Below are 72,089 nucleotides of genomic sequence, written 5' to 3'. Positions count from 1 at the left end.
GATACAGAAATATATGATGAATATGTGAAGAGGAGTAGTAGTCTTCGAAGGCATCCCTGTTCAGAAGAGATAGAAGTGAAGGAGACTAAGTTGGAGGTGTGTTTGGTTGAAGAAAATGAAAATAAAGTGATAAGGGTTGTCGAAGAAGAGGGAGAAGTTAAGGAAGAAAAAGGAGGAGAAGAAGATGACGAAGAAAAAGAAGGGGAGGTGAAAGAAAAAGAACATGAAAAAGAGGAGGCTTTTGATGGAGAAGACGAGCTTGGTTTGCCTACTGAGGAGCTAAACAGAAAGGTTGAAGATTTTATTGAAAAGATCAACAACCAGAGGAAACTTGAAGCAAGACAACTCCTAGTCTGTAGTAAGTAGTGCATGAAGGGAATAACCTCAACAACTTAATAAAACAAAAATAAAAAGTTACCTAGGTCGTAGGAATAGGCAGCAAGCTTTTCTTAGTTCAATTAGTTGTGGATTAAGAAAAGTCCATTGACCAAACTGTTATTATTTTTGTAATTAGAGATAGAAGTTTTTGTCAGAGAATTTTCAATAAAATAGACACTGTTGGAAGTGCAATTTCCTAATTCCTGCAGCCAAGTTCAATGTGCCCGCTCCATTTCTGCATGAAGAGAAATTGATGTACGAATTTATGCATTATCTAAAACCAAGTTTTACTTAATTAATTTGAGCCAAGCTGGACATCTATATCTGATATATTGGTATTCCACTATATCCCCTATTTCCCTAATAGAATTTCATCAAGAGGGTTGGAGAAAATTGAAAATAAGCTAGGTGCCAAATTTTGATTCTTGAATATATTATGAACAAGTTCGAGTTAATATCTCCCCCACTGGAACGGAAAAGACATATATGTTCTTCATAGTTCATACCGAGTGACACATCGAATCAGATTAATGGTTGGATTTGATCAGGGTACATTTGCTCAAATGAACACATTTACAATGAAGCCTACTATAAAATGTATAGACCATCTACGGCCAGGTTGGCTCATCACCATTCACTTGGACAAAGTATATCAGACAGAAATATGTGGACCCGGGTTTGGTATGAGTCTCTCAGTAAAGAAACAAGCAAAGAAGCTTTTCTTTTTCCAACTTTCTGTTGATGCAATGAGATGCTGATACAGGATCAAAATGCTACCGTTGATTCCGTTTCCTTAGCAACGAAGGTTATGTATAAAATACAAATTGTTGCACTTGCAAAGTCAGTTTTGTTTAAGTGGGGAGAAAAAGAAGGTTGGTGAAGGAATAAGATTTTCGAATCAGGGGTAGTAGACTAGTAGTGCAAGTGAAAATTGAAAACCTTCTTGAAAAGCAAATCAGTAAACAGGTGACTAGTAAAGCACGTCACAGTGAAACAACCAACCATGTTTGTGTAAGTGTATCCATTTCTCTTTGTAAACAATAAACAAACTCGGGAAATAGAGTGAATGCATCGAACAGGGGATGGCATGATAAACAAACTCTGGGAAATAGAGTGAATGCATCAAACAGGGGATGGTGTGATCTCATAACAATATGCAGAAAAAGAATAAGATTAATAAACAAAAATATAAAATTAAGAAGCTGAAGTATACCGCGTGTTCGTGCATGCTACCTTAGGGTATCCGCGAAAAGAGCTTAACAACAGGAAATTAACAATACCACGAACACATGGCAAACCTAGCAAAACTATATTGAAGGACATTAAGGAGTACTTAAGCATATGATTTCGTAACCAGTGCAGTGAAGGAGCTGACAAATATGCTAGATATGCAAGTCAAGTACAGGACGACAAGGAACCTATTTACTGCAATGGAAGCCTCCTGCAACAGGGAAATCAAGTCGAGCAAAGATGAAGCCAAACGACAACACAGGATTGGTTATGGAGGCGTTGCGAGAGACCATGAAGGACTAGTAAAGATTGCTCACACAGGTGTCTGGTCTAAAAGGTCCAGGTCCCAACAGAAGACACACAATGCTGAACATGTTAACAACAAGAAGAGAAATGAGGACCTACTTGCAGGCACGTTTGTGTGAAGTACCTGACTTGGTGGGTACTAGACTCTATTGACAGAATTGGCAACCAAGTAAAAGGTATAAGCAGAATGTACCAACATGGTGCTCTTGGTCCCAACCAGAAACAGGAATGATGATTAACACTAAAGGGTCAATCACAGAAGACAGCAATTGTTATGGTGGCATTATTAGGGACTGTGAAAATGATGTGTAGCTTGTCTTCACGGGAAGCTCTAACAGGAAATCAGTCTGACCTATGAACTCAAAGCAGTTGTAGCAGGGCTAAGGGGAGCTGCACTTGGGATCAAAGAAAATCATTATAACCTCTGCTTTACTGTGTGCAGTTAGATCTGTAAATGGTATAGATGAGCCCCCATGTTACTGCACAAATCTGATAGCATCAGTTGCAGGCTTGGTGCAGAAATGTGAGAGAGGGGACTTCAAGCATGTGTAAGGAGTCAATCAGGTTAACGAAGGATGCTTGCACTTTAGTATGACTCCTGTTGTAGTCGGTTAGGCAGTAAGATAGGGAAACATATTATTGTAGAGAGTAAAAACAATAGACAGAGAGCAGGAAATCCACATTTACGGAGTGAAACACAATTTTCTACATCTAATATTGCTTTAACATCTAATATTGGGATCAAGCGCCGAGTTAACTAACAAGTTTAGCTAAGCTCGCATGGATAAGAAGATATTGACCCCATATTGCTTTAACGAAATTTTGTTTGGTACTTAGATGAAGAAATCAGTATATCTATAATGATAGCAGTAAATTCATCCAAATTACAGGAGAGGCAGAACAGCAGAAGTATCTGATTTAAGTTGAGCATCGCGCTTTCAATTAATCACGAGAAAGAAGCATCCACAATGCAGCAGAACCAATGATTATAGCTGATGTCTAAATCTCATTATCAAATAACAGGGCACTAGCTTCCTTTGTGAATGACCTGAAGTGCTTTCTCCTATTTCTTCAGTAGACTCTGAGAACTACACACTACAAAATAGTATTTTTCTTTTTTTTTGGCTGAACTTTACCCCAAATGAGCCACTTCACTTGCATTTCACCTCATTATGTTATTAATGACTTCCCTCTTCTGAGAAATGCAGGGATACTTCTCTGTGTCGCAGCGTCCAGGACTTCAAGAGAAAAAGAAATGACTAACTAGTTGTGAAGGACTACTCTGCAAGAAAGTATTAACAGAGCTTATCTTCCACACAGCTATCCAAGTCCTTATAATGACACCTGCCTACAATATCATGTAGATATACATCAGCAAAATAAAACTTATCTCTTAATGCTTCAGAGTCGGCTGTTTTCTTTACAAGATGAATGTCTTAATTAGGCTTCAAGGTTCAATGCAATTTGCAGCAAATGTTTCTGCAACCAGTACGGGGAAGGCAATTGTAGCATCACAATGTACCTGCTCAACACCGCAGAAGAAGATATTATAACAATTGTGTTGGAATTTAAAGCAGTTTCAGTGAGATGTTGGGCCATGTGTTGTACCAATGCACAGGCATTACTTCCAAAAAAACAAAACAGCATACAAACATGTGCATATGTGAGAGCAACATGAAAACTAAGTATGTTTTCAAGATATTAAAGAATTTTACATATAAAAATGAGCTTAGAAAAACAGAAGGTGTACTTTAACTGTCTTGGCAGATCCTCGTGGTTTTCCCCATGATACAGCCTCGTCGGGTCGAGCACCAGAATCACTACCATCAAACTCTTGCGCCGTTTTTATAAAGACAGCATAATCTGCACCATTTCGCATCATATTGGCATTACATATGTGATGCTTAGGTAATCCTCCTCCAAGAATTATCATGCTTGTCTTCCTATGATTTGCATGAACGGCTTCCCTATTCATGGCCCTTATATCCGCCAAAAAGTTGAACATGTGTTAGATTTAAAAATAGTATGTGATGACTGTATGACAGTGAAAACTAAAGTGGTTACCTTGAACAATGTCAATAATCAAACCAGGATTGCGGAAAGAATGGAAGTATAACATATCCCCAACGAACAGTCTATCAAGCCTGGGCAGAAAACTGGAATACCATTCTGTAGAAGTTACAACATGAAATATCATTATAATACAGTAAGCAAATAAGATAATTAATCCCTAGCAAGAACTTCTAATGACATATAGATGGTGGACATAAGGGGCAAAACACAGACTCCAACTTAGTTCTTGAAAAAACAAAAGGCAATCTAGACGAGAGGACATGTGCTATGCATTGCCAGTTACTTTGAAATCGAAGAATTTTTTTTTTTTAATCCATATATTATATTAGATGAAGTCACAATAAAATCTTAAGGTACAAATGAGACAATTCAGCTGAGGAAAATGATGTATTTAATCATGAATAGCAAATTCAACTTTTCATTTCAATTAGTATAGATATGCACACTTCTAGAGAACTCCATGAAAAAAATATTACATTTTACTAATGTTCAAAGCAAAGTTCAATCACTCTCAAGCATCCAGTTAAATTTGTTTCACATAATTGCTAGGAAGCTTCCCGGTATGTTTACCTTGTATGCCCAGTGGAGATATGACCTTTCGTCATTTATTTCTTTCCCCAAGCGAGCGTGTAGAGAAAGGAAACATAGCTATGTGATCAGAAAAATGATATATGTAGCAGCATGTGAGGATTGTGTTGAAAGAGCATAAGGGATATTGATGCCAGTACCAACAACTCAACATCCATTAGTTGCAGAAACAAGTCAGCTAGAAGCTACATATCACTTACCTCTACTTTTTGCTCTTCTAACATCTGATAAAAAATCGGGATAATCCAATCCTCAAATTTGCAGTAGTTGTCATTTGGCACCAACAGGTTTCCAATATGATTTAATCCTTTTGAATGTAAACGAGCTCTATCTAGATTAAAATCGCCCTTATATGTGTGAGCAAGACATTTTATAAGGTCCTCCTCTATACCTCCTGTTGTAACCAACTAACCACTACTTCCACCTAAAATCAAAGTCCAAAGTAATTCAGCGTCCTCTTCTTGCCTTCTTGGGTGATAAACAAACAGAAGAAAATTGTTGTAAGCTCATGACTTGGAAAAGGACTATATATATAATATTTAAAAAAATATAAAAATAATAATAATAATCACTGAGATCATATGGTTAAACGGTTCTTCAAACTTCAAGGGTGACCCTAGTTGGCTAGTTAGCACTACCACATATCATTTACATGCAGTACACACATTTCAAGAGCCGTTTCCAATTTGTAGTCATCATGTATTATTAGCTCCATTATACCAACTTCTGTTATACACTAGCTAATTGGCCCGGCTATTGCCGGGCTTACTACATTAATAGTGGATGATCTTATGATTAAGCTAGTTGGATACGAAACGACATTGCTTGATATTGCTGGTGCTATGGGTTACCCGATGAATTTGGCACAATCTTGGTCAGGAAATGATGCATGCCATGGTTGGACTTTTATTACTTGTGATTCACAGGGAAAGAATGTGACTGTTATTAATTTCTCAAAGCAGCATTTTGTGGGTACTATATCTCCGGCTTATGGAGATCTTGCTTCTTTGAGAAATTTGTTATTGAATGATAATAATCTTACTGGTAGTATACCGGATGGATTGATTGCGCTTCCACAGCTCCAAGTATTAGATGTCTCAAACAATAATCTTACAGGAAAGATACCGAGTTTTCCTCCAAAAGTGAATGTTAAAACATCAGGTACTCTCCTTTTGGGTAGTGATACACCCGCTGGAGGTGACACTGATAATATAGTCATGGAGAGAAACAAAATATGAAAACTGAACTTGACTTGCTTCTTCTGTATTCTGTACCATATTTATCGTGATTAAATTCTATGGTGAGCACTGAATTCAGAAAAAGGTGAAATTGAAATTGAAAGAGAAAAAAAATGTCGGAAGAAAGAAACACACCTGTTCTATTGTTGGAATATAATATTAAACAACGGAAAAGATCTACTTAAGCTTGCTAAAGTATCAGTTACACTTGGTCGTGTTAGTAAATTTAGTCCCACACTGGTCAATTATGTAAGATATTGTGCAAGTTACCAGCCTTGAATCTTAGCTTCCACCTCCTTTTCCATTACTTGTTCTTGATCAATTTGTTTCAAGACCGGAAGGAGTAGATGCACCAAGTATTTGGAATAGTTATGTTCTCCATCTTTATTTAACTTCCTTTCTGACTTATGTTTCTCCTGAAAGAAAAACCATTTGAAATGTACATGATATCACTACTGCAGTATGAAGAAGAAAATGTCAAAATGGAAAAATTGATTAAGAGTAATAAATTACGCATGCTAAAAAAAAACCTTATAATTTCCATGTGTACGCAAGCATTGTTTGCAATTGCAGTTTCCGCGACAAACTAGGCAAGACTCAACAACTTCCGTGTGTGACAGGTGTGGATACCTACAATCAATAACAGTGAAGAGAAAGCATAACCATAAAAAGCGAGACTTTTCGGATAGAACTCTTTTTGCAGCTTCTGAGTTAGTCCGAAATTGAAACACATGGACAAAGTATGAAGTATAACTAAATGTGGTATTAAATTGTAGCCATCTGTGATAAAATAGAGATTACTAATGCCATGTGGTACATTAGAAATATTTGTTTCTTACTTTTTGATTGATCGGTAAAAAAATCATTTAATATCATCGATAGATAAATAACACCGTGTTACAATAGTTTACAAAATTATGTCTCATAGGCTCGTAGCATGATTCTACTTGACCATCAAAAAGTGCCCTACACTTGTTCTCCCATTCACATTACATGTCGCAGATATCGTTTTTCTAAGTTTATGTAACATGAAAGAGTAAATGAAAGCCTTACTCTTAGAAGATACTTCTTTCCAATTGTTTTGGGATGTTAAACTTATGATATTCAAATTTGAACCTAATAAGCTTCATTGTTTCCAATATCTTAGCAATGATTTTCCTTGCGTAATTTAAGGTTGAAATTTTGCAATAACACGGGATTAAAAAGGTTCCCAAATTCATCAAACAACAGTTATCAAAGTAAAAACTTAAAAAGCACAAAATCTCATTACCATAAAAAGGAGAACTTAACAACCACAAAAAGATTTACCATTTTAAGCATGAATGACAATATCTTTTTGTTTTACATTTCGTGCATCGGACAACTGGCCCTTTATCATTTCTTTGACATTGGTGGCACATAGTAGAATCTCCATAATCCTCTTTCTATTCATCCCAAAAAAAATATTATGTTCAACAATTTATTCGATCCAAAACACAAAATAGGAAAAGGACATGATATATTTTATTGATGAAAACAGATTATTAGTTTAGAATCTACATGAAGTAGAAACGAGAAAAACACTTACGATAGTTGGTTTTTCCTTGTGACACCTCCCGATGGAGTAGGTTCCTTCAAACAGGTTTTTAAACCTAGTCGATCTTACGCCCGCGACCTAGATCAGATTTTTCCTCCTGTCTGCTCCACTTTCTCCACTAATTCCTGGTCCCTTTTCACCACTTTTTCATCATTAGTCTTAGAGACTTTATCGCTTGTGCATGAACTGTTTGGCCTTGTCCAAGAGTTGCCAACTCAACATGTACTAATAACACGACAAAAGTTATTTTATCCGGCCTTAATCCAAACCAACTTCATCAAATTAAAAGCGATCCAAAGCTCCCTCGAGCATCCGTTTTGAGCCCTACCTGCTATAATCGTATTGCACGCAATGACATTATGAACAGGCATCCCCTCAAAAACTTTCTCCCCATCACTCATATTTCCACATTTCATATACATATGAGCAAGGGAGCTTCCAACAACTAAATCAAAATCAATCCCAGACTTCATAACATACCCATGTATCTGCTGCCCAAGTTTAACCTCCTTTGACCCCACACAACCCCTTAAAACACTCCCTAAAGTAAACTTATCAGGAAACAATCCCATCCCATGCATTTTCCCAAACAAACACATCCCCTCCTCATTAAACTCAAATTGTATCAACCCACCAACCATAGCATTCCACGTCGCAAGGTTTCTTTCCGGCATTTCATCAAACAAAATCCTAGCACTATCCAAATCCCCATTTTGAACAAACCCACCTATCAAAATATTATAAGACATAACATTCATCCTTGGCAATACACTAAACAAAGTTATACCACTCTCTAAATCCTCACATTTGCAATACATATTAATTAAATGATTCATAACAAACTTTTCTAAACAACACCCAGATGTTATAACCATGGAATGTAACTGTTTCCCTAGTGAAAGTGATTGTTTTGGTATACATCCTTTAATAAGGTGAGAAAACAAATTTAAACGCTTTATTGTGAAAAAAAAAAAAAATTACAAATCACAAATGGTCTGGCAAATTGTGAAAATAAATTTTGTTGATTTAATTTGTTGTTTTAGGCCAAAAATAAATAAATAAAGAAAATAAAAAGTTATTTGAGTGTAAGTGTGAAACTCACCAAGATGTTAAGCTTCCCATTGAACACTGATGAGGTCTCTTCCATTAATTTCTCTCATTGGGCTCGCACCGAGACATCGCAAACTGATCCGGTTAATTTATATCCCAACTGGCTCCAGTCATGCGGATGGATTGATTGGACTGGGGTTTTGACGAAGAGTCTTTTGCTCTATTTCTTCTTTCATTTTTTCTTGTTTTTTTTAGGTTTGGTGAGAAGAAGAAGTCTGGGTTTTTTTTTAATGGAGGGGGCTGAAGGATGACATTAGTTTAATTTTGGAAGAGGAATAAGAGAGAGAGTTTGAAGAGATGAATTTTTGTTTGGAGAGTTGGGAGTGTTTTGTAGAATTGAAAAAAAAATATAAAAGAGGTTTTTATTTATTTTGGGCTTTCTGAAAAATTGAAATCGGCAAAAGAGTAAAATTCATTTTTTATGTAAAATCTGATGTGTCAAAGAGAAAAAAAAAAAGGCCGACGTGGGTCACCTTGGGGCATTCTCAACTACTCAAGATTAATGGTCTTTGATTTTCACATGTTAATTAATCACACAATAATGTCTACCATCAATTTTTTTCATATTTTAACAATAACATTGTCTTATATTTGCCAAATTTTTTGTTAAGAATCAACGACAACTCGAAATAATAATTAAAATTCTAAATACTTGACAAAACACTCTTCAATTAATAATTTCATCAAAGCATGTAAAAATTTCACTTTCATCTAAACACAAGAAATAAAGACAAAATAAATAACATGTATATTACATAAGAGCTAGTAAACCCCAAGAATATTTTACACTTTGTAGCATAATACAAAATATCTCGATATATCGCGATATTTGGAGATATCTATTCAGATTTTAGAAAAAGATATATAAATATCACAATATGTTCAGAAATATATATGACTGCAAATATCAGTGATATTTCGATGATATTTTGTGATATTTTACGATATTTTATGTATATAACAATTTCATTTAATATTTATCATTATATTTCAAATAAATATAAATAATGTATCATGATATATCAAGAAATATCCACAATATCTATGATATTTGTCGATATTTTGAATATATCCACAATATTTGCATGTGAAACAATGTCAAATATCCCCAAAGAGGAGGATATATCCACGATACATATCCAGAAATTGAATATCGATAAATACCCATATCCTGATATTTTGTACTATGCTTTGTAGACTCTCTAAACTCCAAATCTCTCTCTTCTTCACTTCAACCTTCCACCAAAGCTTCATCTGAAAGCCTCCAATCAATCTAAAACAAACAACAAAATTATAACTTTAAACTAAAAACAAAAAATAAAACAAGCTCAATGTAATAAAAAAAAAGTACCATTTCATTGACAATTTCAATCGCTTCACCAAGATTAGACGCTTGAAAACGAGTTGACACCATTGATTTGAGAAGCTCAGAATAGTTAACCCCAATTTATTGAAATCATAACCTTGGATCTTTTGATATTTGCCTTGCAGCATATGAATCCACTTGAGCCACCAATAAATTTTTCTCTTCTTTTTTGTGAATAATAAATATATAGAAAAGTAAGACTCACTTCGTTGAGTTACTTTGGGACCAAGTACTTGTCCATCGCTTGTAAAGTTACAAGGCACATCCAATCTATCATATAACTAAGTAGTCATTTGCCTTTTTCAAACTTGTACGAACTTATATTTTCAACAAGGTAAGCTTTAGCTTCTGTTTCCGGGTTTGATGTTTGTGGCGAGGCAAGGGTTTACCGATTTCTTTTCTAACCAATCACCATTGGAAAGCACTCGAGAGAAAGCAAACTGAAGAAGGAAAGACATCAATCAATCATAGTGGGAAGCGCCGCAAAGCTGCTTACTAAGAGTCGCTTATTTAAGGGCACGCGACAGCAAGCATTTGTAGCAGCAGCCTAGCTCAAATAAGAAAGTAACGGGATTTATTATAAGATAGGGATGAATCCCCTAAGAGCAGTGCCAATAAGGAAGCATGGAAGTCCTAAAAAATATCGAAAGCCATCCTCAGTTCAGATATAGCAGAATCCGGTAGCCGACTCTCATTCTGAGAAGGGAAACCTACCTTAAGAGAAAAAGAAAATCTAGCAATGTTCTCGAAGTAGCTATCAACGGCAGAGGAAGTTGCTAGCACTATCTAACGACTCTCTTTGTACTAGTGTCCTGCGACGCATCGCCTCTAGGAAGGGCTCAACTCAATCCCAACATGGTTCTTTGTAACTGGACGAATTCGGTTGTCACACATAAAATAGATATATAAGGGGATTGTTCTTAAGGTATGTTCTTTCTTCAGGCTGGAAAAGCCTTTATATAGAAAGTGTTGAAAAAGGCAGGAACGTGAGTCTGGTAACTCTTTACTACTATATCTTTTTACACAAATCGGACAGCCGAGCTACCAACTTGGACTCTCTTTCAAAGCAATCACATTCTCTGTGAAAAGAATGGGGGTTGGTAAGGACAACTTACGTGGAGTAGATTATCATTGCTCCATCGAAGAAAGAAAATCCTCACGGTAAGACTTTGATAAGAGCACCGACGGGTCACTTAGATAATAATGGTTTTGAGACAAGGCCTCCGGACTGGAGGGTGTGGGTTGGGGCTCGCTGGTCTTGATGTATGAGGTAGCTAAGGTCAATGCTACTAGGGCTCTGTGCTCTTTATGGCCTTTGGGAGCTCGATATTAGAGTTAAAATCCCGGATTCGTCTCTCGGTCTCAAGAGGATGCCTCTTGATGCCGCAAAGGTAGTTGACTAAGTTGACCTTTTAATTTTATGATTAATGAGGATGTATTGGATGGATGCCTTAAGATTGAAAGGGACGAAGATGAACTCCGTGAAAGGGCTAGGGTAGATCTTGAGAATGATCCCTGCATCTCCGTGATTGGTAAACCATCCCCATTAGTGCTTCTCCCTTACTGTCACAAGTGAGCCATTCTTCCACATTCTCCGTGACAAGAGCATAACGCCTATGGTCGACTGACTTTCAACTTCCTTTCTTTCAAAGCCGGACCAGGGGAGCCTATTGATTGATAGAGCAAGGCCTATGGCTTGAGAGATAGGCAAAGTGAACCCGCACTGTCAACTGGTTTAGGAAGATGCCTACTTGTTCAACTGGCTCACAAGGCATGCATACACAACCCAGGAATCATACTCACTTGGCTGTATTCAAGCACGAGACTGATCTGAGGTTACTGGCTTATGAGAGATCCAGAGGAGGGAGAAGATCTTTTCACGGAAATCCGTATGTATAAAGAACCCAAATGAGCTCAACCCTTTGAATGGATTCATTGTCAATCCTTCACACAAGTGCTAAACAGGTCTATCAATCTACCCTATTTGGGGCATACCAAGAGAATGAGGTGGTTTACTAGCTCGACCAAAGTGAGTTTACTCGCTTGTTTGATAGAAAGAGCAAGAGGGATGTCTCCTTGGTCCCATTCCTCAAGGCAGAGGAAGCTTTTCCTAAAAATGACTTCCACTCTTTTTTTTCACTCTTTCCATTGTCGTTTACTTTACGAAGGGAAGGAAATAAAAAGGTATGCCCATTTTCTCGAGGAGAGGTTTCTCTAATAATCTCTCAATCGGTGAGGCCTCGGTAATTCCTCCAGGAACATATCAGGGAATCCTGAATGATATAAGCATCTTCCAGTGCTCGAGTTTCCACCGTAAGATCACAAGACCGAAGTTAGAAATCCTTGTCATCCTTTCCTCAACAACTGAGTAGCCTTGAGTGTCCATAAGGCACGAGGCAATCTAGCGCCTTGGAGATTAAACTTAGACTGTCTAGAACTACAGAATCTCCCTTCTTATGGCATTCCACTAGTGCATTGAGAGCTAAACGTCTCTAGGGCAATGCCAAAGTCTGTTGTTTCTACATTATGGAAATTGGCTAGGCGTTGCTTGCCCCTGGGTCTAATTGGGCCTAACGCACAAATCTCGCTAACTAATACTTCATCCCCCAACAAGGGTGTCAACACGTGGTTCCTACTCAAAGGCTCCATTTGTAATCTATCCCGCTCAACAACACCGGCGACGGGCATAAATAAAAGGGGTGTTAAGCCGAAGTCGGATATCGAATCGAAAATCATGCTTTGAATTCTTTCTCCCATGCCTTTCTTCTAACTCGAAATATCGTAATAGAAGAGAGTGAGGTTTTTGGCTTTGAATCGCTCTAAACTTAGGGCCAAGTCCTTTAGACAAGATGCCCCAAAAGTGATCGACAGAGATACGCTTAACACATGCTTCTTGAAGAAGGGTTGCTGGCTTTTCTTTGGTCACTTCAGTTCTATTTTTGAGCCTTCTCAAAGTGTAGTTCTTGTTCTCTCTGATTGAAAGAGTCATTCCAATGTTTGTTGATCTATGTTTCTTTCGTTCAGAGTTCCGTAGTTTATTTTATATAGCCCCTTCGGGCTATGTTATAACATTTGAATGACTAATAAATCCTTTTTTTTTTAAGTTGGGGGCGTCTCTCTATCGAAAGATAGGGATATGTCTGACAGTCTTGCAACTGTCAGGTGTCTCTGATCGCCTTGTTCATGGTTTACCGTGCATGGCACTTAGACACCCTCCCGGGCGCTAGTACTGGTTTTGCTTCGGCATGATATAGTATTAGTAACCCGATCACTCTCTCTTGGTTCGATCAAATTGAGAGCTAGTGACCTTGTTAGCTACAAGTGCCAACCCTTGACATTCCATGAGATTTGTCAATTAGGCGAGCTCGAGTAGTGCGATAAGGGCTTGCATGTAATCAATAAGGCTTGCTGAGGATTAATTAAGGGCGGATGGCCTGCGTTAGTCTGACGGAGCCGGATGATTCTTCGAAGGTTTGCTTGTGGTTCTATTGATAGGTGTTTGCAATGGGCTTTCGCCTCAGGCTCGGTAGTTCAGTCTCTCCGTGAAGTAGGGTTAGATCAGTCTCAGTCCCTAAGGAGATAGAGTTATGGCATTTCTAGGGTTCGAAGATGGTACTATTGATTTCATCAATACCAAGCGGGACTTTCTTAATGGGACATTCGATAAGGAGCTGGACATAGGAATTCAATCTTCAGCTAAGGGTACTTTCGAGGGATTACCTTTCTCATTAAGGCAGAAGGACAAGAAAAGGACGGTCAAACAGGCCTGGACCAAAAAGGAGCTCCTACGCCCTAAAGTAGGGGATCGCTGAGTCTAGATTGATAGTATAGCCCTCGGCGATTGAGTGAGAGGACACCAACAACAGGGACAGCTCCAGTTGTTATTTGATCCGTTGGGACAGTGACACCAGTTACAGTGAAATCCGAATCTGCATCAGAGACAGACGCATCAGCTAGAACTCAGGTAGTTGGTGGGACATATATATCACTAAAAGCTTGAAGCGGAATAAGAAGAATCTCTTACTTATATGTCATATGTCATCGTTAGACGACTAAGAAGCTTGGAACGGAGGAGAATCATAACTTAGAACAGTAAGAGGGCATCTCATTCATCTGCATCTGCTCCCTCATGTTTAGATTCTCCACTTTTATGGAATATCTTAGGTAGTACGATAGATACAACAAACACCCAGACAAGTTGCTCCCTTAAATAGCAGCGGTGGCAGAGGTTCAAGGATGGGAGCCCAATCCGTATGGGGATGGGGAGTCAATTAGTACAGATGTACGTTAGGGAATAGTAAAATAGTGACTCTCTCTTATACGATTCCCTACCATATGTACAAAAAGGAAACCAGTTCACGTATATATACTCTGATCTTTTGATTGAGCTGAAGATCGTAATGCGCCTATAGAGGTATATTAAGGAAGTAGCTTGGCTTGAACGCCAGCAATGGATAACTTATTGGCTAGACTGCTCGATTGGATTGGCTTTTCCATCGTGTAGTACACTTTAACAACTGGACTTGAAAGCTTGACTTGTTAGCTAGTTGCCTGTTTAGTACGCTTACTCAACTATTTCTTTCACTGTATTTGATTTGTCTTAACTTCGGGAGTTGACTTTGAGACCTTCACTAGCGATGAGTGAGATTCCCAACCAACGAAGGCTAAGGAAATAGCTTAAGTTGATTCGTCTGTTTATGCGTCTTGTTTTATCTTCGGTTCTATGCTGTGACTAGACTGTATAAGGGGGAACTAGAGCCCCACGGAAGAAGAACCTATAGCTTTGCTGGCTCGGCCATCATACGTGAGATTTAGATCGGTCACTAGCTCGTGTTCGATCGGGTATAATTCTTTTCGTACTTGTGAGAATCAATCCTAACACGAACCTCTATACTACTACCCTAGAACCAATCTTCTCTCTCTCTGTTCTCGCAGCTTACACAGCCTATCCTGGTCGATCAGGAATATTCCTAGCCAACGTCTACTGTATATCCATAATTTGTTCGATCAGTCAAATCTTCTTCCTATACATTTCCATTTGGTTATGCTATACGCTAGTACTTGTTGCAGGTTCAAGCATGGATGAAATGTCCAAGTTGAAAACTTTTTCAAGAGTTAATTAAGGATTTGGGTCCAGCAAAACAAATCCTTGGTATGCATATTAGCAGGGATAGGCCAAACAGGACGCTTCAATTGTCACAGGCAGAGTCGCTAAAGTGCTAAAAAGATTCAATATGGAAGGTGCTAAGCCAGTGAGCACTCCCTTAAGAAAGAAGTAATTTCACACTTTTTCAAAGCGGAGTCAATGTACACGAGAAAAACAAGAACAAGATGCAAATATCACAAGACACAACAATTTGACGAGGTTCGGCAATGTGCCTACTCGGATCCACACCGAATCACTATATTGTGGAAGAAACGACGGAGTGCTATGCTCTGTACAACGATTTCTCTCAGTCTTGCAACAACTCTCTCTCAACTAGGGTAGGGTTTTCTTAACATTATAGTAAGAAGACCACCCAAGGATAAGACGGAAATGCCCTTAGTGTAGTACCACCATAGAATCAATTGATCCGGTTACCCCTGCACCCCGCCATCTCAGCTGAGCTGGACCTGCGAATGACGGCATACAGTACCGTGGAAGGGCTCTATATACCCAACAATCTCCCACTTGGAGACTGATCACTCGAACCAGAGAAAGCTCTATCTGAACTGCTACTCCAAAATGCATAATTAACTTGGTGTGACTCCTGGTCCTCAAGCGACCTAAAGAAGCTGAACATCGCTGAAGCTTATCTATGGCCTTAGTCAACATATCTGCTGCAGGGTTCTCGCTGGTGTGGATTTTCCCCAACAATGAAATAACCTTCTCCTCCAAAAGAAAGTGGTGATCGTATGAAGTTAAGTTAAATCTGATGTCGATGTGCTTGCATGGAATGCTGAATGCTTTTCAAGATGGATCTTGCCTTTCACTGTAAAGCGCTTGCCATTTGCTTGCTTGTTACCCAACTCTTTCATGAAACTCTGCGTTCTTTACATGCCTCAGTTGCTGCCACATATTCTTCTGTAGTGGTATAGAGATATCTTCTGCTGCTTAAAACTGACTGCTGCACTACCCATGGTGAAGACATAACCTGTACTTTCTGCCATCTCACGAATTGGATTCGAACCAATCAAGCTACTTTCCCTTTAGTAGATCGTGAGTGGGTCTGTCGTCCTCCTCATTATAGTCCTCCAAGAATCAATAGCATTTCGGAATAACATTTCCCACCAAAGGATCAGTCCAATAATACCACTCACTGAGTTACTTACGGAATCTCTAATCAAAGAACAATAACCCGAAAAATCCGTCCATAAATGACGAACTCCATTAGAAAGATGATGATAGAAGGCAGGGCTAAGAAGGCAGTAAAAAGAATGCATTCTACTACTATTAGGATGAGCTTCTGATGATTGATCATAAGGTTCAAAAAAAATGCATTCTACTGCATCAAAATTTATGAACTCAAAAGAACAAAAATATTTTATTGATCATAAGAACATAAGAAGCTAGGGTATGTAGAGAAAAAAGAAAACAATTAATACCTTACAAAATTAATATGTAAACTAAAAAGAACAAAAATATTTTATTAATATAATAAATGAGAACTGAACAGATAATTAAATGGAAACTTCAAATATCCCGAAAAATTCCCTCCCCCTTAGCCATTTATGGTTTCCTTTCCCCGCTTCAAATAAGAGAATTCTGTATACTGAGGATGGGGAAACACGTATGCCAAAGTAACGTTGATAGAATTCCCAGCCCATCTCCTCTATCTCTAGAAAATATTTCCAGCATACTTGAACAAAATGCAAAAACAATCTGGTTTAACAATATAGCTACAGCGTAAATTATATTACAAGATACTGTGGCAAACATATATAGTACAGATATTTCTACATGAGACCTATGTCTTTAATGCAAACATAAAAGGAAGACACAAAGTACCAGTTAAGAGCTGAGACAGTTAAGCGTCGATGAAGTCGAAAAGAGCTGCCTTGGTGACTGGTTGTCATTCTCCAACTACTAACTAAACTATGTACTAGTGCAAGTGTGCAACATAAGAGAAATAAGGAAACAGCAAGATGGTGTTAAATGGACTGGATCTTACTAACTTTTTCATTGTATTAAGATTATGGCTAGAATATAACCGCATAGTGAACATATTCAGTAGGCCAACAAAGTGATAATATACCACAAAACATCTCTTGAACCAGCTTTAGTGGAGATGTAAAATCTTCAAGAATACTGACCAGAGTGTTCTAAAACAGTTAGCCCTCTTCCATTTCTGCAAATTAAACATCAGAAATTAAACACGAAACACATAAACAGAAATTGCATCTTCAGATATAAGGCATACCGTTAATTGCTTCCATGCCATCCTCCTTGTACACACCAAGAGGAGAACCTCGGACAGAGAGAAGCATCTCCCCAGGCTTTGGTAACCTGAGAGTTTTGGGAGTCATACCAACAGACAGTCTCTGTGAATACGCCTGTTCACCCTGTTGTTTACAAAATAGTTAGTCAGTTCCCAATATCTGGGATTTATATTTAAATTGCACCAAATGTAATCGCCAACAAAAAGATGACACAAGGTTGGCACTATAAAGATCCAGAATCTATGCATAAACTTCTCTGTATCCTTTTCAATTTACACACTCAAAACAAATTTTGTTCACATATAGTGCATTATAATTATATCTATTAAATTGGAGGAACTTCACAGCCTCTCTGATGCTTACATGGGCCCTTCACTGATCAGTAACAATACAAGTTGTGATTCAAATAGGGCCATTTTGAGCATATGACTTGGGGGCCCTATGCAATTGCCTACTTTGCTACCTATTTGAGCGACCCTGGTTCTACCAAACAGCTTAAGTTATATACATATAACTTAATATTTGGTACCAATGTAAACAGTTTACAGTATTATATATATATATATATATATATATATATATATGAAAGTTACAAACCCCAGGGAGTTTGGAAAGCATTTTGCAGTCCAAGCATCTGAGACTCTGATGGCCCTTCCATTACCTAGCAGCAAAATCCCAAATAAGGAAAACCAAATTAAAGACAGGTGACGATAATACTAAAGTGAGCTTTAAATCATAAAAAGCACATAAATAATGAATATGGTGCGTGATAGCATACAAAATCTGGAATTTGAAAGTCCGCTGCACCTAAAAGATTCATAGTATTCACTGTCAAAAGACAAAGACTCGCACTGAGAAACAGCAAAACTCAAAAACCAAAATATATAATGGGACAGGATCTACATACAAAGGGTTTTGCACAAAGGATTATACAAAGGGTCCTTTGGTGACCTTAGAGGATGACTTAAGTGCTGATATTTGATGGATATGGTCTCCTCCACATAGAGATCATCCTCACAAAAATTCAATTTATTGACATTTCAAACCTTGTAAAAAATGGATCCAAACTTGAACAATTCTGGACCATCAAATAATTTCAAAGATTGAAATCAATTTTTAACATGGTCAGAAATGTTCAAATGAGCTAATTTTCTGTGAGGATGATATCAATGGTGGAGAGATCATCTACACCAAAAATGAGCTCTTCATTCATCGCGTCGGTGCCCTTTGTACAAAACCCTTTTTCTGTAGATATATATTAACCAAATTGTAGACACACCTGCTTGACTTGAATAATCAAAGCCACCGCCTTGAGGTACTCCAGGTGCAAAATCAGGATAAGCTTTAGACATCTGTTGTAGAAGAGACTCATGCATATTTCTTTCAGCACTGTAGCTAACAGATAAATTACCATCCTTATCTTTCCATTTCAATTCAAATCGTTCATCTTTCTCATTTATTTTAAAAAATAAGATTTGGCATATTTTCTTTGAAAAACTGAATAGCAGGAGCTTGCAGTTGTTCACTGTTGAACCCTGATTGAAGCAAACGCAGCCGAGTCAAGAGATGTTCAACCTCCGCATCCGTAATAGCCTTGCTAGTAGCAATTCGACGTTCCACTATATAATAACATTAGGAGGATCAGAACGTTCCAATAGTTTTCAAGAGAAAAAAAAATTGTAAAAAAAAATGAAGAAAATGTAGATCAGAATTCTAAACATAACACAATGCAATTAAAGAGAAAGCTATAGTGGAAATCCTAGAATTACACAAAAGGTGCATACATAGACAAGACAATAAAAGAAAACACATTCATGAGGAAGACAATGGTACTAATTCAGTCTCAAAATTCAAGTTGGAAAATCATTATGACATTGAGCATGCAAAACAATGAAACAACAGTAGCAATATTTGAAAGGGAATATCGTTATACTAACCATTCAGGGATCAGGATTAATTCGTCAAATTAAAAGATATATGTAATACTGGGATTATTTTAATTGACCCCAAACTACTAAATGTGAATTTGATATCTTTTCCTCCCAACTGGACTTTCAAATTGGACCTACACAATGTATAAGGGGCTGGTTTTTGATGAGTTTGATCTTCCTAACATCGAGATCATCCTCTGAAAAACTTGCCTCATTTTTAAACGTCTAACCTTATCAAAAGAGTTGAGAATATGTGGACCAACCAAACTTGAGCACAATTTTGGCACAGGTTAGAAATGTATGAATGAGAAATTTTGAGAATGATACCCAATGTGAGTAGAGCATATCCAGCAAATATCAACCCTTATTCTTCACGTAGGTGTGATCTGAAAAGACTATTGCAACTAATATATTCTCCTAAAAGATTATGAAATGTCACTATTGTATTGTAACATAAACAAATAAAAACTAACCTTCAAGATCAATATAGTCACTTGCAAGATTTCCAGTTGGTTTCTTCATATATTACAAACGAGTATGCGAACCGTACTACGCATCGGTGTTTTTTCCAAATTTTAAACCTGTCGCTTTAACATCTGTATGATAGTATGATTTTTTGAATTCTAGTTATAATCTAAAAAATAATATAAAAATATTAGGACGAGTTGAATATAATTTGAGTAACGTGAATGAAGTTTTCTAAATTATTTTAAATAATATGAAGCTAATTCTAATTTCAATAAAGTGAGAGAGGTTTTGGTAAATTATTTAAAAAGAATGAGCTGATTAGAATAATTAAGGGAGGTGGTTCAATAAAGTGAGAGAGTTTTTGGTAAATTATTTAAAAAGGAATGAACTGATTAGAATAATTAAAGGAGGTGGTTCTAAAATCATAAAATAAAGAGATTACAAATACACAGTTCGGTTGAGAAATTATTTTCCTCCTAAAGATCCGGCTATCATATAGTGTAGATATATTGTATTGTTCTTCAGTCTTGGAAGAAATATTTCTCATACGCTTTTGGGCCACTCATTTTACAACTTACAACCGGTTGTTTAGGTGGCATTAAAGGGGTAAAAAAGGTATATCACTCCAGATTATTAGCGGAAAAAAAAAAAAAAAAAAAAAAAAAAAAGATATACTCCCACGTCCCACTTCAGAAAATCATACGAGAAGTGCATCCAGAGAATAAAAAAGTTATAGTGGGAATTTTCTCTTCGATTCGCGTGTGTCTTTAGATGGTAAAGTAATGCAGAAATTTCTTCTTCCTGTTCTTCTTTAGATGGTAGAACCATTGGATAGTTGGAAGAACTCGATCTTGCTGAACTTGATCTTGGTTTTTGAATATATAGAGCATGATCTTGCTGGACTTGTTGCTTCTTCTGGGATCAAATTTACTAAAGTATGCGGTATTTTTTGCTCCATTGAGTGTTAACATTTTGTTTTTGTTTTCGGACTACTTGATTTACTTATTTGATTTGACTTACGTAGTATATTAAAATGCAAAGGCCATTTACCGTTCTCAGTGGGCGAGGCAATTATTTATCGAGAGAAAGGCAAACACACTTTATTTCAATTTGGAATATGTTATCCATAAATTTCATAAGTATATGATGATACGATCGAATACTCATTGACACATATTTTTAATTCATTTCGTACACTCACCTACCACACTGAGTCTAGTTCGACATAGATGTTTTTACCTCTGGGACGTAACAATTATCTGAAACTAGATGGACAAGAAAAAGAGTGGGGAGCAAGACAAGAGACCTGGTGGTTGGATTTCTATTAGGTGGAGGGGATCTCTATTTAGTGGGGGTGCAATATCCATTTGTGGATACTTAGTTTTGGCAAGAAATGACTTCCTTCAAATGAAACGAAAAAGGTGATCACCAATGTGGGATTTCAAGTCGGTCACCCAAAGGTAGTTGGTCCATTTCCAAGCCTTCAAGTGAAGATTCCAAGCCTTTTAACGGTTTTTTGCGTGGGTTATTGTGACTCCAAAACTAGATTTCTGCACCACCATTTTAGGGCTAATAACAAGATTATGGGAGTTTATGTCTTCCATGAATTGGCGATAATGTTCTTTGTTAGCTGATTTGGGACATTTACTTACTTTTAATAGGTTCCATGATTTGGATTGTGCCATTGTCCGGGTCTTTTAGAAGAAGGTGTTGATATTTTTCGTATTCTTGGTTTGCTTAGTTAGTTTGACTTTCTTGGTGGTGGTGTGACCTCTTTATGCCTGGTTAGAGTTGTTTGGGGTTCTCACAAGTAGCCCTCTAGGTCTTTGTTCCTATGTTGGTTTCAACGAAAAAAAAAAGTACTTCTCTAGGTGAGAACGATTCTATTTAAACGGATTGGTGACAACTCCCTACAGATTTCTTGGTGTAATTAAAAGTTTTATATGTCTAATCCATTTGATGCTAATAAGAATCCAAATAGGATCAATAATCAAATCTTTCTTCACATGACCTTATCGACGTTGTATAGTGGTTAACCCTAAATGTTTCAACACAAATGGCTTGCTAAAATTTCACTTTTTCACAAAGTAGGTAACACCCTCCCTTTCATAAAAGTTTAGCTGTATAAATCGCAGCAAAACGAAACCATATGGGGTTGAATAAAACTTTGTTGAGTGGTAAAGGTAGAGAGGGTTTAGTTGAAAACATATTATTATAAAACTTTGTTTTGGGGGGTTCAGCCTCTCATTCAATGCAATAACGCTCAAACGTAGTACGCTTTAAAGAAAAGCAAAAGTGTTGCCAAAATTATTATAGGAAAGGGAACTAAAAAGTGACTCGCATGCCCGTGGAGTAGAGAGATGATCTACATGTGGTGGAGAGTGAAACTATTGTCTTCGCCCTTATCTCGATGTCATAGCTTTTAATTCGAAGTTGCCTTGGTATCTTCTAAAAGTCTATATATAACACCTTTCATATAAATTTGAAGGCATTGTCCTTTTTCTTGAAATAGGAATGAATGTTGGTCATCCTTAATTCTCCATTGCAGTCAAGTGTTATATGAAGCAAGCTTACTTTTCGTGGCTTGAGCATTGTCACGTACCGAGGTGTTTTGCATCGTGGCATCAAGGGTTCGGATCTTCTTATTGACAATGAACGAGTACTTAAAATAGCTGACTTTGGATTGCCTTCCTTTTATGATCCTGACTAGAGGCATCCCATGACTAGTAGAGTTGTCACCCTATGGTACCGCCCCCCACGAGCCTATTGGGCCACTTTTATGATGTTGGCGTTGACCTCTGGAGTGCTGGATGCATTTTGGGTGAGTTGCTTGCTGGGAAGCCCTTAATGCTAGGACGGACGGAGGTACTACAAATCTACAACCTTTTAGTTTTCCAATTCCTACTTGTTGAGGTACTTTTAAGCGTTCCATTCTTTAGATGGTTTCTGTTGTTTTAAGTATGGATTTGTAATAGGTTATATTACAAGGATCATCTTCTTTGAATGTTTAAGATGCTTGAACGAGTTTACTATCTCTTTAATTGTTGTTTGGATAACCAATACGAAATTACATTATAATCTTAAACTGATATATATCTTAAACAATAATTTAATAATTTTTCTCAGTACGTCATTAGAGTTTAAACTTAACCTACCAGTGGATTGGAGGTCACCGATAGTATTTGTGAGCGTAGGTGCTCTACTAGTTGTCCTAATATTACTCAAGCTTTAACTTATAACTCGGTGTATAAGCAAGTTGTAGGAATGCCCCTTAACTAGGAAAACTCTACTCATTAGCAGAGATTAAATCATTCTCTGGCAAAACTCAATTGAACGTTTAATTTCTTACTGAAAAAATAATTGAATTCCTACGTTTCCATATCACCACCATTGAATGGAAGACAACTGCTTTTCATAGTTGTTACGTGAATAGACTCATTTGTTTAGTTCAGGATATATAGCCTCATTGAAATTGGTGAAGTATTGCCAGATTCTTTAACCATTTCAATAGCCATCCCATATTTTATTAGCAAATTTACATTCCCATAAGAGGCTTCATATCTTGCTGGTAACAAGGACATCTCAGCTCAATGCTATTTTGACACAATAACACCTATGCTTTTAGCAGCAAAGCTTGCATGTTCTGTCCGATTTTTATACTTCTGGGAAGTAAAAACATATTATATTTGTGATGAATATGGTGGTTCCACACTTTGTTCCACATTCCAACTTTACCTCTGAGCTCTCTGCATTTTATAGACAAATGTTAGCAGTGTATTACTTTAAAACTCGTCTCATAGAATAGTTTCAGTACTAGTAGAGTCTCTTCATTCAAAACAAAGTCTTCTATTATATACCAATAGAAAAGCTATAGTGCACGGGGTGTATCGGTGCAGAGGATTCTCAGCCACTCATGTTTAATATCATGAACGGGTGAATAAGTTGTATGAATCTAGTATCGAAAAACAGTAATAAGAAAGGAAGTAAAACTTATCACTGAGGATTGTGCTCGGCACAATTTCCTTAAGACGAAAAACGCCGCCGGTATGGTAGCCGCCAAATTTCAAGCCGTCGCCTCCCGGATACAACAAAGTGGATGAGCGTGTCACCAGCCAATGACCAAATTTTGCGGGAACTCTCAAAGATACTCCGCACCAGTTTTTATCGAGGAGGAAAATAATGTTGTGTTTTCAGATTTTCTAAAACAGAGAGACCTTAGTTTTATAGATCCTGAAAAACGCAACTTCAAAGCTATTGCCTTTATTGTTTGACTCGAATCAAGGAAAGATCATTACGGTTTAGTTTTGGAAAGAAAACCAAAAACGCAAAACAAGCCCAAAAATTGGGTGGATTTGCACCCGCAAAAACAAGCCGAGAGCCCCCAAACCAAGGAGGCCTTTGTGTGCGCTTGAGCACCTCCTTATATCTCTCTACACTATCCCTCCATAAGGACATTAACCAATATAAACTTAAGAGTCTTAAGTTTAGTAACCAATGTGGGACTAAAGCCCCCACATTAGAGTGTAGTAGATACAAAAAGGTCATGGGTTCAAACCCATGAGGACACAAATTCATTCACATTTCCAACAATCCCCATGAATGGAATTATTAAGAAACGAAAGAAAAGAAAAACAAAACAAGAATGTCCGAGTATGAAGAAGTTATGAATGGGTCAAGGTGTCATAATGACTTGAACCTTCGCTTGGTTTTGTCCGTCGGGATTACTAGTTGACCGGTGACCTTAGTCTTGAACTGCTCAACCTATATGTAAGCCTAGTCAACAGTAACACACATAACTTCAAAAATCATCATAGAGTTCCCTCAACAGTGCTTGTATAGCCATGAGCTTCCCAGGTTTCATGAGTGCTCTAGAGAACAAGCCTATAAGTTCTCATAGGAAGCGGCTTTTACTTCCTCACTCATATAGGTGCCTCTATCAGGAGTGTACTGTATCTTTACACCCCACTGGAAAAACCAGCTATAGAAAGCATTAAGAGTATTCACTCATCCTTTAAATGATACAGAAGGTACTACTACATCATAGGGATGGGTACAGAGTTTTCACTCTAGGTGTAGTACCCCCACAAATCACGCAGATAACTTGTTTCCCCATTGAACCTTGATCCTGGGATCTCCATTCACGAAGGTTGGGTGTCAGTTATCGGTGATTTAATTAAATAGGCAATTAGTCTTTAATAGACTTTAGCCCCATCCCCCTCGATGTACTAAAACCCAAATTTCTCTAGCTAGGCCTTTAGTTAAAGGATCAGCTAAATTTTCTTTTGACCTCACAAAGTCAATAGCTATGATCCCATCTCTTAACAACTGTCGCACAGTGTTATGTCTTCGACGAATATGTCGAGATTTCCCATTATAGGAAGTATTTTTGGCCCTCAAGATAGCAAAATTGGCTATCCGCAGTGAATAGAGACAGTGGGAAACGGTTTTAGCCAAAGCGGATATCCATCAAAAAAATTCTCGATCCACTCTCGCTTCCTCACTAGCTTTGTCTAAAGCTATAAACTCAGATTCCATAATGGAACGGGCAATGCAAGTTTGCTTAGATGATTTCCAAGACACTTTGCACCCTCGCCATAGTGAACACATAACCACTAGTGGATTTAGATTCCCGAGAATCAAAGAATCCAATTGGCATCATCAGACTTCTCAAGCACAATGATATCCGCCATAATGAACACCATAATTTGAAGTATATTTCAAATATCTCAATACCGATAAGAGCATCCCAATGCTCATTGCCGGGATTTATGGTGTATCTACTAAGTTTGCTTACGGTACAGAAGCTATGTCGGGTCTAGTGCAGTTCATAAGATACATGAGACTACCTATAACCCTAGAAAACTCTAAAGGAGATACACCTAATCCAAATTTTTTTTGTCAAATGTATACTAGGATCATATGGTGTTCTCAAGTGTGTACAATCAAATTGATTAAATCTTTTAAGCATTTTCTCACATAATGAGATTGAGACAAAGTAATTCCATCGAATTATACACTATCTTAATGCCAAGAATGACATCAACGATACCCAAATCTTTCATGTCAAAATGCTTACTCAAAAAGATTTAGTCTTATTGACGGTCTCTAAACCGGTTCCAATGATCAACATGTCATCCACATATAAACAGATAATTACACCGTGATTGTTCCTCAAATTTGCAATAAATGCATTTATCTCGCCTCATTAATATTAAAACCATTAGAGATTAGCACACTATCAAATTTCTCATGCCACTGTTTAGGAGCTTGTTTGAGACCGTAAAGAGATTTCTTTAGCCTACAAACTTTTCTCTCAAGGCCTTCTAAGACAAACCCTTCTGGCTGATCCATATATATCTCCTCTTGTAATTCCCCATTTAGAAATGCCGTTTTAACGTCCATTTGGTGAATTACGAGATTACGAGTAGAAGCAAAGGCTATTAACATTCTGATAGATGTAATCCTTGTCACAGGAGAGTAGGTATCAAAGAAATCAAACCCTTCTCTCTCGCTTATAGCCTTTTGCTACTAATCTCGCTTTATATTTATCAATGGATCCATCTGCCTTAAGTTTCTTTCTAAATAACCATTTATTCCCAATAGTTTTACAACCAGGGGGCAACTGAACCAGCTCCCAAGTGTTATTGGTTATAATGGACTCATATTCACTTAGAATGGCCTCTCCCAAAAATCGCATCGAATGACATGGCCTCTCGAATAGGTCCGGTGGATCCTCCTCTATTAAGAAAGTAAGGAAATCAGGTCCAAAAGAGGTGTTAGTCCTAGGTCTCTTGCTCCTCCCGAAGTTCAATTTCATCTTCTTCAAGAATCTTCTCTCGAACTCTAGGAGCAAGTGTAGAAGAACTTCTGAGTCCCTCCCGATCTCTCAATAAATGGGAATTTATCCTCAAAAAGACAAAGATCCCTAGACTCAATAATGGTATTATCATCAACAAATTTATTTTTAGATTTGAAGACTAAAACCTCAGTAGGCACCGCTATTCTCAGGCATACCCAATAAAGACACAATCTACAGTTTTAGGGCCAAGTTTAGTCCTCTTGGGTGTTGGTATAGATACCTTAGCCAAACACCCCCACACTTTAAAGAATCTATAAGTCGGTGTCCTATTTTTCCACATCTCATATGGAGTTTTATCTCAGGTTCTTTAAAAGGTATCTTATTCGAATATAACAGCCGTTAGCAAAAGCCTCCCCCATAGGTTCATAGAAGCCCCGTGAGCTATTGATCATTGAATTGATCATATCTTTGAGAGTCCTATTTTTCCTCTCTGCTATCCCATTGGATTGGGGAGCATAAGGGGCGATGGTCTCATGTACAATACCATTATTTTCACAAAATTTATTGAAAGGACCGTAATATTCACCTCCTCTATCGGACCTAACTATTTTTATTTTCTTGTCTAACCGGTTCTCAACTTCAGTTTAAAGGAAATAAATTTAGCTAAGCTTATCATCCTTACTCTTAAGAAGATAAACATGACAAACGTGAAGCATCATCAATGAATGTAACAAAATATTTATTACCTCCTCTAGTCATGTAACCTTTAAGATCACATAGGTCAGTGTGAATCAATGCCAACAACTCAGTGTTTCTTTCTACCTTTTTGAAAGGTTTCCTAGCATATTTAGATTCTACACATACTTCACATCTCTTATTTTCAGAAATAGTATTCTTGGATATGTTACCTAGATGCATCAGTTTTTTAATTGAAACATTATTAACGTGTCCAAGTCTACTATGCCACAGATCAAATGACTCAACCATATAAGAAGAAGTAGATGCTTTATTTAAATCAAAATCAGTTACATTGAGCTTAAACAAGCCTTCATCTAAATAACCTTTACCCACAAAGGCTCCCCCCTTAGTCAGAACAAATTTGTCTGACTCAAAGACAAGTTTGAACCCCTTCTTACTTAAAAAGGAACCGAAACCAGATTTTTCCTAATATCGTGAACATAAAGAACATCCTTCAAATTAAGAACATTTCCGTAAGTGAACTTCAAATTAATGTCCCATTTTCCTTCAACTCTAGAAGCGGATGAGTTACCCATGAACGGACTTTCTCCTTCTCCCAGGAGTGAAGGACGAAATGCACTTTTAGTGCCACGGATGTGTTTGGTAGCCCCAAAGTGTCTACCCACCAAACCATGTTACTCACCAAGTTAACCTCAAGAACCACAGCAGAAAAGTTACCATCCCTCGAACTACATTTGCTTGTGCCTTGTCTTTCTTCCCATCATTCGGACCTTTTTGAATTTATAAAATCGGGCTATATGACCTCGAGATCCGCATTACATAGCAATGAATTTCGTGGATTGTAAGGTTTCTTTTAAAGTGAGGTTGGACTGTTTATTCTTGTTCGCATATGGTTTCTTTTTGACGGGAATTTAGTTGATTTAGACTTAGAAGAACTAGCAAATTACCTTCCACCCGTGTTAGCCTTTAGCCTTCATTTCTGGAAGTCTCCACATTGAGTTCAGCCTTCCTGTTATCCTCCTCGATCCGAAGGTTGACGATCAGATCTTCTAGTGTCATCTCTTTCTTCTTATGTTTGAGACTGTTTTTGTACTCCTTCCACGAGGAAGGGAGTTTCTCAATGATGGAAGCAACCTGGAAGCCTTTGCAGATTTTATAACCTTCCCCGCAAAATCTCATGAATAATTATTTGCAGCTCCTCCACTTGAGAAACAACAGATTTCCCATCTTCCATCTTGAATTCCAGAAACTTTCCTACAAGAAACTTCTTAGAACCTGCATCTTCAGTAGCATACTTCTTATCAAGTAAACTCCACAATTCAAGAGGCAATCATTACACAAAGATAAACATCATACAAATCAAGGGAAAGACAATCAAGTATATAATTTCTACATAAATAGTCTTTCTTTTCCCATCTCTCCACACCACCGTAATCCACTGTGTTCATCTTCATTTTCATTGTAAACGGGTTTCACAATCGAAATCCATTCAACCAATTTCGTGAGTAGTCGATAAAACCGCATTTTCATCCGCCAAATACTTTAAAATTTCTGCCATCAAAAATCTCGGGGTTTGGATGAGACTTACCACTAGGTTTTTCCATCTTAGCGAGATAACAACAACGAGCACAATACTAGATAATAACAGATCGTTATTAGACAATCGCTTTTTTCGCCTTTAAGATTGTATGAATCTAGTATCGAAAAACAAGAATAAGAAAGGAAGTAAAACTTATCATCGAGGATTGTGCTCGGCACAATTTCCTTTAAGATCTAAAAACGCCGGTATGTATGGTAGCCGACCTCCTGCGTCGCCTCCTGTGATACAACAAATGGATGAGCGTGTCACCACCAATGACCACCAGAGAACTCTCAAAGATACTCCGCACCAGTTTTTAATCGAGAGGAAAATAATGTTGTGTTTTCAGTATTTTCTAAAACAGAGAGACCTTAGTTTTATAGATCCAAAAAAGCAACTTCGGCTATTGCCTTTATTGTTTGACTCGAATCAAGGAAAGATTCACATTTTGGTTTTGGAAAGAAGACCAAAAACAAGCCCAAAGACTTCACTCCACGCTGAAGCCCATTGGGTGGATTTGCACCCCTCTCGCGGCGTGTGTGTGGGCAAACCACTAAGGTTTTCTTCGAGCTCCCACCTCCCCGAGAGCCCCCAAACCAAGGAGGCCTTGTGTAAGGCGAGCACCTCCTTATATCTCTACACTATCCCTCCATAAGGACACAACCAATATAAACTTAAGAGTCTTAAGTTTAGTAACCAATAATGGGACTAAAGCCCCCCACATTAGAGTGTAGTAGATACAAAAGGTCATGGGTTCAAACCCATGAGGACACAAATTCATTCACATTTCCAACATAAGTTTCTCATATAGGGGGGAAAGGGTAACACAGAAGCACAGCAGCAATTTTCTCTCTCAACCTTAACTTCTACCTCTTGAATGTCAAGACCATATTTACTAGAATTAGTCATTCATATACTTCAAATTGGTTGCATGTTTGTCTCTGTGTTATCAAGAAAATTAAAAGTCGATAAAAAAATAATGACAAAGTTAAAAATAACAAGAAAAATATAATATAAAATCTCTCCTCAAACATTTAGAAATCCTTATGAGTAAAAGAAAATTATTCATTTGCATGAGTGACTCTTTAATACATTGTTATTATATCTTGATTGAGTAGTTGTGAAATTTTCCTTATTTTCTTATAAACATTTCATATGATCTGACCTTTTATTTTCCATTTTAGGTGTCTTTTTTTTTTGTCTATAAATGTGTGCAAGATCTAGTTGAGAATGAGTGGTCAGAAGATGTTTGGTGCAAATAATATTAAAAGATATGTTGAGTGAGTTGGAAGTCTCACTATTCTGTTGCTTTTAATGTTCTCATCTACACTTGAGTTTCTATACCTATCTCGTCCTGAAATTCCCATCTGAAGTGGGTTTTACTTGATTGTGCCTGCTAAAAAAACTGTGGCACTTGTTAGTCGCAATGGTTCAGGAAAAAGCAGTATAGTTCCTCTCATGGAGAGGCTTTATGATCCTACATTAGGTATATTTGGATGAACATTTTCTCATACACTGTTGGCATGTTTTTTTAATGATTTAATATTTTATTTATTTAATTTTTATTATTATTAATTTTTAGTTATGTTTAATCTATATCATCTGTCATATTTGATATTGAATGCATTTTGGCCTGCTTTCAGGAGAAGTCCTGTTGGATGGTGAGAATATTAAGAGTCTTAAACTAGAATGGTTAAAAAACCAAATGAGACTGGTCACACAGGAGCCTGCTTTACTAAGTTTGAGCATTAGAGATAACATTGCGTACGGACGATCTGCCACGCCCGATCAGATCGAGGAAGCTTCTAAAACAACGCATGCACATACATTTATCAGCTCCCTTGAGAAGGGCTATGAAACACAGGTAGAATATATGTGATATTTTCTTCTGTTCAAATTTTTTTCAACCTTGATGAAAATTATACAAGTAAAGGCATTCATTGAACTCTTGTATAACTATATTTGAAAAGTAAGGGCTATGAAACACAGGTAGAATATATGTGATATTTTCTTCTGTTCAAATTTTTTTCAACCTTGATGAAAATTATACAAGTAAAGGCATTCATTGAACTCTTGTATAACTATATTTGAAAAGTAAAGATGCAACCCACGACTCATTTTCCATCTTGACAATATACAAAGTATCAACTTGTGAAGTCCTAGAATTATAGATATTCCCGTCTCGTTAAGAGTGCAATCCAAAAAAACTCGAAAACTCTCACAAAGAACACCCCCATAACCTCTGAGTGGGGAGCTCTTAAACAATGACTATTATCATAGCAAAGTCATGTATCTTAATGCTTGGTATTAAGTTATTAATGGAAGAATTATTCTTTTGTTGATATTCCTCTATTTTTATGCATTTTAGGTGGGCAGAGCTGGGTTGGTATTAACGGAAGAACAAAAGATTAAACTTTTTGTTGCCAGAGCAATGCTTTCAAATACATCTATTCTTCTTCTTGATGAGGTGACTGGTGGCCTTGACTTTGAAGCAGAAGGGGCTGTTCAGGAGGCTCTAGATATTCTCAGGTTGGGGCGATCAACTATTATCATAGCTCGACGTCTTAGCCTAATAAGAAATGCTAACTATATAGCCGTGATGGAGGAAGGACAACTTGTTGAAATGGGTACCCATGAGGAACTGTTAGCCATCGATGGCTTGTATGCAGAGTTACTTAAATGTGAAGAAGCCGCAAAGCTTCCCAAAAGGTATAACCAATGTTTGTTTTACATTCAAAGATTTTTATCGCCCTAAGTTATTGTCATGGAAGACAATTGATATGTTTTGGGAAGTCTGAAAAGAATTGTTAAATTGTTATCTGATTCGGCAATGCTACTAGAGATTCTCATTTCCTATTCATGAGCTTCCCTGTGCACTAGTTTAGTTATTACCATATATGCATGGTTCAGATGAAAGTTGCATCATTTGCAGTCCCTTTTGCCTTTTCATTTTTCATTTTTATTTATATTTTTTACCAAATTCTGCATGTTAGGTGTGTTTGCTTGTTAGAAAATATTACATGCATACAAAACTTTTGATTAATTGATAACTCAAAGTTATATCTATTTACCGAGGATTTTTTACACTTTAACGGGTTCTAGGGACATAAATGTTTGACATACAAAATCACTCATCCGGACAACCATAGGATCTTGAAAGTTTAATGGTTGAAAGATTGCCACGTGTCGAGTCAAAATGGTGAATTCTTTGCTTTCTAATTTAGCTCGAGCCAAGCCAAGTGCACTTGAGTTTCTATAACAACTTCTAAGTCCTCGCTGTCTTTTGCTCTATGAAGCCTAGTGTTTTCAAAGCTCACTTATTGTTTGGGGTTCAATTGGTCGGAGATGCGTTTGTTTATTATTTACAATGTATCATGGCCTGACATGGTATATATCCACATATACTTGTCTTGCACTTGAGCTTATTTTTTTTTTTTTTGATCAGTAAGCGAGGTTTTTAGAGAGGTCCCCTACCCCTTTTCATAATATAAAATAATAGCTTGTTACATCCTTACATATTGCTTTCCAGAAGCATCATCAAAAATAATTTTCTTTACATCCTCAGAGAAAGAACTAGGGACTAATTCTATGTATCTACTAGACGGGATGTTATGTGCCAAAGCGTCAGCTAGCCTATTTGTTTCCCTGAATACATGGATAATATTAAAGTACTCGAGCTCTTCCTTCATAGCTTGTATACTTCTGATTAGCTTCTCTACCACCCATGGATGTTTTTTGTTGGTGTTCAAGAATGATATCACATTAGTCGAATGCATCAGATCCGAAGTTTTTGATGCGGCGTCTTCGCCATTTGAATGCCTTGCTCGGTTCCCTGCCGGTTCAATCATCGAAATACACTTCAAATGTGAGCCTTTACTTGTTTGCTATCACTTCACCATTGCTATTGCGAATTATTGCCCCATCCCCCTTCCGATCCTTGTAAGGTCCCGGCTCAGGTGTTCATGTTATGTATTGGCATTTCTGCCGCACCCATTTGCAATACTCTCTTTTCTCCTTTTTGAATGCCACTTCAATGTTCCATCTATCCATAAACCTGCCGAGCCGTGGCCTTGTGTCATGGTAATGTTCATACCCAAAGCAGCTTTAGTCCTTGTGTCTCGATCACGTTCTCAAGCATCCGTGGGCATCTGCGTTTTTTATTGTTGAAGATAATTTTATCATTTCTAGCTTTCCAGATCATATACATGAATGCATTCCGCATAATCTGAAACCCATCTTGAATATACCCCTTTCCCTCTTGTCACCGATACAACCCATTCCAACTCTCCTTCCCATGTCGAGCAACCGCTCTTCATTAAATCCCATTCTCTCGCAGGAGTAAGTTCCATACCGTGCTTTGGCGATTTACACCTGAAGAAGAGATGATTTTCTGTTTCGGGCATTAACCAACATAGAACACACGTATCGGCTTTGAACCTTCTTCCATTCTTTTTAGTTTCTTCAAGTTTTTCCACTCAAAGCCATCCAACTAATAAAAGAGTGGCGGGTATTCTATTTGAAAACCAAACTATTTTGGCCCATGAAAACCTTTGGCGACAAACTCTCAAGCTTTCATACGTCTCTTTCATACTATACTCTCCATGGATTGATGATGTCCAGACTATCTTGTCTTCTTGCCCCATGATTTCAACCTCCTCAATCTCCTGAAGAAAATCATTTAAGTGAATCTTTATCCATTGTGGAATGCTCCATCTCCCTGCTTCTATATAGTCAGCAACCTTGTTCTGAACATGACATGACACTTGAGCTTATTGCTTCCTTGGTTGCTAAATAATTCAATTATAAATTCATATGTAGGGGCAAACTTAGCAGGGGTCCATTCTGTGTAGGCGTTGCACAATTGAAACTTGTTAAAGTTTCTTATATTCTAGATCTATTTAATACTAAATTGTGTTTTCCTTAATACTTATCTTCCTTAATCAATACAGATTATTGGTTTAAAATTTGTTCTTAAAAGCTCACTCTGGAGTGTTCGTTAAGTTACATGATGTAAAGGAAAGTAGTGATAATTTGTGCCCACGATTGTTGCAGGCCTTTGAATTGAATGTAGGGGCAAACTTAGCAGGGGTCCATTCTGTGTAGGCGTTGCACAATTGAAACTTGTTAAAGTTTCTTATATTCTAGATCTATTTAATACTAAATTGTGTTTTCCTTAATACTTATCTTCCTTAATCAATACAGATTATTGGTTGCGATTGTTCTTAAAAGCTCACTCTGAGTGTTCGTTAAAGTTACATGATGTAAAGGAAAGTAGTGATAATTTGTGCCCAATGATTGTTGCAGGCCTTTGAATTGATGTGGTTAGTAATGGGCTTATGCAATCCTACCTTAGCATCTTGCTAAGGACCAGAGGTGGTTAACATTAACACCCTCCCCCACACCATTTGGGCTATTTTGCAACCATTGGGATTTTTCATTACCAACACATATACATCCGTTAGTTAATGGACCAACATTTAGTAACCGTTAGCAATACAAGTATCCGTTGGTAAATATTATGTAACGTTTCTTTTATATTTTCTAATGCTTGTGTATATGTTATAGAGTCGATAAACAAAAAGGGCAAATAATTAAATTGTCAAAAACAAAAATCACTTTGCTAAAAATATAAGGAAAACTTAAGCGGGAAATAACGAAAACTTAAGTGGGATTATTTTTTATCTAGCCGCTCATCTAAACCCCGATGCCCTAAAAAGGAGAAATCAATAACAAGTGAATGAAAAGGAAAAAGAAAAACAGAAAACAAAGTGGTGTTGTCGCTACAGCCAAGGTTTCGATTCCTTACTAGGTAAGTCGTCCTCTCTTCCTCTCTCTTGTTTTTCTTATGTTCCACCCCCTTCTTGTTCCTCTTCTATCCTTTTTCAATAATTGATTTGGGGTTCTAATTAAAATTTTATCTATGTTCTCAGTGTATCCCAAAGATTAAACAACCTGTCGTTGCTTTTGTCATTCGATCTGCTCAAGGTAACTAATTTACTCATCAATTGTTTTAAAAAAGTGGGGTTCTTGCTTATGGGTTTTCTCCAACTTTCGATTATGAGATAAAAGACGCATCTTTTATATAAAAGGTGCTTCTTTTTATTAGATTTGTTTACTCTCATGTGTTGTGACTTGATTTACTTAGTGTTGGATCGATGTTTTATCTAACACACTATTAATGGTTCATAGTGGTATTTTCAAAACTTAAATGCAATATCTGACTTGTTTTGATATTTTGTCTTGTTTTACAATTTGCAGTACCCCTTTGGTTTGTTCATTTGAAGTTATACCAATTAGTCTCACTTAATGTTTAAAGTTTTAATTGTTAAGTATTACAGGAAAAAAAAGATGAGTGTACATAGTATGGTAGTTGACAATACATATGAGTGTTTAAGTGTTACTTGTACGTTTGCATATAATTGGATCCTTTACATCTTAAATCTTGTGTTTTCATATAATTAGGAGTAGCTTAATTGGTTTGAAAAATGTCAATGCCTAATAAGCCTCAATGACCATGAAAAGGCTGATACATTGATACCATATGCACAATGAAAGGTCAATTCTGATTCTCTATGACACAAGCCGATACTTCGATCATCGACCAAAACTTTCCATTCTGTACCAATGACTTGTGAACAAGAATATGTATAAAGTGTTCAAAGTGTTTCCTCTTCCCAACTACTTAAGGTCACTGACTTTTTAGTCGATGTTACGTTCTATATATGAGACTTATAGCCTAATTTTTTTGCTACCTAGTTTCGTTTTGTTTTTCGCTCTTCTCGATTTGGTAGAACCCTGTGTAGACACATAATGCGGCGTTAGCATCACATGAATGTCTTTGTCTACGTTGGAGGTTTTTTTTACTGTGTATAAGCATGTAGGCTATCTGGTTGTACTTTTTTACCCTTCTCTTTTAACATGCCATTATGTTATCCTTAGAATGAGAAGGAAGTCAATTCCAACACAGATATCTTAGCTTGCCCAATTTGTTATAACCAACTAATACACAATGGTGACATGTTTTAATTTACAGTAGATCCTTATACTACACCATAATATGATATTTGCAACATGGACTTTTTTTGCTTTGCAACGATTATTTACTGTTAGTAAGTTGCCAACGCTTATATAGCGTTAGCAATGTTATAAAGCGTTATTTTATTTCGGTGAATTTCAGGAATTAATTGCTAACGCTTAAAAATCGTTTGAGAAGTGTTGCAAATTAAAATCTTGAAATATAAAACATAACTTTACTTTCTCTCCTCTCTCTCTCTCACCGCCGCTACACTCTCCAGTCTCCTCCCTCTCTGCCCACACACACACTCCACCAACTCCACCAACTCAAAGAAGATGAAGAAGAGTTTTCAGATCCAAATTATTCAAAGTAATAATTTCTTAAATTGATTTTGACTAATTTTTTGTTTTGTTTTGAATTGGTTTGTGGTTTTGATTTTTTTTTTTGTCACTCATTTGAAAGGGATTATTTCGGCTTTGAATAATTTCAAGGAGAAAATCTCAGAAAGAGAATTGAAGAAGCATGAGGTGACGATTTCAAGGTATATTTAACTCAAAACCTGTGAATTCCAAATCGTTGAAGCTAGATTTCGTTATTTGTGCTTATTTTAACGGACAACATAATTGGGCTTATGTCTAAGTAAAAGTAAAAGTACTGACATTTTCAGATAAGTATCTTTATCAAGTTAACAAGTTTGAAGAGGTTGCCTTTAGCTTTAATGGAGGGAAAGATTCAACTGTAATTTCTCTCCCATTTCTTGTCTGAATAGGAGTTCTATTTATGCAGTAAACTAGGCTCTTTACACATGATTTTTTGCAATTGCTTGGTTTTTCAGGTTTTGCTACATCTTCTTAGGGCTGGTTACTTTTTGCAAGTGGGAAAACCTGATGATTCAGACGGGAACGTACAAAATTGCACACTAAAGTGTCCCATACGAACTATTTATTTTGAGACCACGTATGCTTTCCCTGATATCAATTCATTCACTCACGAAACAGCTACAAAGTAAGAAAGCTTTTTGTTGCTTTTGATTTGTCTTTATGTCAGAGTATATAAAATAAATGGCTCTTTACTTGTTCGACCAGTTATGGATTAAAAATAGAAACTATTCGCTTAGATTTCAAATCGGGTTTGGAGGCTCTACTGAAGGAAAAACCAACCAAAGCTATATTTCTTGGTACAAGAATAGGCGACCCCAATGCGGTAAATGCATTTATTTTCACTCTTTTATTTTTCTCTCAGAAGAAATATTTCATTTTTATCCCAGCTGCATAGGCATTTCGCTTAGATTTTCACATTGAATAATCACCTTTAATGGGATCAACATGATAAATTGGCGTCCTTTGCATTTATTTTCTGTGTGCAGGTTGGCCAAGAACAGTTTTCCCCTAGTTCGCCTGGATGGCCACCTTTCATGAGAGTGAATCCAATCTTAGATTGGTCATACAGGTTATTTCTAACTAAACTAGCTTACACGTGAACATAGACTCTCAAAAGTTGGTGCGGGAAATCTGTAGCTTGTCATTGTTCACAACTTCATATTACTTAAGCGGAGGGATACATATACATTTCTTCCTAGTTTGTCTGTGCAAACCTAAGAACATCAATTCATATTCATATTCAATGAAAAGAAAAAAGAAAAAAGAATAATCTATTAAATAGAAAGAAAGGAAGAAGAAAAAAAGTTTGTGTCGGACACATGGACATGTTGTGCATACGGTTTTTAACCAGGGGTTCTTCTATACCCTAAATGACTAGGAAAATAATCTATTAACATAGTTACAGCTCCATGATATGTTACTTTCATAAGTAATTGTTTGTAAGGACGCGTGCTTTGTAAGGTCTTTAGCCAAGAATTAGTTGTGTAACTAAAGCATGGTAAGAATTTTTTTTCCTTGTGTCCGACTTCATATAAATCGCCGCGTCTGACACTCTGTATCTGTGTGGGACAACAACATGTGTATCTGTGTCAATGTGACTTGGGTTCAGACAAATTATGAAGGTTTTAACATCATTCTATCTTTCTTACAGGGATGTATGGGCATTTCTTTTGACATGTAAAGTTCAATACTGCAGTCTTTATGATCAGGGGTAAGTCTCTTTTAACTGGGCTTATAGTATTTTCTAAGTCAGTGCCTCGGAAGTTCTCCTGGTGTGAGCACCACGATTTAACTTTAACTGACTCTCATTGTTTTAAATGTATATAGTGGTTGTTCTGGTTTATCGAATTTATTTACATAGGTAATCATAAATGGTTTCTCTGTTTTACAGTTACACTTCTATCGGAAGTATATATGATACGGTACCAAATTCGTTACTGTGCATCAGTGAATCTAGCAAGAGAGATCACTTCAGACCTGCTTATCTACTTGCTGATGGAAGATTGGAAAGAGCTGGGAGAGCAAAACGGTGTACAACTCCGGCTTCTGGAAGTGTTCCAGTTGTAAGCAATGGACTGAATAGTATAGACCCGCATCAGAATAGTACTCTCACAGCATCAATTATTACTGTGGGTGATGAGATTTTGTAAGTCCTGATCTGTGGCATTACTTTTGTATTTTGACAAAGTTTCATTTCGATCAGTACGATCTTTTTTCTTTTGTGTTACATATGTGTGTGTTTTGTGTCACTACAGAAGTATTTAATACGTCTAAATCTTAGATCCTAAACTAAAATGAAACTAGCTTATGCTTCATCCATCATAAACATATCATTATACTGTATTTCCTGACATTACCAAAAGACATTAGGTTGAGGAACATATCCTTAATGCAATTTATTTATCTGGTACACCGTTATTGGTCACAAAGGTTGCAATTATGATTCATGCTTAAGTTTGAAGTTGTGTATCCAATATATGCTTCTCTGTCTCTTCCATAGCTCAGGTTTGGCTTTGGTGAGGACCAACTGGGACCGCCATTGTGTAGAAAGCTTCACTCTATTGGCTAGGCTGTATCACAAACTGCTGTTGTTCGGAATGAAGTAAGTAACTATTTTGTAGAAAAGAATTATTATAATTTTAATTGGTGATATTAAAATATTGCTAAGATTTATGGTGCCTGGATACTTCAATATGCCTAGAGTGACAACATATCTGTATCCACCGTATACAAGACCGCCACTGTCTTTAAACAATCCTATGCAATCCTAAATATTGCATGGTAGATATCCTCAATCACGACTTGTTAACTCGAGATCCCCCAACTCAAGTCTTTAAGCATTTTTACCAAAAAGAAAAAAAAGGTTGCAGAGAACCTTTTTCAAGACCTGTTTTGGGCAGAGAATTGATTTTTGGTATCATCTGTGAAATCTTGTTTCATTTACTCACAAACTGTAAATAATAGTTGCTTGATATTTCAGTCTGAATTTTCTTTCAATATACTGCGGAAGGATTTCATATAGACTGTGTTTTGTGATACATTAGTCTAGAGGCCTTTTAAGATTGTGATACTTCACAAGATTTTGTTCTTTGACTTGAAGTAAACCGTAGCTGACGGTGATGGTATTACAAAATTCTCCAGCTATATAGAAAGTTGTTCATTCAATTCTAACCACAACTCTTTCTCTACTTCAAGCAACACCAGTCCTCTTCTCTACTCTAAATGGTTATTAATACTTTTATCAGAAAAAACTAGGTATATGCTTTGAGTTACTTACATTCCTGATATGCAGATTGCATATCAATTTTTATATTCTAGAGGTATTTATGTTCGCTTCTTAAAGCTCCGTATTTTTCTTTTGTATATGTCAAAATGCAGGTCGATTCTGTAGCTGAACTAGTTGAAAAAGAGAAGTCTGCTAATGATATGGTAGGCCTCTCTCTATTTGGTATTTTTATGTTAGGGTATAAGCTCTTTTGTGTGGAAAACATCTGATCTCAGTCTTGCAGTTATTTATATTTGGAGGTGTTGGCCCCTTGCATTCGGATATTACTGTGGCAGGCATTGCGAAAGCCTTTGGAGTTCGTATGGTGCGTTTTAGTTTTACAGATGCAAGCAATTCTATGCTAACATGTTAATATTTTGGTTGTGTGAATGTCATCTTTTTTTTTTCTTCCTGTGAATGTTGCCTATTGTATTGTCTGTATGCTCTATCTATAGAAGAATATCAGGATTAATATTTATTGTTGTCTGAATAGGAGTTCTATTTAGGTTCTTTACACATGATTATTTGCAATTGCTTGGTTTTTCAGGTTTTGCTACATCTTCTTAGGGCTGGTTACATTTTGCAAGTGGGAAAACCTGATGATTCAGACGGGATTATTTATTTTGGAAATCTGTTTTCTTTATTAATAAGGTTTGAATTTATTGAAGGAAAACTTTAACTTAATAGTATCAGTAGTTAGGGTTTTGTTTTGGTGGGATTATGTCATGTTTCTCACTTTGTGTTGTTGTAATAAGAGGGGATCAAGAATGATTTGCGTTGTGTTCTTGACTTTATTTCTGACTTCATTGTGTTAGGGTTTGCAATTTGTTATTGAAATTTGAAAGCAAGTTAGAAGCAGTGGAAACTTATTTATTTTTGTGTGGGTCAATGTTAATTAGGAAACTTAAAAGGATACTCTATTGAGAAGTTGCCATATAATAGTGTTTTACGGTCTTACCGTCATAGGGCGTTGTTTAAATAATTCCTACGTTATTACTATGAGTATCTGTTGCATTGGGTTTTTTCCTTTTATTTGTTCAGAAGTATTTCCTTTTATTTTTTCTTGTGGAATGGTGGGATGATCTTAGTTGATAACGCATGTGTAAATTTGAACAGAAGCAGTTTCTGATGCAAACAGAGCAATTGAGCTGGATACTTCCATGGCCAAAGCATACCTACGTAAAGGGTGAGAGGACATTTACTTTTATGATCTTAAACATAAATGTGCTATATGCTGTGTAGATACGAAGTATTAGCGACTTTGCAAATGGTTGGAAACTTATATGGATTTCTTAATTATTATATTATTGTTCAATTGTTGCCTTTTATACCTTTCCTGTTTACAACTTCCATCTTACAAGGATTTTGTTTCTTTTTTAAGGACTGCCTGTTTAAAGCTGGAGGAGTTTCAGACTGCCAAGGCTGCCCTTGAAGCAGGTGCTTCCTTGGCACCTGGTGATGCACGGTTCTCCAATTTAATCAAGGAATGTGATCAACGCATTGCAGGTACTTATAGAATGGAATCTCATTTATCTACCCTTCTACTTAAATAGTGGTGAAGAATCTAATTGTCCAGCATATGAGTATAATTAGTATGTTTCATTTTTACATGTACACTTTATCGATTTTTAAGATTAATTTGCAATTTATGATTAATCAGAGGAACTTGGTGATCTGACAAAGCAACCAGTGGGCAATGTGGCACCAGTTGCTGCATCTCCTTCAGTATCAGCCAATTCTGCTGATGGAAAAAGTCATGAAAACAGTACTTTGTCCCATTAGGCGACAGTCACAACTCCTGCTAAACCAAAATTTAGGTACTTAATAGTCCCATTTTACCGTAATCATTGTCCTTGTGTAGTTTTATCTATAGGCTATATAATATAGAGAACTTTTTATGGTTCTGGACTTATTTGAAAATTTTGATCTTAATGATATGGTTATGCAGGCATGATTTTACTAGAAGCCAGAGGAAGTAGTTGTGACTATTTGCGAAGGGTGTACCAGAAAAATATGTGATTGTCGACTTCGGTGAACAGATTGTACGTTTTCATTCAAAAACTATGTTTTGTGCATGTATATCATGCTCATTCTTTTGTTAGGTCATCCCTATTTCAAGGAAAAGATCTTAAAATAATTCCACCTCCTTTGTAATGCAGCTAAGTGTTACAATTGATATCCCTGGTGAAGATGTGTACCATTTTCAGCCACGCTTATTTGGAAAGGTATCTCTTTGTTTGCCGATTTAGTGTCAACTCTTTTTGTTGCTGTCTTGTAACATAGGAAGTGATTGCCCCTTGATATGGATTTAAGTTGACTTGGGCAACTTTTGCTAATTATTCAGACGGGATTTAAGTGGGAAAATTGCACACTATAGTGTCCCATACGAACTATTTATTTTGAGACCCCATCTGCTTTCCCTGAGGTCAATTCATTCACTCACGAAACAGCTACAAAGTAAGAAAGCTTTTTGTTGCTTTTGATTTGTGTAATTTAATACTACTTTTTTTTTTGTCTTTATGTCAGAGTATATAAAATAAATGGCTCTTTACTACTCAAGGACGCATGAGGAATTACATTACTTATGCCACCACTCTCCTCCAGGTCTGATTTTAATGTTTTATTAGACTATATAATAATTAATAAGTTTCTAATCCAGTATAGCTACACTTTTAATCTTATTACCATGACTGGAATATGAACATGTATGATAGAAATTGATGGGTTAAAGCTTACTGTGCTTCTATATTTCTTCAGGATAAAGGGTCTAACGAGATTGTTCTTAAAGCTATGGGGAGAGCTATCAACAAGAATGTCATGATTGCTGAACTATTTAAGGTACTAACAGTTTTTTTTTTTTTCACTAGTCACAAATATTATCTAAGATGAATTTCCTTTTTCCAGAGAAGGATTGCTAGTCTCCATTAGAACACATCTATTGGATCAACTGATATTATCGACATGTGGGAGCGCCTTTGGAAGAAGGCCAAAAGAATTACTTCCCAATCTAATGAGTCATGCTCACCTCAAGCTCCTCGTCAAGGTAAAAACTTAAACCTCACTCTCTATTTTCTCAATTTTCAACTCGTCAAGTTACTATAAGGTTTTCTTTTTATGCACCAATTTTATGTAATTATTGTTTATGTCGTCGAGATATGGGAGTAGACAACAAATGCTCTATCTTTTTTTTTTTGGGGTCAAGTATTTAATTAATTGCATGAATTTAATTAGTATGATTGTTTTTCTGAGTTCATTATTTATTTTGTGATTTTTTTGGAATTAGATAGACTTTGTGGAGCGGCACTAGGATTTATATTGAGTGAAGCCATCGCCATCGATGCTTGTTATTGCATTTTGAAGATTCGGGATTGTTTGGAAAATCGTATAGAAATTTGTAATATTTTTGAAGTTATATATATGGTTCAATGAATATAATATTTTTTCAGGCGCTTGCTTGTGTTTATTTTACTTGTCAAATGGTATGAAAAATTAGTAATTTTATTTGTTTCTATATGAAACCAGTGCTGGTTCGTTCGCAGGAAAAAAAAATATTTTACCGTATCAATACATTAGTAACGGTTGTAAACCGTTGTAAAGCAAAAAATAAATATTAAAGCATCTATCAATAATCGTTATAGATTAAACTACGCAACGTTTTTTAACCGTTAGTAATTGTCACTCTGCAACGGTTAATAACCGTTGCAGAGTGACAATTACTAATCGTTATAGATTAAACTACGCAACGTTTTTTAACCGTTAGTAATTGTCACTCTGCAACGGTTAATAACCGTTGCAAAGGGGTTGAAAAATTTGGTTTGCAACGTTTTTTAATCGTTAGTAATTGTCACTCTACAACGGTTAATAACCGTTGGAAAATTTGGTTTGCAACGCTTTTTAACTTTTTCCCATTCTGTGGCCATTTTCAGGTTCTTGATATACGAAGTTCGACATGGTCCAAGAGGTTAAGGTGGGGACTGTCTTCAAAATTGTCATCTCCAGTATTTGTTCCCTGTGCTGAGCATCCCTTGCTTCGTATTCTTTAGGACAGTGGTGCATCTTTTTCACTGTATTTTGATATACTTTAATTTCTTCTTATCCTATTATCAGTTGTTGAATACTATTTTTATATAGATTCTATAGGAAACTAAGCTTCTTTCTATTGTTGAACATACGAAAGATCCTATCGAGGTCATATTATGTTAAATTTGCAACTTTTTTGTTTTTGTTTTCCAAGTTTGGTATAGCTTTCTTCACTAATTTTTTTTTAATATTCTTTCTCATGCCACTGAAGGAATTTAATATCCAGACTTGCACTTGGTGTTCGTGCCTTGAAGAATCATAGAAAAGTATCGCTATTTGATGTGCATCCTTCTTAACGGAACAATCAATATGATGCATCTTTATCTTCTTAAACTACAACGGGAAAAGAAAAAAGAAGAGATTTTTTTTTTAGTACCAGTGCTCGACACCTTCCTCACTTCTTCTTGACTAGGGCAGGAATATGTTTAATTGTTCCACTTAGAATTGGAACATTTTGTTCATCTTCAGTCGTTTTCAACCCCCTAATAGGTTGTCTACTCAAATCTAAGGGGCTATTTGTTTTTTTGGGTTAAGTTATAAGAGGGTCTTATAAGAGCATATGTTATAAGATGGTCTTATAAAGTGGTTTGTTTTTCATTTTAAGTTCCTCTTATAAGCACTTGTAAAAATAGAAAAAATAAATACATGACATCTTATAGATGGTTATTTGACAAATATAATCCTGCTTTACACCACATTTAACTTGAATAAATTAATTTAAAACAAGCGTATAGTTAGATTTTCGGTTTCAAATCAATTTTGATAATTAGAATATCAATTTTAGAAAACTATTTTAATTGGCGGTGGTGGTGGTAGTGGTCTTAATAGCACGGTGGTGGTGGTAGTGGTAGTGGTAGTGGTAGTGGTAGTGGTAGTGGTGGTGGTGGTGGTGGTGGCAGTGGTGGTGGTGGTGGCAGTAGAGGTGATGATATTAGTCTTAATAGCACGATGGTAGTGAAAGTGGTGGTGGCGGTAGTGGAAGTGGTGGTGGTCTTAATAGCACGATGGTGGTGGTAGTGATAGTCTTAATAAATAGCACGGTGGTAGTGGTGGTGGAGGTGATGATGGTGGTGGTGGTAGTGGGCTGCATGGGTGGTGGTGGTGGCTAAGACAATGGAGTTATTTGGAAAAAGAAGATAATGAAAATGGAAGAGAGAAATAAAACTAGGGGTATATGAACGGGTGTTTGAGTCATTTTTCAAGTTATAAGACTTATAAATTGAAGTAGATCCAATTTTTTGTACTTATAGAATCGGAGCCTCTTATAAGACATTTCTAAGAATGTCTCTTTATAAGAGGTAAAAACAAACCAAAAATGTCCAAAATCACTAGGCCACATCTCGATAAGAGGTTATAAGACCTCAAGGTCTTATAAGAGGCAAAACAAATGGCCCCTAAGAGTATAAGGTTGCATTGTGCAAGAGTAAATAATTGATTGTGCGAGTAAATGATTGATGTACCGAGTCTTTAAAATGGTTTGTGGCAGATAATAATGTATATATGCATATATTATGACAATTTTTGTTTCTTTTTTTGACATCAATGATATGTGACATATTTATTGTCATATTGTTAAGTATGATAAAAACAATAACATATTAGGCAGTTATTATAACGGTTGGAAAGACATCTTTCTTATGACAATTGGAATGACATAGTACGACTTGTTTCAATGCCACATCAAATTTGGTCTCATATGACTCTAAATTGTTTGTAATGAAAATATCCACAACGTCGTATTAAATTCTCAATGTCATATTGGCGCTTTACTTCTAAAGGTTTCTAAAGTAACATAAGTACCCTTTTCTCCAACACTAAGTCTAATTTAAATATCATTTGGAATGACATATACATATATTACACCATTTGTAATGATATTAGTACTAATATATCATTTGGAATGACATGTATATATATTACTCCATTTGTAATGACATAAAAACCAATATGCTATTTGGAATGATATGAACCTATACTACGCAGTTGTAATGACATAAGTACTCATATATCATTTGGAATGACATAGACCTATATTACGTCAATTGTATTAACATAAGAGCATCTCTAGGTGGTGGAGACAAATCCCCATAGTTTGTCTCCACCAATAAGAGTAGTCACTCACAAATCGTCCCCAACTCTAGGTGGTAGCAACCAAATTAAGTAAATAGTGGGACCCAATTTTATTTTAAAATTATTTTTTGTTAAAACTGGGCCCCAAGTTAGTTTTTAAATTATTTAATTAAAAATTAATTTGGCTAAAAAAGTGGCAATGGTTTGTATGTGATTCTCAATGTCATATTAGTGCTTTATTTCATAAAGTAACATATGTAGGCTTTTCTCCAAAGACCCAATTTATATATTATTTGGAATGACATATACATATATTATGCCATTTGTAATGACATTAGTACTAATATATCATTTGGAATGACACACACACACACACACACACACACACACACACACACACACACACATATATATTACTCTATTTGTAATGACATAAGAACCCATATGTTATTTGGAATGATATAGATCTATACTACACAGTTGTAATGACATAAGTATCCATATATCTTTTGGAATGACATAGACCTATATTACGTCATTTGTAATAACGTCATAGACCTATATTTTACCGATATATTTAGTTCTTCATAAAATACCAATTTTATCGGGGAAAAACGTGATTTTTAACCAATGAAGTGAGTTCCTCCAACCATGGAATTAATTCTTAGAATGTCGGTGCCAGTTAGCTCAATAACCGATATATTTCACGAAGTATCACAAGACTTTTTCTTGAGTTTCTTCCTCAGTTTAATTCTTTCCTATGGTTTAAACTTTAGAATGTCACTTGGCACCTAAGATTGTTTTTTTTTGACATAATCACCAAACATATTATGTAATCCCTAAAGCCTAAAATTCCCTCCCTTAGAGTCTAACGAGATCTACAGCTTATATTGTCAATCACTAACATTACCACATTAAAAAATATTCACCTCTAATTCCCAGTCTAACCTATTTTGAAATTATCTCATCGAAATCCATTCACTTGTATAGCTTCGCTCTCTACACTCCATTTTTCATTTTTTAGTATCTTATATTTAAAAGCTTTCTTATGCCTTACTCTTTTAGTCCTTTTGGAAGACTAAGATTTTGCAACTTTTTTACTAAAGAGAACAACAACAAAGACATTCATTTTTCTAGTGATTTCTGCTGAACCTGCATCATTTCTTCGCATTTATATATTTTCAAAAACTCAATGCTTTGTCATTCCTTTTTAAAGATCCAAACTTCGCATCTTCATCCCTTGTTTTTTTGGAATCAATAAATAAATTACCAATCAAGTCACATTATATAGACAATTACATTACGACCCACCAAAGTAGAAGATGTATATTACGCTAAGATCTATCCAAGTAAACACATTGACGTAATCTATTGACAGTTTCTATTGTTTCCAAGAATCCTAAGACACGTGCTCAGAATCATTCAAGCACCCGGTATTACTAGGGCCAATTGTAAATGTGTAAGGATGTTGAGGCTGCCACCAAACTTCAGTAAAACTGTACAACATACATATTGAATATACCTGTATGGCGCGAATTTGAAATTCCCTGGATGCATATGGAAGTGAACGGAGAAGAACCAGCAAAAGCTGAACGTGTTCAAATCGATGACCATGATCATAAATATTTAACCCATCATCTTTTGTAGAAGCATTTATCTGAAAGAAATCATATGGGGATCAATTGGTATAATTATAATCAAATGGAGACCTAAAACAAACAACTCTTAATTCCTAACAGATGTTCACATGCATATTATCAATCAAACATGTACGAAATCATGTGAAGATGTATATGTGCACAGGCAAGATCTCTGTGAGTGTGTGTGTGTGTGTGTGAGAGAGAGTGTGGTGTGTGTGTGTGTGTTGTTCATCAAATCTGCAAAGCCTAAAGTTGTTGGCTTTCTCTATTTCAAGAGTAATTAGTGTGATGGCTAATTATCTTGCAAAAGCAGATTCTTCTTCTCATCTAGATGACTCTTTTTCTCTTTATCAATAAAAAATTCAATTCAATCCCACAGAATTTTAAAATTACATCTTTCACATTTGATGTGCCCTAAGTTACATGGAATGATTTTGAAAAAATCCATCAAGGATCACGTATCCCAGACCATGTCGGACACATATTGCATGTAATTTATCCCAATTACAATTAGAGCCAATTGTAATTTAACCTAGGAAACACCAAGATATGCTACAAGGCCATCAAAATCAAAACAAAATCACACACAGAGCCAATTGTTATTTACTCCTCAGAAACACAAAATCAAACAAACCAAACAAAAAAAACAAACGCACACACACCACTTGTGCAAATCCATCTCCCTTCGTTCAAAAACTCATATTTCTTTTGTTAAGTTTTGATATCTTCATTTCTTGTGTAGTATATATATAATAGACCGCCTAGGCTGCCCTCCTCGGAACGACTACCTCCTAGCGCTTTTTAGAACACTGGAAATAACCATGTACAACCTTAGGTCCAGTAACAATAAAATAACTTTGTGTGTAAAGTGTTGTTCCATCCAATTCATTGACAAAAGAAAACCATATGACAAGCTAGAAAAGCAGCAGTAGCCATACCGATGCAGCCAAAAGAGCCATGTAGACATTAGTTGTCATAAGCCTACGTGGTGCCACTTGAAGAGCTTTTTGCAAGGCAAAAAGTAGCAGAGAAAGCTTATCATCAAACATCGTTCCACCTCCATCATGCAGTCCATTACCCAGAATGCTACTTGTCATATTTGATGGAGTATGTGCACCAAATTTCAAATGTCCTGCTGCCACTAATGCACCTAATAGACTGATGATCCGAACAACAATGCCATCGCCATTGTCATTATTATAGACATTGTTTCGAGCACTGTCAGCAGTTATTGAGAAACTTATACCACCCAAATTCTTTACAAGTAAATTCTCAGACACAGGCGTTCTTCTATCAATACTATTATGGATAGAAGCATCAATGGAGTTGCTACCACTACCAGACAATTGTAATTCAAATGCTTCTCCATCAGAAACAGATTCATTTCCCTCAACTGCTACTAAAGTTTCATTGTGACTTATTTCATCCATGATACCAGCAACATCAACAGATCCTTGAAGAAACTCATTTTCCTCATTCTTAACAATAGAGTTTTCAGTATTACTGTTGTCACCAGCTTTTGCTTCTCTTTGCAGGAGGACGAGAAGTGTTTCTATCCCTCCACAAGATAGAAATGATTCAGCAAATGTGTGAGCCCTCAATGTATTTGGTTGAACCACCAACCTGTAGATTAAATGCAAAACCTTCACAACCTGGAAAAGCAAAATTATTAGGCATATGATCTATATCAGATTACATTGATTCCCAAAGAACACATCTCAAGAAATAAAACCTAAAGCATGAGCTCTCGAACAAATTTTACAATCCTACCCTGATGGGCGAAAAAACCTTTTAACTGTGTGCATGCTGCAGAAAGCGGGGAGATTGTAGCATGGTTGTCCATGCAAAACTTTTGTTTTGGGATCATTATGAAAGTTCGAGTTCTAACATTGGCAACTTTTGCTTCATTATAAAAGTATAAGTTAATTTACTCCCATATGTTTTAGCGTTCTTGAATACCACCATGTTTTTTTTCATATAGTAGTATCACTACCCCCTCATCTTTAGTCAATTTAGACCTCTTTCTTTTCATTTCCATTGCTGCCTACTCTTCAACAAACAAAATACCAAAAATCGGAAAGGTTAATATAATCCGTTGTTATCATTTATTCGCATTCATCCACTGATGTTTGAGCAAAATCAGAGAAATGATATTAGTAACAGAAAAAACAGAGGATTGTATCAAATTCTGAAACACTTTAAAAAGAGTTGCAAATTTCAAGGTCAGTCGTATCTAGGATCATGATTATTGTCACAGAATAATCCATAGGTCATTGCCACTTTAGCCACAGAAATCACAGGATAATGTGAAATTACTCTTTGACATTCATCTCTCCATCCATAATAGTAACGAACTCTGGTTAATGACACACTTGTAAAGCCCTCGTGAGATGAGCAAAGAGCTGCTTTTAGCAAACAAGATGATTACACCAAGAACATTATCCTCCAAAAACAGCTCAGTTTAACAAGTTCACGGTAGGAAAGGAGGAGGGCAGATTTAAAAAGCTACAGTCTGTATCATCTTGAATCTCATACAATGTGCTTAGTGAAATGGACCACTCTTTATTTCTGTCTGAGGGATAAAAACTATTTTTAGTGAGGACACTCTTAGGGATGAGAAATACTCCACCATAAAGTAGCCTCGCGCTAATCCATGTGAGTACCAAGAGTGAGCGTGTGGATTTGGGTGTTTGTGCATGTGTATCAGTTATTGTTTATTAGCAGCCCATCTTTGAAAACACCGAACAAAATAAACTCATGCGGCCCAAGTTGAGATAACTCAAGTTTGGTGAAGATAAATCTCCTTCATATATAATACACCCTCATAGTATACAACTGTACCAACAATTCTGGCCATATCAAATGTGAATTGCAAACACTAAAAGTTATAGGTTGTTCTCTCATAGATTCAACATGGTTAGAATAAACAATAAAGTGACTTTTTGGGAGCATGACCTCAGTTGTTTTATCACAAATTCATCAAAATCAACCTTGATGCATTTCCACGTTGATCATAGAAACGTAACAATATTAAGAATACACTACGGAAATGATTAGTTATTGCACCTGATTAGGCTGTGGACAATCAACTAAAAACCCGATCAAACAACGAACATCATCCGGTGCAACTGAAGGAGCTGCTCCTCCCACTAAGAGTTCAATAACCACTAAGAGCTCATCGACTAATGCATTTACTTCACCAACTGGTCTTGGTGTCTCCTGCAGTGAAAAAGTATTGACAGAGTCTTTTTCTCGAATGACCCAATAGCATCTTCTGCAACTATCAAGAAGCATCTGCACAGCATTAGCATCTCGCATGACTGATGACTCGGTAAATACCATGTCAGCGAGGGAAGATAGGAGCTTCTTCTGTAGTCCATAGTTGCATAAGCTCCACATTTTCAAATCCAGTAGTAAAGTACTAAAAACTGCACTTTGAGTGCATAATTATTCTTCTGAGATTGACAGAGGGAAACGATAGCTGCAACTAGCTCCTCATCTCCAACTCCATTTTGCTTTCCAAGATCTAAAGAAGACAGAGTCTGCAATAAATAGTCTAAGATTCTCGACAAAACCTCAGGCCCCTTGTGCGGCCCTTAACTCTTCATTATTTCCAGGATATTGTATGGCCATGGAAATAATTCTAAATATTGAAGCAGAAAGAGATGTGCGTGGCAGAAGACAATGGAAAAAGACCCCTGTAGGGTTCAAAGCTATCTTCCTGCACATTGCTTACTGCCAGAGGTAGCAAACGACATGGGTCCACCATAAGCCAAGGCCCACAGAGCTTCAGTTACAAGCATTAAAGTGGCAGCGTGAACTTGCCCAAGAACCTCAGCAGGTCTTCTATGTGTTCCTAATATAAGAAAAAATAAAATGAAACCATTTACATTGGAAAATTAATTCTACAAACCATTTACAAAAATAACAAACCATCCCAAAATTCTCTAAGTATTATAATAAGAAAATGTATATATAAAACGACTCAAGAAAAATTAACAAATAAAAAATAATCATAATGACAATAATAGTAAGGGACTGTCTATGAAGTAAACCCATCCATCAGCACTACATGTCATTGAGTAGAAGACAAGTTGCCTCAACTAACAAGTATTAAAAAAAAAATTAACAATTTATTCCAACAGATACCTTTTTTTTTTTAATCTGATTAGTATCTATTAATCTGTACCATGTTCAGTTGGATTCTATGACTTCAATACTCAACACAGATTCACAGAACCTTTCTTCCCAACTTCACATAATAATTTGTTTAGTTTCTTCTGTTAATTTCAACCAGTTGTATATCATCATGTGTCCCTCTCTTATAATTCGTTTTTGTTAAGTTCAAAGATACAGTGAGATCCAATTCCAGAATACAGCTTCAGTCCATAAGTTGATTTGCATTAAGAATACTATTCTCAAAGACAATTGTGATAACAAACTATTTGACCGAACAACCGTACTTATGTTAACTTCCTGCAAAACTTAAAAATAGCAATAAAAAGACAAACTAATAAAAGAAATTTCATATTGTGACTTCTAGATCTGATTCTCACAAAGAATTTTTTTAGTTTTTGCACAGATGTATCTTTCCAGTAATAGTTATACTTCCATTTTCTTTTCTTTTTTTCTGATTGATCTTTCCAATAATGGTTGCATACTTGCATTCCATTTATCCAAATAAAGTGAAGTTATATATCAAACAGGCCTGCGGCATGAGCATTGCAAATGGGCCCCTTAGTATTGAATAGTAGTACCAAGAGTTCATAAAAAGCAACAGTCCTGCTCCATATAAAAACCACATGGCTAGAAAAAGAAAAATAAAATAAAATAATATATATAACAGAAGGTTCTAGGGACATATATTATAAAAACAAGTAAGCAAACTCATAATCGTTAGGGTATTTTAAAGTTTTAGAATAGGGTAAGTTTTTGTAGATATGATCTCCTCACTATTTTAAACATTTTCACAAAAAAATCGAAGTATTTGGGAATTTCTGACCTTGCGAAATATAGCATCAATTATCTTGAAAATGTAGGGTCCTTGATTTGTTGACTACATTCGATGGAGGTAGAAGTTTCCAATTTAAATTAATTTTTGTGACAATGTTTTAAGTGGTTGGAAGGCCTTAATGCTCATGAGTTTGTTTACGTGTTTTTATAATATATGTCCACAGAACCCTCCCCATATATATATACATCCATTAATAATCCAGAACTAAATTTAACTGTAAGAAGTCATAAAAACGATTCTGGGGGACCACAGTAACAAGTGTATACTACGTCATTCAGGTTCCTGTTAATATCCACAGCTGGATCTATCCACAACTGTTAGTGTACGTTATAAGCTTCCCATTATATAACAAGTGAATCATGAAATTGGGTTTTCAACTAGTCTTTTCAGAACTAATTTGCACTCTTCCATGATTCAACTCAGCTACTTAGCCAAAAGGTATATCTAGGATGTAATATAATATGCTTCTAAACAATTATCCATCAACCAAATACATGACCTAAAAAATACTTTGTATAAAAAGATGAGACTTTCAAATCCAACTTAAAAGGACATTCCAACAATTTCCAGAAAAAATATAACATTCCAACTTCCAACACCATTTCAATAACATTCCAATAACTACAGACCAATGCTTAGTAGAGAAGTTGTGGAAAACAACGAAAGGAATTTCAAGCATTTAAAGGGGGAGCTTTAGACAGACAATTCCAAGATTGGTTTGAGAATGGAATGCACTAATATTCAAAATTTGATGTACTGCATTTTGGGGGTCTTGGGTTTCTGTTCCTTGATATCTTCCTAAAAGTAGAATGAATTGGAGTCTGAATGCTCTCCTATTCGGGTAATGTAAATTAAGTTCACATCAAAAAACTTACATGTTTCCAATCAAAATTAAAGTAAAAAAAATTAATTAATAAAAATAATAGATTAGATATGACATGCAAAAACCTCAATGAAATTCGAAACTCTCCACTTCCTCTCTTTGGTGTCACATATGTTGCTTCTCTACTTATAGAATTGAATAGAAAATATTTAAGCGCTTGTGGTATACTGAGAAAAACATAAATTCCACCCTCAAAAAAACGTTCATATCAAGGAATGTTTGCGGTTTATATGAAGGAATGGCATAACAGATGAAGCCGTAAAGGGATCAGAAGGGGATGAAATTCTAACAATTGTCTAAAATTAATTAGATTAATGTGGACAAGTCAAATTAAGAGAAAGAAAAAAGAAACATGTAAGCGAACCTGCAGCACCAGAAGGGGAAGCATCTGGACAGAAACGACCACTAAGCAACTTAGGGTGATAGAGAAGGTGCAAGCTTCCTCCAAGCTCTGTATCCAAAAATGCACTTTCTTCTGCCAAACTCCAAGACATGGTGGTTGGATGCTAGCCATGGCAAGCCAGCTCCATTACCAAAAGAAGGAAGTACATCTCCTCCTCTAGAAGCCAGACGAGCCATCCTTTCAGGGCCAATTATCTCCTTGAAAATATAAATAGGCCCCATCTCAGCAAATAGTGGGCATTGACGCCGACGTCGCTGCAAACCAGCCATTGTTGGAGGAGGATTTGTCCCAATACAACAAAATGCTAGAGGCTTGGATATCCGTGGGAAATCAAATGGACGACTTTCATACAAAAGAACCATCAATATACAATCTCAGCTCACTTTCTGCTTTCCCTAGCAAACTCTGCTTGCAAGTGTGTTCAAGTCCAATAAAATACCAGTGCTGTGGCTTGAATGCATGAGTGAAATGCAAAGGAAGCCTTCTTTCCCTTGCCACTACCACATTCAACTACCAAAAACTGAGCATGAAAATAAGCCTCTATCCCTTGATTATCAGCAGATAGAAAACTGAATAGCCGAGGCATGTGAGTCGCCTTCACCAGCAAAGCGCACTTGCAGCAGCGCAGCCGACATGGCGAGGATTTTCCAGACGTGGCTGCAGCAGCTGCTGCTGCGATTTCTGCAGCAGCTGTGGCCGTATTTAGAGTATCAGCAAATGATTCTATGTAAATCCATGTTGCAAATGCATAGCCATTAGTGAATGGCCAGCGACTCTCACCAGGACCTAGTAAGCCAGAGCTTTCACCATCAAACTCAAACGCGTGCTTGCTGGACCTCTGCTTTCCTTTCCACCCATGGCTTTCTCCAAAGAAAGCAATAGACGGTTAGCCCAGAATGTCGTCATTGTTCTCGTAATAACCTGAAGCCACCTATGCAAATCAATTACACTCAGGGAGTGAGCTGCTAAGTATTGGATGCAGTAACACAAAGAGGTACCATCCCAAGGTAACAAATTTGTTGAATCCTTGTCGTGAACAAATATCTTCTCTGCAGACTGTAAAAGAACTCCTAATAGACCAGCTGGGGAGCACATTGATCTATTTCTAGTGCATGCCCTCAATATTGCAAGCAATCCTTTAACCATTAGGTGTCCTGGGTGACATGTTACCATCATAATCACCCTCACAAGGAAGAGAAGGAATCAGCTCACCTGCAACAGTGGCAGCCCTGGAGTTCAGCATCACACTAGGTGGATTATTATCTTCACCCTCCTCAAAGCATTCAACACCACCCATTGTACCAAGAAGTGAATCCACAACCAAAAGAGCAATGCAATCGGCTTCATCCTCTCTTCCAACATTCTCCTTACCAGATACGACACGTTTAAGTTTTTCCATACCTTCAACTTTTCCCATTATAGCAGAATCCACTAAATGCAGGAGCTCCGGAGACACATTCGGCATAGTAGGTTTGGGCTTGGGCTTTGCGGGTGAACTTATAGGTGAAGAGTATCCAGTGTCGCTATACATACTGGAGGGAGATTCAATACTAGCAGGAGAAGCAGACTGTTTCACAGACAAACTCAAATGTCTCTCAGCCAAAGGGTTGAAACCAATATTATCTAGGCCAATGTCCAATTCAACCATATCCTTACCACTAGAGTATTCCAACATGTCCTCATTCATAGAGAACTGACTCGCATTATCAGAATTAGTAGAAGATCTAACTGTATCCACCTGAGATTGAGTAACACTCTTTTCTTGATCTTTCAAAGACACTTGTTCAAACTGTTCTTCTACATCACCACGACTACCTCCCCCATGCAAAACTGTATCTATTATCTCGTCAACTGCTTCTTGTGTGTCTTCTTCCATTTATTATTTATTGGTATTGGTATTGGTATTGGTATTTGACCGATCAATTAATTAAAAGGACAAAATCAACGGAGAATTTTGTATACAATACAACCATGATGATGATGATGACGTTAACATTTGATATGCATACCTTATAAACAGCTGCTGATCAACGCATTTTTATCTTACCTGGAAAATGAGTAAATCATCAGATCCCCTCTCAATATAAACACCAACATTGTACTGTAATAAGAAAAATAAATAGATCTGGATTAGATTTGATTGTTTAAGGCAGATCTACATCTACATTAATTAATTGAGAGAGAAAAGTGATTAATTGTGGTACCTAATGATGACGGGTTCACAGATAGATTGCTTGGAATCTCGAAATAATAGGCGAATTGGGCGGGCCGAGGAAGCCGCTCGTGGTTTATGTGGAGACTAGTCAAGTACTCAAGTTGGTGGTCTAAAGGCACACAATTTCGTGGTCCCGACCGGGCTCACCCATCCCACATGCAAGTTTTAGTGGAACTTTTTGGGACAATAGAACGGCTAGAGGCTTAGTGGTCATTTTACTCTTTTATTTTGAGCCATGTATATACTTAATTAACTAGTATAACTGATAAAATTGGAGAGTGAGCGGAGACTGAAGGAGCGAGAGGGAAGGTGAGTTTGGAGTGAAGAAGAAGAGAATAAGAGAAGAGAGACAAGAATAAGAGGACACTTAGAGTATTTTTAGGAGTGATATCAACCTAGCCTAGCACCAAACACCAAATTTCCAACAATTTGGTGTTTTTTCAACTTCAAGAGAGCTACGTGTTGATGAAAATACTAAACCAAACACCAAATCGGCCAATATTTGGTTCCAGATTTGATGTTGTATCAATTCACTCACGCGATTTCCCCAAAACCGCGCTAGAGATTGGGAAAGAAAAAAAAAAAAAAAAAATTATGTGCGATACATGGCGCGGTTTTCTCAAAACCGCGTGAGCTTGGGCCTGTCAGATGGGCTTCTATGGCGCGGTTTTGGAAAAACCGCGTGAGCTATATGGCGCGATTTTGCCAAAACCGCGTAGTTGCTTGGTGAAAATTTGATGTTGCTCCTAAAGTTGTTTAGTGTTTTTTTTGTTCAAAATTTTGGTGTTTTTTTTGTAGCTCTCCTAAAGATGCTTTTAGACAACAACTAACGAAATAACATTTTGGGCCACATACTCCCCTCATTGGCCCCAAAACGCGTTAAACTCCACTTAACTATGAATAGTACACTAGTGTTACAAGTAATCGTAGTAGGTCGATGGGCGGGCGGGCCGATGCAATCCAAACCGATAAGATAGGAACTTAGAACATAAATGTTGTCCGATAAGACTATTGGGTCAGTTATGGACATATCCATGTCCGACCCGATAACGGCCCGGCCTGAAAACTAAGGTTATTTTTTTAGTTTTTCAAATAAGTACTATTAAATTTGTAACTACTAGTATACATAAAATGTTAAGAGGCTTGATGGATTAGTGTTGTAGTACCACATATAAGGCTTGGGTTCGAGTCTTACTACACTTTATTTTAGATTTTTTTGAGAAATAATAAAAAAAAAATACACTATTTCCATATTTTTTTAGAGAAATAATAAAAAAATACACAATTTCCATATAATCTTATTGGACCTAGACCTGGACTTGGACCTTCTAAATATAAATATAATTTGGACGGGACTTGGACATAGGTGAGTCCTATTCAAGTCCGGCCCGTTGACAGCCCTAGTCGCAGGTGATTATTAAAAGGTGGACAAAAAAAGATAAATTGTGTATTGCCTAATTCCATGAGGACACGTTTTTCTAAAGCCCAATGGTAATCTCGCAATTGTTTGTAAAATTGAGGGCAATGTCCTAAATCAAGAGAGAGACGTATGAATTTCACTGTGCAAATCGACATTTTTACCCCTCTCTCAACTATGTTATTACATAATATGTATTTTTTATTTTTTACTGTGATCATAATAAATGAAACAAACTCTTTAAAGTAGTTAGATGAATGAGTGCATTTAAGAGTTTGGTGCGTGTGAAAGTAAGAGAGTTGGTAATGGTGGTAGAGTGACGAGGACACACATCGTCTTCTTCATGAATCCAACACTTTACAAGAAGTGAGAATTCAATCTCTTTGTATATATTTTTTTTCTTTAGATAATAAGAATTATGTCTCTTTCTATATATACCTTTGTGTTCAAGAATATATAAATCGTGTAAATTTATTTCTTGTTCGTACAAATCACCCTGAGTCTTCTCATCTCCACTTCTCCTTTGTGATCGCTTTATTTTTCCCACTATTTTTTGGAAAATACTAACCTATTTTATGGGGAATACTAATCTTTTTGCTATTATCTAATTCTCTACATATTCTATTGTTGTCTTGGCAATAAAAAAAGTTATATTTTTGTTGTTTTATATATAATTTATTTCTATCTAATAAAAATGTTTGGTGTGGGGTTGCAGGGCCCCATTTGGTGGCTACAAATCCTTCTCACAAGTTATAAGTTATGACATGGCAGATTCAAAACTATATAGGGTATGTGTGATTTAAAATGTTAATTTGAAATAATATTTGATCATTATTGATTTGGTCAACAATGGCTGCTTTGTGGGACACCTTAAGGATTACACCCTAATGACAAAACCTAATAATAATTTTGCCTCAAGTCTACCGTAATAAATTTGTATTTACATATGACAATATAAATTTACACAATTTTATTTTACCTATGAAAATGTAAATTTATATAATATTTTTCATATATACATTTGTATTTACATATGACAATATACATTTACATATAAAAATTTAAATTTACATTGTAAGAGCATCTCTAGGTGGTGATAGTATACTCTTCAAATTTGAATAAAAAGTTTGGAGATTCTGGTTGCAGATTTTGACCAACTCTAGGTGATCGCAAATATCGACCGCAAATTTGATGATATAGCCCACCACGCGCGGCATTAGTACTGGCACGCGCTAGTACTAATGTCGCGTGTTATGCTTGATAAAATGTCGCGCGACAGTTAGACTTTTGTCATTTCACAACTTTTTTTTCAACTTAGTTTCTCTAGTTCTAGCAAAAAATTGAATTCCAACGACGAATACATCTATAATAACTAAACAAGATGGAGTAGTGACGGTGAGGAAAAAGAAAACAGTGGTAATAGTGCATACATTTAGAACAATCCCATTGGTGATCTAGATGATGAACCAAACACTTCTGAAGCTGGAAATCGGGAGTCGAGGCGATCCATTCTTTGCCGATGTCGGCAAAATCGATTTTGAATTTCTTGCTGAGGGTATTGATTTCAGCCATCTTAGACCGGTGTCTATGAGGTTTCATGATAGGCATATCTTAAGAGTTATTCTTGAACAACAGGTGTGTATTTTAATTCATATATTATAGTAGTAGTTAATTTTAGTAGTTAAATACGTACATTTTTATTTTTAATTTTTTAATTTTAGTTTCATTTTTGCGTACATCATAGATGTGTTATGTATCGGGTTTGGTGCACTCTACGTGTGCTTAAGACGTGGTAGGATGATATTAAAAAAGTCGGTGCACTTGACCATGTTAGAGATGCAATTCTAGCAACTCCCTTTGGTCATCTAGTTGACATACCTTACAATAAGACTGACATTCAGGGAATTATTAATGGTTTAGTTGAGAGATGGTGAGATAGTACACATACTTTTCGCTTCCCTCAGGGAGAGTTGGACTTCACTCCACTAGATTTTCATATGATATATGGTTTGAGAATAGGATTAGGTCAGCCATTGAGATGTATCACTGAATTTCAGAGTTGTGCCCAAATAATGACTTTCTTCCCTTGTCTGACCGAGGAGTCATATGACAGTGCTGGTGTTAGGATTTATAGTATCAAGCCTGCATACATTACACCGTTGACTAATGACGATGGGTTGTAGTTTTTAATAAATTATTTGTCACTTGATTCTGATGATGGTCAAGCACATGTTGATGAGTATGTAAGAGCTTTCTGTATGTATTTGATGGGCGTCTTGTTTCTTCCTTCTGGAGATTATACGATTAACTTGGGATATCTAGCCAACTTTGAGCACTTGCATGAGTTGGGCGATATTGATTTTGGTGAAGTCATATACTGTAATTTGTTGCGTTGTTTAGATAGGGCTTCTCGGCAAACTGGTGTTGCTAGTAGTTGATCTTAGCACTTTTCAGTGTTTTTTTAAAAATTTACTTACTACGTGCTAAAACTCAATAATTCATTACTCACTGTTTTTCTTTTAGAATGCCAATCTAGTTCGAGTAGGGATTTCGTTCCAACTTCTAAGACAATAATCTAAATGATCACAACTGAAATCTACACCTTAGAGAACTAAGTGAGAAGGATTTGATAGATAGATTTTTTTTTTACACAAGTTATATAAAATTTGTAAGTTTGTTTTATAGTTAAATGAAAGAGAGAGAAAGATAGGAAAGTATTAATCCTACTCATCCAAGGCCTAGCTACAAGTCTTTTAGAAACAGGTCACTACCATCTCAAATCCCTAACATAACATACTTATCTCTAAACATATCATGCTAGCATGTGGAATTGAAATGATATTTCATCTCTGAAATATCATTTCAACTCCTAGTTCTACTTTACAACAGTTGATCAGATATTTGTCTATCTCTGTCATTTTGGGACAGGATGAAAAATAGAACATAAGTCTTTTAAGTAGTGATTTTGGAATCCTAAATTTGTAGCCTGATCCTCACATGAGCATCATTAACCCTCCCCTTGGGAGAGTTTTAGCTCATGATCATAGGATTTGATTAAAACTATAAGTAAGATAAGTAAAAGAAGAAATGAATACAAAACCAACTAATTACCTAAGGAAAACAAAAGTTTTTATTCAAGAACTAGAAGGTGGAGTCCTCCATTAACAAGTTACAAGTTTTTTTTCTTAAAACTAAAAACTAAAAACTAAAAGTAAAGACATGGAAGTAAATGAAAAGTAAAAGTCAAGGAAGTAAAAGCTAGCCAACTCCCAAAATCAGCCCCCCTTTACATAAGAGAGTCTTTTTATTTTCTCCCACGTGAAACACTCTCCTCTCATTTTTTTTTCACTTATCCACAACTAACCCCCATTTGACACCTTTCATTTTTTTTAGATAATCATCACCTAAATCCAACCAAGTCATTAACTTCATGCAAGGTGTCAAATTTGCACAAATTATTTGCACCTCTGTCTTGACTTGCATGATCACTCATCAAATCTTATGGACCCGCCTAGTGGGTCCACGTGCAGTGTCCAGTGGCAGTCCGGTATTTTGGCATTTTTATAATTTCCCGCCTATGCGTAGAGTTCGTCGCACTGATCGTCGGAGTAGCTTACTCATCGCATTCAGAGTCCTGGTTCAAGAGATATGAGCTTCGGAAGTTTGACGCTTCTGTGCACGTAATCCCATTTCTGACTTGATTATGTATTATTTGAGTCTTTGGGCTTTAGTCCAGATTTGTTGGGCTTCACATGGGCTTAATCGGAAAGCATGTGTATACTCCCTATTCCGTGCTTAAATGTTGCCTTTATCATAATTTTTACATTAGTTGCTCCAACCTGCAAAAAGCACGAAGATGCGATTATTTCATGATTATTAAGCACAAAATTGACCGAAATGTTATGTCTCTACAGGTTTTTATAATATAGTTTTAGGTGCTTATCAGTAGTCCCCAGATGGGAGGGTTTGTCATTCTCTTAAAGGTATGGTTTTATAAGTATTTCCGTGTTGCAAATCTTATCCTCACAGAGTACACCGATGAGAGGCCTAGGCTCAGGGCTTGGCACGGACCTCGTCGAGCCGAGCTCGTCGACCCGGTGAGATCAATCATAACATAACTTTTGTCCGAACCCAGATTGAGCTTAGCATACATGCTTCTATTGTTTGGAGGCCTTGGCAGACATCTGTGCACCTTGGCGCGGATGACTGTAGATACGCATTGTTCATTTCTCATAGGAGGATGGTATTCACTTGTGGGAGTGATATGAAGTGGTATTTAGGGGATATATGTTGCAGACAGCTCACACCAGGCTTTGGTATCCCCCCTGATCCGCCTACCCATGTATTAGAGGCGAAGGACATGACCTTACAACAAGTCCTTGAGAGAAACGTGCATTAGAGTTGGCTAGTAGCTTCTGACCTAGTTACATTGCAAACTTATGAGCAATATTACCGTTATTGGTTTAGGGTATCTATTGGTCATTTGCTCCCAGCTGTGGGTCGTACATGCAACATTCATACGGTTAACAGAATGGGTGTCAGACGTGAATTTCAGATTGGCTAGCCGTCACAGCCGACGTTTTAGCATGGACTTGTACACACATTTGTTCCAGCGCCAGCTCCCCTTCAGTCAGAGTGGCCTTGGGTTTTCAGTTTGAGTGATCTGAGTGGCCAGACGATTTACCATCCCATTTATTCTATTGATGACACTCGCGCCGTACAGTTAGAGCCTGACCTTGGACATCTACCTCTGGTAATTATTTTTATTGGTTTTGGTTTATTATTTTTGTTTATTATGAAAACGACATAAATTATTAATAAATAATTATTTCAAGATGAGCTATGCATGAGATATGACACATGCCTTCGTGTAAATGATGGCTTGCGCTCCTCGGTATTTGCCTACAGTGTTGAGAGAGAGAGACTTCTTTCCCAGGCTTATGTGGATTATGACGATTTGAAACGCTAGGTTGATGAGTTACAGGCTCAGATTTAGCGTACAAGGGTGAGTTCATCACATGGACAGACGGAGAGTTCAGCAGAAGAATAGTCGAGGATGAGTTCACGGCAGAGGAGGCGTATGCAGGAAGTGAAGACTTGATGATTTATAATATTAAGTTTGTTGTATGACGGTTATTATTATTATGTTGTGTGATTTAGAATTGTTCATTCGATCATTTTGATAAGTTATAATTTACTTCATTTGATTAATTTGATTTAGCAAATAAATTGCAGTTTTTATTAATAGAACGACAACTAATACATGATTGCAAAAACATCAAATAAAAATAAATAAATAAAAGACAACTATTACATATCACCCTTATTACATACTACTAGAGTTACTCTGGTTATCAAGCCAGTCATCATTTTCTTCATCATTGACTCCTTCACCGTCGGAAGTTTCATTTGTAGTACTTGATCTAGTATATATATATAGCTACAATTGCTTATTGTTTTAGCTCTAAAACTCTTCGCGTATGAGGATTGAGTTTGTCGAGTGACATTGCCAACAACCTAATATCATTTTCCTCCTATCTAACACGGATTTTTTATTGCTTCAAAAATAACTTTTTTTGTGTATTCTCTTGCTTCAATTTCATCATAGTTTGAAACTACCCATTTAGAATCTCTTATCTATTTATTCGATTTTCTTTAAAAGCTTCAAGAAATTCATTCATATTTTTAGCAGTGGATGCAACATTACCCTCGACAGTAGAAGCAATTTTTTTGTTCTTCTCAATTTATTTGCTCTGCTTTTTACCGACCGACTTCTCCAAAAAACTTTCGGTACTGCTATGATCGTATTCCGAGTATAGTGAAGGTGAATGGTTAGAGTGAGGCGTTAAAGGGGTTGGGGGGTTGCGGTCGAAGAATCGAAGCCTTCAAGATCTCCGGATATTGCTTTCTTCTCTGGTCTTGAACCAAGCGTTTTATTGCGTAACTGAGTTCTTTGCCACTTTGGCGTATTTTTGACTAGATTATAACAATCTTGCCATATCCATAGTTTCCCAGTAGTAGCCGCATAAGTTGCTGCTGTGTCTGTAAGATACGTTTATTAAAAAAATAAAAATAAAATAAATAATCAATATCAATGTCTTCACGTAGTATATAAATGAAGTATAAATTAAACAGAGTATAAACGAATCTTACAATGTCTTCACGTCCCCACCCGTTTGGAGGTTGTTCTTCAAGCTTTCTTAGTATAACATGATATTTGTTGAAAAACGGTAAAAGAATCACCCAACGTTATGAGACTCTCTTCCACTTACGGTTGCGGTCAAAACCTTGAATTTCATTCATCCTACCCATAATTCGTTCCCAATACACTTGTCCCGATTGATCATTCCCTACTATAGGATCTTCTCTAATCTCAATCCACGCTCTAGTAAGAGCAATTTTTTTTTCATTTGTCCAATTTGGACCCCTGCCTTGTTTTGGTTGTGACATTGTAATTGCCTTGTTTTGTTGTGTGTGAAATGGTTTAGTTGTTTGATAAGAATGAAGAAGGAGATGAATGTATGTAAAATGAAAAAAGAGATGAGTGTAGATATATGAATGTAGAATTCCGTCCGTTTTTTGTCAATTTTTTTTTCCCGTTGGAGCACGCGACATTGGCAATGGCGCGTAGTGCTGGTCAAAGTAAGAAAAAAATTGGGGCGACACTTGCAATGACACGCGCTATTACCAATGTCGCACCGCATCCGCATCTAAATTGCCAAATTTGCGAACAAGCAGGTGATGCGACCGGATTTGAGGCCACCTAGAGATGGAATTCCGAGAAATTTTGAATTTTTCCTTCAAATTTGAAGAAAAACATATGTTATACTACCACTTATAGATGCTCTAACACCTGTGTTTTTTCTTCAAAATTAAAATTTAGGATGGGCTTAGGGCCAAAAAAGTGGTCCATATATTATTATCTTTGGGCTTGGATACAACCACCCAAAGTACCTTTGAACTTGAATATTTTCTACGTGTTTCTCCATTGATAAATCTAACTACTTTAAAGAGAATGGTTCGGTGAACAGTAGATATTTCCGATTATACTCCCATCTGATTTCAAATATTCAAGTGAGCGGAGCGAACGATTTGGGTAGAAGGGAGAGGGTATGCAGACAAAAACAAAATTGGTTGGTTTATGGCTGTCTGTCCTCACCTATATCTATCTCTCTCTCTCAACCAAATTCTAACTCTCTTTCTCTCCCTACCTACAAACTATCTAGTACTATCATTGTTCAAAAGTAAGTGTGTAATAATATATGTGAAGTAGGGGTAAAACCAAAGTAAGTGTGTAATAATATATGTGAAGTAGGGGTAAAACCGTCTATTTGTATAGTGAAACTCAGCCGTGTGTCTCTTTATTTATCACATTGTCTTCAATTTTACAAACAATTACGAGATTGCCACGGGCCGAAAGTTACTGCCCGGCCCAATCCAACTGACCGCACACAGTGGCAGTTAACTAGTTATTACTTATTAGTAGGAAACTGGAAATGAGTCTATCTCTGCTCCATCATTCTTCTCTCTTGACATTTTCCAAACAATCTTATTATTATAATAATAATAGAAATCACTTCATTAAGATGTCTTCCTCGCTATCTTCTCTTACCCACACTATAAACTTACCCGAAGGAAGTGGACAAGGAGCAGTGGAGATTATAGCCGCACCCGGCCTCACTCATTCTGAATTCAGGCAAGTTTATTTTTATTCCTCTATAGTTTTTGCATATGTAGAATCTGGTAACATTCATTATTGTATTAACTTAAGATTAAACTCCTCGATTGCACTGAAATGTGAGGGGTGTCACGTGCGGCAGTGTTAGAGAGCTTATGAGTACACGGCATTGGTGCTTGGATGGTGATTTTAAAGTCGGGGAGCAGTATGAGTTGCTTTGCCAAAGGCCCTCTACTAGCTCCGTTTGAAATTATGTGGTTTGAAGAGCCTAGTTTGGTACAGCTAGTCGGGGAGTTCAAAGACAAGCTTAGAATCTGGAAGAAGGAGGTGTTTGGAAGGGTAGACATGATGTTTAAGAGCTCAAGAGGTTGACGAAACTGATATATCTTAAAGAAGAGTGGGAATCAACAATCGAGATTGTCTCTATGTTGATGGTGGTGTAGTTTGATGTAATCTGGACTGTAACCTCTTCCTGATAATCTATCAATAAATTATATCTTTTCAAAAAAAAAACAACAGAAAATACTATTTGAATTATTAACATAATCCATTTTGCAGGACAGCAATTGATTCATCATTGTTCAAGCAATGGTTGAAAATTTTGCAAAGCAAAACCGGCATTTTAGCTCATGGAGATTTGTCTTTGAAACGAGTACTTATTCAGGTAGCTTCTTTGGCAAATCATCAGCACAAATCACTTTGATGATTCCCTCTTTTTATCTCAGTTAATGGTTTGAATTTTCCCTTACACGAAACTGGTCACAATGAGTATCCTTTCACCTTCTTTATTAGCCTCATGTACTATTTCTCACATGAGGCTCTAAGCTTGTGAGGGTGGGTAATCCTCTTGTAATATATATATATATATATTACAAGCTTTTATTGCTAGTGCCAACTTTTATTTGAAAAAATAAAAAGTATTTACCTGGTAAGAGACAATTTATATCTTCGTTTTAGGAGATATATTCCTTGTTATTGATGGAACCACTCTTATTTGCTCACTGGTATTTGGTAACAGGGAGTGGATATGTTCGGCACTCGCATAGGTTTTCTGAAGTTCAAAGCAGATGTTCTTGATAATGAAACTAGAAAAAAGGTGCTTGGTCATTGTATTCATTCTAGCACTTCAGCAGTTGAGACATGGTCTTTTCATTAATGAGAAAGTGTGTGACTGTTACATGTTTACCATGAAATTGGAGAAGTTTCAGATAAACTTTAGTGGTGCCTGAGCAACCCTGTGTTTATGGTATTTTCTTTTCGTGTGCTCACCAGTCGCCACTCATAGTGTCACATGCTTATATTTGGAGGGTTTTCTACTCTTAGGAACCTTTCCTATTATTATAACTAGAAATCAACCCATAAACCTGAAAATAAAGTCACATGAATACTAAGTTACTAACGTTGATTTGACTGAACCTGTATACCTTATGAGATGTTGTGAAAAAGTCTATAATAAAATTTTCCAGGCTTTCCCACAATCCAAACATTGAATTACTTGGTACAGCTGAAAATGAAAACAAAAATTGAGTTATCATTGTAAAAATGGAAAATTGAATCAAGTAAAAACAATATCACCAAAACTAAAAAATGTTTATCTTGCCATTGACTTTGAATTTTCTCATGGCTTTGCCTTGGCGAGAATTTCTAAATATCTCTAACTTCGGAATAATTAAACACTGTATCGATGGATTTTACATTAAAGAAGTGCATCTCTTATCTCTGTCTGTGCTTTTTTTCTTTTCTTTTTACTCCTTGCATAAATAATCTCTCTTAACATATTTCAACTTTCTCTGTAAATAAAATGACATGTCTTTAGGTTCCAGGCATCGTATTCTCACGAGGACCGGCTGTTGCTGTCCTAATACTGTTACACTCGGGGGAGGAGAGCCATGTTATTCTTACAGAGCAGGTAGCTAGCATTTTAATTGTGCTTGATAAGGAATATAACATTAATTGATTTGTGATTATGCCTATCGTGTATAATCAGATTTATATGCTTTTTTCGTTTTTGTTTGGTATTGTAGGTTAATAATTGTTACTATATGCAGGTTAGGGTTCCTGTCGGAAGGGTCATTTTAGAATTACCCGCTGGAATGTTGGACGATGACAAGGGTGATCTTGTTGGCACAGCAGTGCGTGAGGTCAATCTCTATGACTCTATCTTAGGTGGATATACATTTCTCTATGAAACTAACATACCAATAGATGCCGACTAGCAAAGTCGGTAAAACCTTTGGGTGATGATACCAGAGGTTTGGGGCTCGAACCCCGCCATGATCAAAGAGTCACTGATCTCATTTAAAACAGGCTTACCAATAAAAAAAAAAAACATACCAATAGATTGAGTGTGTGTGCCGTTTGTCTATGACGTTCATATCCTTTTCAATCTTGTTGCGAATTGAGTATCACATTATTACTTAAGAAACTGCAGTTTCTCTTCTTTCTAATTAGATATTTAGGCGATTTTTTTTATCAGCATCTGCTATTGATATATAAATTTCATCTGGAGGTAATTTCAGTTTCCTCTACTACACTATTTTACTGAGAAAACTTTTCTTCCTCCCACTACTGTTTTCTCTCTAAATGCCTTTACAAAAGGGTCCTTAACACTCATTTACACTGATCTGGTGATATGGCAGGTTGAAGAAGAGACTGGTATAAAATTAAAAATGGCAGACATGGTTGATCTCACATCCTTCTTGGACCCGTCAACTGGATGCAGGGTCTTTCCTTCACCAGTACGTTTGAAACTGATGTACCTTCTACCAAAAATATACATTCTTTGAACAATTCAAAATCATGCTCAGTTTCAGCTTTTACCTTTTTACTGTTTTAGGGTGGGTGTGATGAGGAATTGAGCATCTTTTTGTACGAAGGCCGTGTTGACAAGGAAGTTATAACGGCACTGCATGGAAAAGAAACTGGGCTTCGTGAGCACGGTGAGCTGATTAAGGTACGTGTTGTTCCCTTTGATAAGCTCTGGCGCGTAACAGCCGATGCAAAAGTTCTTGTTGCAATCGCCCTGTATGAGATGGCTAAGAGAGATGGATTTCTACCAAAGTGAAGGTACTTCCTTTCACTCTTTACCAGATGTGGCTGAACTGAATATATATATCTAACATCCCAACCATGTCAATCACATAGTATGCTTTAGAACAATGATGTGTTATGAGATCAATTATACCTGTACTTGAGAATTTGTTCTTGTCTTAGACCTTCCAATCAATATATTTTATATTTCACGAGAAGAAGTTTTTTCTTATGTAGGCTAGAATTTTTCATATATTTTAATGAGATCTTGTAGAGCTAAAATTTACTGTCCCATCATTGGCACTTGACACCTACTGTGCATATGACAAGGGGTTTGTACTAAATCCTGGGAGAGACAAATAGAATAGTGACTGAACATATTGTACCTGTCAAGCGAGGATAGTGTGACGAATGTCAAAGATTTGTTGGTTTGGTTGATGGAAGCATCAAGCATATTGTATAGGGAGTTGCTCGTGATGCAAGGTGGCCACAAATCTTCTTTGGACCAAAATAACTGTTAGAAAACATTCCTTTTTGAAGTTAAGAGACTCAAGGTATAAGTTTAGAGCCTTTGCCAACTAGTAACTAAGTTATGAGTTATGACAGTCCGTATTTTGACTGTAATCTACTAATCTGAAAAGAAGCAGCTAGCTGAAAAGCCTGATGATTTTGACTGTGGTTAGTGACTTTTGTGAATTTGTCATACGAAAAGAGACAATCTTAGCTTAAAGTTTTGAACAAAGAGCTTGTCCCAAATTTGCGCCATGGCTGCTTGTACTCATCCACTTTGGGTACTAGCTAGTTCCCTATCTATAGGTTTCCCGGTAATAAGTGTAACGGCCTTTACCTCTAACAATTGAACATTTTCAGAAGCGTAGGATGTGGGATGCTTAAGAAGTACGAACACCTTTTTTTTTTTTTGAGTTACGTTGTCTTTTGGCCAAGAGTTCAACGAAGACCCAGGGCCTTGGGAAAAATAAGCCTAGTGGTTAATGGATCGACGTCAAAATGTAATTTTAAAATCAGAGCGGGGAGAACACGTATGATTGAACTCGATCTGATATGCAGTCAGGGTCAATTATCCCCCAAACATAATCTTCTGTTATACAATTCATATTATAAAGTTTAGATAATGGTGTTTAAGAGTGTGCTTAGCTAAAAAATTGGGAAAAACAATTGTTCTCGTGGTCCTTCTATCACTGTCAACCGACCCCATAGCTGATTGTGTTTTTTTCATTAACGTGAATGCAGATGCTAGTGTTTTTCACGTGGATTAATCACTAACACATAACATTACACATGCCACTAATTTATGTAGGGATAACTTTGTGGGCAATTCTATAAGGCCCAGGATTTATGAAAAAGCTACGTGACTACGCATACAACTAATACATGTGAAGCAGTTGGGAAGAAGAAAGTTGTTTGGCAAAACCAAATGGGGCCCAATGCTGTCAATGTCTTAGCTAGTTAGCTTTCCCCATCCCATCGCCAATTTGCAGGGCTGATGGTAGTAGAATGGTCAGTAAAAGTGTACAACACAAAAAACGAAAGCTGCAGCGTCTCAACTCCAAGACAATGATAATATGATATGGAGTTTACGACTACCAAAAAGGCAATAATAAATATTAACAAAATACGATGTGTACGACTCCCATTCGTGATGTGAAGGTTTGTCGGCGCTTAAAGTTCTTGTGAAGATAAAGTTACATGGACGCAGAATGATTTAGAAAGACAGAGTTTTATTGAACTTTTCTTGTTGTACAAGTCTCTTTATTTTGGATGCCAAAATGGATCAAAATGAAGACCAATGGATGAAATCAAAGGCAGTCCTCGTGATTCCTTGATAACGATCCTCACCCGATGAGCATAAATTACTCCCTCATCGAGCCGATGAAGCCTCTTATAACCGATAGTTGTGCTCTTTGCGATTAATTTCCCGTCTGCATAAACTTCATGTTGCTTGATTCTCTGTCCAAGTCCAATAGCTTCTTGTATTCTGACAACATTGAATTTCAAAATTTTACCTTTTCCAACAAATTCAATCCAATGTTGGTCGTTTGACTCATCCCCTGGTGCCCAATATGACCACAAATGATCATCGTCAACAACCTTTTCAGTTCCAAATTCATCTGAATTTGTTCCTCTTTGACTGCTTGCTTTAATGTTACTCCCTTCAGCATAGTTGACGGTGAATATTGTATCAATGGCTTCACGAAATTCTCTTAGTCGTAGAACATCATTCGCTGATAGAAGTCCCATTGTATTGGGAGGTACATTGAGTAGTAGTACGCAATTCCGTCCCACTGATTTGTAGAAAATATTGAGTAGATGACTTAATGGCTTTGCTGTCTGATTTTTGTGCCAGAACCAACCAGTTCTAATCGACACGTCACATTCTGCTGGCAACCAGTCTGTTCCTCGTGGATCTCCTTTGTTCAAATAACTGCATTATCAATAATATATCAATGTTAAGCAACTGGAAACAGTAATAAAACGTAATATAGGCAATGTCGCTTGAAAATTGAAATTACTGACTCTTCCATGTTTCCTCCAATGGTAATTAATGTTCGATTAATTGTCGACCAACAAGTTCTCCCGGCGTATCCCTTTTCATTTCCAACCCATCTAACGTCGAGGCCAGCATCTGAAAAGATATTGATTGAGCCTTGTAATTCCTTCACCATTGAAAACCAATCATTGAAGTAGTACGACATGTTGGGCGCGTTTGAGCCTTTCGCTCCATCAAACCATATCTCTTGAACACTTCCATATCTAGCCAAATAACAAGAAACAAATAGCAATCAGTGTTGAAAAATTACAGAAGTATAACGTTTACTTTATGGATATTTAATTGTTATTCTCTTCCTGAATTCACCTGTTGAGCAACTCTTGTAGTTGGCCTAAGTAGTACTCATTATACTCTATCTCATGACCATATCTTTTCTCATGTCGATCCCACGGTGACAGGTACAAGCCGACGTCCACACCCCGTTTACTAGCTGCATCAACAAACTCTCTTACCACATCCCCCTTTCCATCCTTCCATGGACTACTTATAACAGAATGATCAGTATATTTAGAAGGCCATAAACAGAACCCGTCATGATGTTTTGCGGTGAGAATCATTAATGAGACTCCAGCTTCAACGGCAGCATCGACCCATTGATTGGCATTGAGCGCAGTTGGGTTAAAGATAGCTGGGTCTTCATGCCCAGTCCCCATTCTGAGTCAGTAAAAGTGTTCACTCCAAAGTGATGGAACATTATTATTTCTCGCTGTTGCCATTTTAGTTGTGAAGCTGAAGGGAGTGGAAGAATTGGTAATGGTGGTGTTGTGGCTGGTTTCCAGCTTGAAGCAGCAGTGTATCGGAATATTTGTAGTAATGAAAACGCAAACAAGAAAAACCAGAACACAGCCATAGCACACATGCACACACCCAATAGTCAATGTGGTATGGCCACTATGGTGTGCTTTTGGTGTGAGAATTTGAGAAATGAGGGTGGATATAAAAAGATGAATGAGAATGTGTCAGTGGAACCAAGACAAAAAGTAAAACAAGATGCTGAGAGCTATATTTACAGTTCCGAGTTTGGATGATTGCTGCATGTGTGGCCGTGTGGGTAGTATAGTTCACGGGTTTTTATACTACTTTGCAGGCATAATTATGCACTTCCCAAATATTATTGCAACTGAATTTGTTCGAATCTCAAAACGCAATTGTTGGCTTGTTGCAAACAGCGCGCCACTTAATTTTGTGCTTTTGTTATGGAATATAGTTTGTTGCAATTTCTTTTGTTTCAATATATGGTTAGTTCTTTACCCCCAAAAAAAAAAATGGTTAGTTGACGAGAATAATATGAAATGTGAACGACAAGAGAAAGATAGAGAGGAAGAAACAAAATAGTGGGCACTGGGCAGGAATCTTTATATTGATCCTATTAAGAGAGAATGAAAGCGGATTATTGCAGCTTTGCATATTAAACGTGGACAGTCTTATTCCGTATTATCTTGGACATGAAAATTCTACCAAGAGGTATTTCCTATTTCTTTAGTGGAATTGTGGAATACCTTAAAGGTTCTCAAGAATGGCTTCATGTGGAATGTTGGTGAAGGCATAGTTCGGGATTTCAGAATTTTCGGATTCCGAAAAATCTAAAAACTTAAATTTATAATATTTCAACCCATGTTATATTCAGAATTTAGACTCTATATTGTTTTTTCCAATTTTTTGAAAAATTG

At 36.6% G+C, this 72,089-nt stretch overlaps 3 protein-coding genes, 1 long non-coding RNA gene and 3 pseudogenes across 11 annotated transcripts in view; 4 read left to right on the top strand and 3 right to left on the bottom strand.

The window, feature by feature from the left end:
• LOC147499368 (uncharacterized) overlaps positions 1–570 on the top strand; it is a 976-nt gene extending 406 nt beyond the window's left edge. Inside the window, exon 1 of the mRNA XM_086559128.1 lies at positions 1–570. This exon is cut by the window's left edge and continues 406 nt beyond it. Coding sequence (XP_086415254.1) covers positions 1–366 — 366 coding nt within the window. The 3' untranslated portion in view covers positions 367–570.
• Positions 571–2,724: 2,154 nt separating this feature from the next.
• On the bottom strand, positions 2,725–8,824 carry LOC147499367 (uncharacterized). 2 transcript variants are annotated; one of them, XR_015195839.1, is made up of 7 exons: positions 8,492–8,739; positions 7,122–7,237; positions 6,344–6,443; positions 4,558–6,229; positions 3,979–4,083; positions 3,665–3,893; positions 2,725–3,436 (listed from the first exon to the last, which is right to left on the bottom strand). It is a non-coding gene; the product is annotated as an uncharacterized LOC147499367 (long non-coding RNA). The 2 variants fall into 2 exon arrangements; XR_015195838.1 differs by lacking the exon at positions 7,122–7,237 and having other exon boundaries at positions 8,492–8,824.
• Positions 8,825–17,876: 9,052 nt separating this feature from the next.
• Positions 17,877–56,046, bottom strand: LOC147499364 (BEACH domain-containing protein C2-like; annotated as a pseudogene). The gene is made up of 8 exons (XR_015195837.1): positions 55,715–56,046; positions 53,472–55,611; positions 50,277–51,066; positions 48,149–48,862; positions 47,093–47,227; positions 18,564–18,903; positions 18,063–18,112; positions 17,877–17,945 (listed from the first exon to the last, which is right to left on the bottom strand). The product of XR_015195837.1 is annotated as a BEACH domain-containing protein C2-like (transcript).
• On the top strand, positions 22,472–34,508 carry LOC147499366 (ABC transporter B family member 20-like). Its single transcript, XM_086559127.1, has 4 exons — positions 22,472–22,548; positions 30,404–30,624; positions 31,129–31,469; positions 34,447–34,508. Exons 2-4 carry the CDS (start codon positions 30,466–30,468, stop codon positions 34,499–34,501), a joined length of 555 nt encoding a protein of 184 aa, XP_086415253.1. The 5' UTR covers positions 22,472–22,548; positions 30,404–30,465; the 3' UTR covers positions 34,502–34,508.
• Positions 35,109–42,868, top strand: LOC147499365 (bifunctional cytosolic FAD synthase/FAD diphosphatase-like; annotated as a pseudogene). Its single transcript, XR_015195676.1, has 19 exons — positions 35,109–35,163; positions 36,443–36,513; positions 36,611–36,780; positions 36,861–36,978; positions 37,142–37,224; positions 37,807–37,866; positions 38,047–38,301; positions 38,661–38,757; positions 39,534–39,584; positions 39,665–39,745; positions 39,968–40,071; positions 40,802–40,926; positions 41,081–41,237; positions 41,369–41,462; positions 41,580–41,645; positions 41,947–42,024; positions 42,178–42,258; positions 42,327–42,463; positions 42,704–42,868. The product of XR_015195676.1 is annotated as a bifunctional cytosolic FAD synthase/FAD diphosphatase-like (transcript).
• An 8,575-nt stretch (positions 56,047–64,621) lies between the features above and the next one.
• Positions 64,622–72,089, top strand: part of LOC147499362 (nudix hydrolase 14, chloroplastic-like) — a 9,963-nt gene continuing 2,495 nt past the window's right edge. Inside the window, exons 1-8 of one of the 4 annotated variants that reach the window (XM_086561183.1) lie at positions 64,622–64,838; positions 65,379–65,484; positions 65,839–65,916; positions 66,637–66,729; positions 66,869–66,961; positions 67,460–67,558; positions 67,657–67,886; positions 70,818–70,952. In XM_086561183.1, coding sequence (XP_086417309.1) covers positions 64,639–64,838; positions 65,379–65,484; positions 65,839–65,916; positions 66,637–66,729; positions 66,869–66,961; positions 67,460–67,558; positions 67,657–67,884 — 897 coding nt within the window. In that variant the 5' untranslated portion in view covers positions 64,622–64,638 and the 3' untranslated portion in view covers positions 67,885–67,886; positions 70,818–70,952. Of the gene's footprint in view, positions 64,839–65,378; positions 65,485–65,838; positions 65,917–66,636; positions 66,730–66,868; positions 66,962–67,459; positions 67,559–67,656; positions 68,072–69,168; positions 69,982–70,817; positions 70,953–72,089 lie in introns of those variants that run through there. The other 3 variants (XM_086561182.1, XM_086561184.1, XM_086561181.1) reach the window with 3 other exon arrangements.
• The window catches only part of LOC147499363 (alpha-L-fucosidase 1-like), a 2,927-nt pseudogene continuing 407 nt past the window's right edge, over positions 69,570–72,089 (bottom strand). Inside the window, exons 1-3 of the transcript XR_015195835.1 lie at positions 70,726–72,089; positions 70,386–70,622; positions 69,570–70,293 (exon numbers count right to left, since the gene is read on the bottom strand). The exon at positions 70,726–72,089 is cut by the window's right edge and continues 407 nt beyond it. The product of XR_015195835.1 is annotated as an alpha-L-fucosidase 1-like (transcript). The remainder of the gene's footprint in view (positions 70,294–70,385; positions 70,623–70,725) is intronic.

The sequence above is a fragment of the Coptis chinensis genome, chromosome 5, assembly GCF_015680905.1.
Source record: "Coptis chinensis isolate HL-2020 chromosome 5, ASM1568090v1, whole genome shotgun sequence".
NCBI classification, from domain to species: Eukaryota; Viridiplantae; Streptophyta; class Magnoliopsida; order Ranunculales; family Ranunculaceae; genus Coptis; species Coptis chinensis.
Note: the sequence above shows the minus strand (reverse complement) of the source record. Positions and strands in the feature narration are given on the sequence as shown.

Bases quoted from the DNA above. Each gene is read 5' to 3' on its own strand.
- LOC147499366 (XM_086559127.1), top strand. From the start codon at position 30,466: ATGAGACTGGTCACACAGGAGCCTGCTTTACTAAGTTTGAGCATTAGA. The intron at 30,625-31,128 runs GTAGAATATATG...TATGCATTTTAG, and splicing joins AGAAGGGCTATGAAACACAG to GTGGGCAGAGCTGGGTTGGT. The intron at 31,470-34,446 runs GTATAACCAATG...TTTTTTATCTAG, and splicing joins GCCGCAAAGCTTCCCAAAAG to CCGCTCATCTAAACCCCGAT.